Source organism: Metopolophium dirhodum, chromosome 4 (assembly GCF_019925205.1).
Source record: "Metopolophium dirhodum isolate CAU chromosome 4, ASM1992520v1, whole genome shotgun sequence".
Classification (NCBI taxonomy): Eukaryota; Metazoa; Arthropoda; class Insecta; order Hemiptera; family Aphididae; genus Metopolophium; species Metopolophium dirhodum.
The window spans coordinates 6,671,717-6,743,805 of record NC_083563.1 but is presented as its reverse complement, the minus strand read 5'-3'; the positions used below and the strand labels follow the sequence as shown (position 1 = coordinate 6,743,805).

The window sequence follows — 72,089 nt, the reverse complement described above, 5'->3', positions numbered from 1 at the left end:
ATATATTATTATACAAAATATAGTTATTTCATTATAATACATGTACAGCCGTAATATTATACTAACACGCATTGGAACACTACAACTATTAAAATCGTTCCTGAGATACCATTTTTAGAGGGAGGCGAAAACTAGAGATTTTAACTCAGTCTTTGCATACAATTTTAAATAAAATATTATAAAATATTTATTTAATAAACGCATAATACGTTAAATATAACAGAATAATCAATTTTACTTTGTTACATTTAATACTATAATAATTTTAAATTATATATAATTTTAAAAAAAATTGTATTAATTATATAAATGAATATAAGAATATTGTTTAAGGATTCACGTAGGTAGGGTTGCTTTGAATTGTTTTAAGTATTTTAAAGCTCACAAAAAACGTACTATTTTAAAATGCTCAAAACTTTATAAAAATTAAAATATCAAAAAGCATACGTGGGCTATATAAAGAACATTTTTAACTTAACTACAAAGTAAAAAGGACTATTACGCACGTAGTACGTACACTTTACTATGTTAAGTGTTGGACGAAGCCAAATAGTCATGTGGGTAATAACTAATGAAAAATTTTAAGGTAAGTTTTAACCATATATTAAGAAAAACAAAATATAATATAAAATCTATAACCATTAAACTTAATAGTATTCAATATGCATATGCATTAATAATTCATATAGGTACAATCGTATTATAATGAATGGCACGACGGACTGCTTTATAAATTAAAATGTCTTAACACACCCACTGCAATCTTCAACATCATCAAATCTTTTCTCCACTCTCGTAGTTTCACCGTTCAAATAGATGGCACAAACTCAGACGTCAAACATATTATTGCAGGAGTACCACAAGGCTCAAAAATATCTCCAATACTTTTTAACCTTTACATATCAGATTTTCCTACAACAACGAACACGGAAATAGCCTTATATGCGGACGATTGTGTCATTTATTCTAGTTAAATGTAATAGTAAACATCCAAACTCATCTTAACGAAATACAAAAATGGGCGCAAAAATGAAAAAACGTTCTCAATCCGACCAAAAGCACAGCAGTCATTTTCACACTTCGTAGACCCACTAATCATAATTCCTTAAAAATCAACGGACACAATATACCTTGGTCTCAAAACATCAAATATCTTGGAGTTATTGTGGGCAAAAAACATACATGGAACCCACATATATCCTCTAAAGCGCAACAAGGATACCAACGTTTAAAAATTTTATACCCATTAATAAATCGGCAAACATTACTGAGCTGGAAGTGCTCATTACTACTATACAAACAAATCATTCGTCCTCTATTACTATACGCTGTCCCTGTCTGGGGTCAATGTGCGCCAACCCACATCAATTAAATCCAAGTTCTACAATCCAAAGTCCTCCGTGTGATTTCAAATGCCCCTTGGTTTGTTCGAAACGATGCCCTGCACACCAACTTCAATTTACCAACTATTAAGAACTACATAAAGTACCTATCGGCAAGTTTCTTCTGTCATCTACGCAAAGCAAAAGGTCCACTGCATTACGGGTTAAATGTCAGCCCCATCAATCCAAGACTAAAACGTGGTCGTCCCCATGATGTCCTAAATTAGCTTATCTTCAACCTAGTTAATTATTACATTATATTATGTTAATATCTTTTTTATAAATAGCCAAAAAAAAAATTTTGTTCTTTATATAACTAAGTTTAGATGATTTTGTCAGGAAAACTTTACAAATAAAATAAAAAAAAAAAAAATTATAATGAATATTATATACTGAAACAGTTAAGTTAATGAAAAATGAAAAATAATACTATATAGGTAAGTAATAAATATATAAAAAACGAGCATAATTATTTTAGGTACAGAGCGAAAACCCCCATCGCACACCTTAGTATATTACATTTTTAAACAGCAGTGTTGTTAAAATTTGTTGTTTTAACAATTAATCATGTTATATTAACATTTAGTTCATAATTAATTTAACAAAATCAATGTTAAATTTTTAAAAAGGAATTTTTTATATTAATAAACAAATGTATTATATGTATATACTTTTCATTTAAATCAACAAATAAATTGTTGGAAATTGAAATAAACTGGTCGGCACTGGGCGCCGCGGCCAACAGTAGATTAATATTATAATTTCACCGTGCACTAATAAGAAAGGATATTGAAAAATATTGATATTAATGGGTTAAAATCTGCAAAAACAAAATTTTTAGTGTAAATTATATATATCTATACACAGCGAACTTTATTATTATTATTATTTCCATTATTACCATTATTGTAGTTTATTTTCACTATTAAACATAGTCGGTATATTTTAAAATGTATAATATGTTTTATATGATTGTATTTTGTAAAAAAATGTCTTCGATTTATGAGATGGAATATTGACACCTCAAATAGTTGTACCTACCAATTATCGGTGATAGTGCCTGCCTGAACGGAAAAGTTCAATTTCATTTCATTTGTTTAACACAATAACACTCAAGAAAGATGCCAGTAGATCCGAGATACAATTGTTCTGTATGTCTCTGATAATTGTATTAACTTTATTACTATATGTCTATTATATGTCTTACAATTCAAATGGTTCTCCACTGCTGAGGATTATGTACGTGAAATGGTCAATCCTACTGTCTACGGTGGTTATTGCAAATTGGTTGCAGCTGGAAATGTTTTCCCATTTTTATTTGAAATTTATTATGATAATAATCATTATGCTAAATTTGGTGTAAATACATTCGCAGTAAAAAGATTGCGTTTATTTAATATACAAGTGGTCATTTTTATGTTTATTTATCTATTACTACTGTAGTAAGCCAGACCCGTATAGTTGACATACCATGGATTGAGGAATGAACTCAGGTGTAATAAAGTTTAGACTCGGTTAAAATTAAAGTCGTATTTATTAAAGCTGTTTTCTTCAAGTGAAAATTATTCTAAGTACAAAGTTGTATAGTGTTATCCTGACTTTCGTGAACGTGATCGCTCAAGCTCGGGTGTAACAATAATAAATTTGATAAATTTTGTCAAAATTTGAACTTTAAATGCTTATAAAAAAAAATTGTACCTATGTAATTTTAATATTTTTCAACTGCTATTAGAACGATATATCAGAAGCCTTATGTTAAATTTTCACGCTTTTTTACCCAACAAATAAAATTTTATTGATATTAATAGAAAAAAAAACTAAAAAAATTTAAGACTGACAATGTCCGTAAACAGCTCAAAAAGAGTCAAAATATTTTCAAAATGTTATGGTGTATAGAAAATGCTAATATAAACATTCAGTGAAATTTTGAAGTATCTACAGTCATTCGTTTTTTAATTACGATAAAATAAGAAAGTTGTTACATGAGAAATCGAGTGAATATCAAATGTAAAAATATAAATTTCAGATGTTCATAAAAATTTAATTTAAGTTTCTTGTAGACATTTTTTTTTTTGATAAAGGTAGACAAACTTAAGAGTAATCTTATATTACATTTTCAAATCTTAGATTTAAAAAGAAAAATTTTTATGAATTCTCAACTCAAAATAATTTGCTAATTTTCGTGATTTTTCAGTATTTTGTCAAAATTTGAACTTTAAATGCTTATAAATAAAAACTGTGACTAAGGATTTTTAATTTTTTTCATCTGCCTTTGAAACAATAACCTAGGAGCCTTCTATTCAATTTTCAAGCCTTTTTACTCAACAGATAAAATTTTATTGGTATTTATAGAATAAAAAACTAAAAAAAAATGGAAATTGACAATGTCCGTAAACAGCTCAAAATAAGTCAAAATGTTTGGAAAATGTTATAGTGTATAGGAAATGCAATTATAAACATTCAGTCAAAATTTCATGTCCCTACGGTCATTTGTTTTAGAGTTACACCAAAAACCAAAATCGATTTTCTCAAAAACAGATTTTTTGAAAATTCCTGTTTTTTCTTAATTTTTCTTTTGTTTTTCACGTCGCTTTTGAAAACATTGAAAAATTTTTACTTTTGACCCCCCAAAGTACCAACTAGATTCAGTTTCCTATCAGAAAAGTTAATGTTGAAGAAAATCTAAGCACTTTTACTGTCCTAAAAGGTGATGACAGACACAAAAATAAAAAAAATTAAAAATAAATAAAAATAAAAACACACATCATTGTAAAACCAATACAATCATCGCTTCGCTCAGAATCTAAAATAACATTGGCACAATGAGCCAAAAATGTTAATTTTGTAATGCTCTCAAGTGGAAAATCGAAATATCGAAATTTTGACTGAATTTTTTTTATTTTGAGCTGTTTACGGACATTTTCAGTTTTTTTTTCTATAAATATCAATAAAATTTTATATGTCGGTTAAAAAAGCTTAAAAATTTAATAGAAGGCTCCTAGTACATTATTTCAAAAACAGATAAAAAAATTAAAAATCCAGTCACAATTTTTTTTTTATAAGCATCTAAAGTTCAAATATTGACAAAATACGTAGTCACGAAAATGTGCAAATTATTTTGAGTTGAGAATTCATAAAAATTTTTCTTTTTAAGTCTAAGATTTTAAAATGTAATACAATATTATCCAAGAGTTTGTCTACCATTATTAAAAAAAAAAAATGTCAACAGGAAGGTCAAATTAAATTTTGATGAACGTTTGAAATTCATATTTTTACATTTGATATTCACTCGATTTCTCATGTAACAATTTTCTTATTTTGTTGTAATTAAAATACGTATGACTGTAGATACTTGAAAATTTCACCAAATGTTTATATTAGCATTTTCTCTACACCATAACATTTTTCAAATATTTTGACTAATTTTGAGCTGTTTACGGACATTTTTAGTTTTCAATTTTTTTATTTTTTTTTTCTATAAATATCAATAAAATTTTATTTGTTGGGTTAAAAAGCGTGAAAATTTAATGCAAGGCTCCTGATATAATGTTACAATAGTATTTAAAAAATATTAAAAATATATAGGCACAATTTTTTTTTATAAGCATTTAAAGTTTGAATTTTGACAACATTTATCAAATTTAAAATTTAATAATTGTAGTTAAAAATTTATAAAATGTTCAAATTTTATAGTTAAGGATTTAAAATTTAAAACAAGGTTCCACGTAAATAGGTTAATATATAAATTACTTTGTTCACAATAATATCATCAAATATACTTGGTTAAGTTAGGTTAGATCATGAATCAGGAAATCCCCCAGCTAGAGGGTATCCACACTGGTGGGCCTCCCTTCTCATGCCATTCATGTTGTTGTTTCTTATTATATTATCAAATTTACTTATAGTATGTATATAAATATTACAGATTTTAAATATTCTATTTTATCTAATAATAAAAAAAAAAAATATATATACTTGGTAATATCATAGGCTGACTGACCGTTTTCACTCAGAATCGTTTTTCATGTATCTACAGTTATTAGTTTTTTTATTACAACAAAATAACAAAATCGCTACATGAGAAATCGAGTGAACATACAATATTGTAAAAATTTAAAATATGAATTTCAAACACTCATAAAAATTTAATTTCATTTGCTTTGCTTGTAGACATTTTTTTTTGATAAAGTTGGACAAACTTATGAGGAATCTTGTATTACATTTTCAAATCTTAGATTTAAAAAGTAAAATTTTTATGAAATCTCAAAAATAATTTGCTAATTTTCGTGATTTTTCCGTATTTTGTCAAGATTTGAACTTTAAATGCTTATAAATAAATACAACTGTGACTAAGGATTTTTAATATTTTTCAAATGTCATTGTAACATTATACCTAGTAGAAGCCATGTATTACAATAAAGTTTTATTGACATTCACAGAAAAAAAGACTAATAAAATTGAAAATAGAAAATGTTCCTAAACAGTTCAAAATAAATAAAAATATTTTTAAAATTTTATCGTGTATAGAAAATGCAAATATAAACGACCAGTGAAAATTTCATGTATATCCGTTCATTAGTTTTAGAGTTACACCAAAAACCAAAATCTATTTTGTCAAAACCCCATTTTTTGTAAAAATTTCCGTTTTTCCTTAATTTTTATGTTGTTTTTCTATTATGTTTCCCGGCGTTTTTGAAAACTATTGGCCTACATTTTGACCTCCCCAATGACCAACTAGATTCTCTTTCCCATCGAACAAGATACTGAAGTTGAAAATCGAAGCTTTATATTTCGATTATTCATCATGTAAACATGTTTGCAGACACAAAAATTTAAAAATAAAAAATAAAAAAGCACACATCATTGTAAGATCAAATACATTCATCGTTCCACTCAAAATCTAAAAAACTATAAAATACTTTGTAAAATTATTTTTTTGTATACAACAAATTTCACCAAAGAAAAAAATAAAATAAATACAATAAACAGAATATAAATTAAAAATAATTAACTTACGATGATGTGAAGTTAAAAAGTAAAAGTTAAAAAGATTAGTAAATTCATAAAAACAATATATAAGAAAGAAAAAGAAAGAAAAGAGCAAGAGACGGTATGAAGGTAAAACACTAAATCTGCCGTTTTTCTCTCTAATTCTAATTTAAATGTAATTACAATTATTTTTCCTGTATACCTCTACCACCACTGACTCGCCATTACAATATTTCTGGACTTTTGGTGCAAAAATATAAATGCTTTAATGAAAAAAAATTTCATTATTTAGCATGCAGGTTTGAGCTGGAGAAACTATTAGCTAAGACAATTCGGTTTATTTGATTAGGTACGAAATGCTTCTCATCGGATAGTTTCGACTGCTTGTGAGTTGTGATTTATCTCGATTACATAACAGGTAGGTAATATTAAAATAACCTATCAAATACACCGCTTAAGCTCAATACTGAATAAAATACAAATTGAACTCGTTGTTAACGTGAATTTGCAAAATTTGAATTTTTTTTGATACAACTATAAATAATAAAAAAGTGGAAGTCACTCTGCTGTACAGAAGGTTACATGTGGGTCCATAGCTAGATGGTATTAAATTTGAATTCAATGATAAAAAATCATTGTATACGAAAAACGATTCTATGCGAAGACAAACTTCCTGTAATATTACTAAGTATATTTGATGACGTTATTCTGATTAAAATAATTAATTTTACTATTAGGCATTATAGGCATTTTTGACAAAAAAAATTACATTTGAAAATTTCATTATGTGTATAAAATATAATAATTAGAGTAAGTGTCATATATCCATGAATAATATTTTTAAATAACAACAAAATAACCATAATCGTAATTATTGGTTTTAATATTTCATTTTGTCCAAATTTGAATTTAAAATGTCTGTAAAAAATAACTGTTTATATATTTTTTGGTTACAGTAAAAACTATTTATGAGAATCTTTTTTTTAATTTTTAAATTTTCAATCCTTAGCTATTCGAAATATTTTATAAATTGTATACAATTTTTAATTACAATAATTAAAAATTTTCGAGATTTTGATAAATGTTGCAAACATTTTAACTTAAGACGCTTATAAAAAATTACTGTGGATTTATACGAAACTTTTTTTTAATTTCCACTAACATCAACTTAAGAGGAACGTTGTATTAGATTTTCATGTTTTTTGATCAACCAAAAAATGTTGTATTGACAATAGTTACCATGTTGCCAGTACTTCTCCTAGTTAAAAAAAATCTAATAAAACTCATAATTTTCTTATACCTATAAGGCTATATATAGCTCAAAAATAGTCTCGATATTTCAAAAATGTTATGGTGCATTGAAATTGTTAATATAAATATTCAGTGAAAATTTTATTTATATAGAGTTACACTAAAAACAAAATCAAATTTTTCAAAAACTGGTTTTGCGTAAATACTAAATATCTCAGTTTTTCTTTAATTTTTAGTTTGTTTTTCCTGGTGCTTTTGAAAACTATTAGGAAAAAAAACACATATCATGGTAAAATCAATACATCAGAATCTAGAACAAATTTCATTATTCAGAAAATTTACCATGTTTAGCCCAATTTTAACAGTTGAGCTTAAAAGTTAAAGATAACAGCTTAGGTGGTCGAGGTTTGCAATGTACATTATTTTTATCTAAAAACAAAAGAAAAGTATAATGAATTTGAGTTATAAAATGCTTATGCTTAATTCATTTGTATTAAAAATTTGTTAAAATATCATGTTTAAAACATGTTGAATAGCTAAAAGTATTAAGTGGAAATTAATCAAGGAGTCTAGATAAATGAAACTGAACTAAAATTAAAATTAAAACTAGTTTTACAGATTTCAAAAACAGAGGAATTTTATATTTTCCTAATATTTGATAACAAAATGTGTTTTATAAAAACAATTTGAATAATTAAAAAATAAGTGTTTAAGTTATAACTAGGTATCAAAGTAAAATTGCTTGTATTCTATTAATTTGTAGTAATAACAACAACAAATACATTATCATCATTCAACTTCTTGAAATTTCAGAATAAAACATTAAATTAGAATAAAATAATAATCATTAGGACGAAAGGAAACAATAAATGTATCGTATTATATAATATAACGTGACAAAAAAAAAAAAATCAAAACAAGTAATTTTTAAGGAAACTGAATAGCTCGCAAATCCTTTAGTAATGGCTCCAGTATTTTTTCTAGCCCTAATATATTTCCAGTGTTTGCTTTTTCAGAAGCCACAAATGTAATTAAAAATCTTGAGCAATTTAATTGGACTACCTGTTAATCAATACAATTCAAGATTTATTTATTTATTAATATAAGTTTAAAAACTGTATTGCTTATTATATTATTGACTATGTACGTAGCGTATGTAGGATTTTAGTTTGGTTAGAGTTTTACCTAAGTAAATAATTTACATTATTTTTTGCTAACCAGTTTTTATATAATTGGTTATAACAAATTACAATTGGTCTCAAATTTAGTCTACATTTAGAACACTTGAGTGTTAAACCAGGACACCTGGTCATCTATAGACCCTCTTCGGGTCATAATGAACGAAGTAAAATTTGATATTCAATGGATGATGATACATGATGATACACCATACAACGATTTTGGCAGACGTTTGGCAATGTTCTAAATCAGCCAAAAAAAAACTGAAACTATGATTATAGACGTCTTGGTCATATTTAACAATTTATTTTATATCTATTAAAAATGACAATTAATTGATCAACTCTGTGTATTGAAGTGGTGGTAAATAAGATTTTTTGGTAAAAAGAAGAAATTTAATGGGAGGTCAGAATCCTAGAACCTTAACCCTGCGTACGCCACTAACAATGTAAGACAAAATAATTTGAAATAAACATTATTTAAATAGAATTAATATAAATATATAATAATAAACTTTTTCACACAGATAAAAAGCTAATTAAATACAAAAAAAAAAACAATTTTTAATTATTTTGAATGTAACTTTAATTTACAATTTAAATCTTAGCTCATGAAAAAAATATTAATAATAAATAGTGTGAAACTTTTATTTCATTATTTTCATATAGAAATCTTATTATTTTGTTACTTAAAGCGACCGGTCCAAATGTAATTTTGTATACAAAAATACGCTCTACGGGAATAATGATCCTGTTCTGTAAAATCAACCAAATTTGATAATTTTTTTTTTTACTAATAGTGAGTATTATTCTACAATCTGCGTCAAACTCCGTTTTTCAATATTTTAATCTCAAACTTTATAATATGTCTTAAAAACTAATGCAATTTTAAATGTTTTTTATAAATTATATTATACCATTATTTTAAATAAAATAAAAATCGGAGTTCAATGCAGCATCATGTAGGAAGTCTTCTTCTTTCAGATAAAAAAATAGTTATCAAAATCCAACAATTCTACAAGGCTCGACAATTATTCCCGTGATGTCATTTTTTTTCTGAATCAATCTCCCTACCCCCTAAATATGTATCGGGTTCTAGATTAGTGGAAAAGTGGGAACTTTTCTACTTTACGGGACACCCCTTTTTTTGGTCATTTTTTGGGGGAACTTAGTCATATTTTTGACGAAAAAAATGATGGTGAAATCAGAATTTGGCGCTCGTATTTACTTTTGAAGTTATAGCTAATTTACTTTACGCGTCAATATTACAATATTATATATTGTATATATTATATTTGGTAATTTTTAAAGTTATTTAACATACTATCTACTAACTTTGAAGTGCTATAACTTCATAACTGTGTCTGAGCACCAAATTCTGACTTCACCATCGTTTTCAGCGTACTTAACCACTTAAGTTTCAATAATAAAAATTGCAAAAAAAAAGGTGTCCCGTAAAGTAGAAATATACCGAAAAGTGTTATAATTTAGGTGGCAACTAAAATATAAAATTTAATTTTCAAATAATATAGAATTGCGGAAAATTTGAAAAACTGACACCCCTTTAATAGTAGTGTAAGTCTAATAGTGCTTCAGTAACAAAATAATATAAAACACAAATAATCAATAAAATAGGAAACTACATATTAGTCATTTTATAACATAAAAATTTAACTGAACAATAAACTACTTTATAATTTATAAAACATTAAATACATACTTGATTGTTAGTATAAAAACAAATCACTGTTTTGTTTTTTCCAAGTTCTAATTTTCCTGCTTGTTCTGATGCAGAATTAAATTCTGATAAAAATGAATGTTTGTAATTTGAATTGTGTTCAGATGATTTGTTGGCATGAGCTATAACATAAATACATAATAATGTAAGATAAAAAAATGAAAGTTTCAGCAATAACAAATAAATTATTTAGATGGTTGATATAAAAATATTAATAAACATCTTTTCTAAGACTTAATTTTTTTTTATTAGAATTGTGAAAAATATATAGTTTATGTTGCTAGTACTTACCTTTTAAAATAACAACACCATCATGATCAGATATCAGAATTGAGTAAAGACCTTCAACCTTAGTCAAGGTTTGGTATAAATATCTTCTTAAATCCTGAAACAATTAATTATATATAAATATATATTACAACTTTATTCAAGCAACCTGCCCTCCTCGATGGGTGTCCATGACACACAGCTAGTGTACAAATTCAATATTAACATACATAGTTTAGTATTTTGGTTACATAATTTTTAAAAATTACATTGATTAAATATAATATTATACACCATACAATATATTTTAATCAATGAGTATTTGCTTAACATTGAAATGAAACTTCTAATGAATAAGATACTCAAAAAATACATTTTGAACAAAATAAAAATAAAAATTTAAAATAGAAAAAGTGAAAAAGAGAAGTTAGAGAAAAAAAAATATGTCCATGTATAACATAAAATAGAGAATAGAAAAAAAATACAATCAGTACATATAGCCTTATTAGTTATTAGTTATTATTATCAGATTCATTTTTAACTAGTGATTTAAACAAAATTGTGTAGGTTGTGGGTACCTCGACATAATATTTTCTACCAGATATTGTTATATATAATTGGTATGTACTAATATTATTTTAAATATTATTAATTTAGCTCGAACTATTTACACAGGTATTTAAGAATTATGTTGCTAAATATATAATATGTCTAAGGAAAAAATGATTTACCTCCATGGTTTATTGTATTGTATTTTGAAGCGTTAGGTAGGTAGTGATGTAATTTTTAAAAATAAAAATATCACTTGAATAAATTTGAACAAATTAATATAAGAATTATTTACAAAATCTCAATAACTATTAATCTTAAACTCGAAATTTTGCTTAATTAAATATAAAAATTTTAAAACTGACGTTATCACTCTGCAAGTTGCAACTATCCGACAGTGTTATCACAGAATAAATTTTTTTTTGGTTTTCATGTTATCATCTATAGGTATTCTGTGGTGGCGTCAGTTATCATATTAAGTTATGTACTTATTATATTATTACCGTGGTATTTGCTTTCTCTATCAAAAAAAAAAAAACGAAAAACAAAATAAATACTGAAATCCTATTAAACTAAATAAAATATTAAAATTAACAAAATAACAAAATATGCAGGTTTTGAGGTACCTAAAAGTACCTAATTTTTACTGAATATTTTCCAAATATTTTGACTAATTTTGAGCTGTTTACGGACATTTTCAGTTTCCAGTTTTTTAAATTTTTTTTTCTATAAATATCAATACAATTTTATTTGTTGTTAAAAAAGCTTGAAAATTTAATAGAATGCTCCTAGTATATTGTTTCAAAGGCAGATGAAAAAAATTAAAAATCCATCGTCACAATTTTTTTATAAGCATTTAAATTTCAAATATTCAGTGGTGTATTGGTAAATATTTTTATGGGTATACACACTAATAAAATATGTATGAAGGTAACCTAAAAAATTTTTTTTCGCTTCGCTCGAAAAACATTCATTTATCCCCAAGTCCGGATTAAGGGGGGGGGGGCAAGTGGGGCACGGTCCCGGGACCCATCTTTTTTCCCAAAATATATTCTTTTAACGCGTCCAATAGTTTTCAAAAAAAAAAAAATTATTTAGCTCTTGTAAATTATGTATTTCAATTAAAAGTATTAATGCATATTATACTAAACTTTAGAGAACCATAGTTAATAATCTAGCGAACCAAAATTGATTATTTGACTGTCAAAATGTTCAGAAAAAAAGCTTTACCGGAATCCATCAAAAAATATAGTGGTAAACATTTGAAAAATAAAGTCGATTTTATTATTGGTTCAACTGCGTGTTTAAAAATGTTGAAAATGTTATAAAAAAAATTGCCTGTTAAAAATTAAGAAACACGTCTTTTTTATTTTAACGAAACTCCATATCATCGATCCATAATTGTTAAAAAAAAAACCCGCGTACAATGACATAAGATACACTCTGTATATTTTTGATATAGTAAAAAATTATATAATACCTAAATAATATAAAGTAGTTAATATGTAATGATACAATTATTTTGAAGTTAAAGTTGAAAGGGGGGCCACTAAGTATATGGTGTCCAGGGGACCAACTGATCTTTAATCCGGGCTTGTTAATCCCTAATACAGTAAACACGTTTGCCGCATTTACTAAATTGAACTTAAAATACATTAAACACAACGCATTTTGTTATCTTCAATACTTCTATATAGATAATTCATTAAAATTCTATATAGATAAATAATTCATTAAAACATATCATAACAATTTTTTCTTATGAACTAATATTTAATAAATAAGTTATAACTTTTATTTAGTTTTCGGGTTATTTTAGGAGCGTAAACCCAATGTAAAATCTCATTTTGAAAATCGAAAATTCACGAAAATGTGCAAATTATTTTGAGTTAGAAATTCATAAAAAATGTTCTATTTAAATCTAAGATTAGAAAATGTAATACAAGATTCCTTATAAGATTGTCTATCGTTATCAAAAAAAAAAAAATGTCTACAAGCAAATCAAATCAAATTTTTATGAGCGTTTGAAGTTCATATTTTTATAAGATTGATTATTCACTCGATTTCTCATGTAGCGATTTTGTTATTTTGTTGTAATTCAAAAACGAATAACTGTAGATACATAAAAATGTCACTGAATGTTTATATTTTCATTTAATATACACCATAACATTTTGAAAATATTTAGACTCTTTTTGAGCTGTTTACGGACATTGTGAGCTTCAAATTTTTTTATTTTTTTTTCTATAATTGTCAATACAAGACTCCTTGTACAATAGCAGTTGAAAAATATTAAAAATAAATTGACACAATTTTTTTTTATAAGCATTTAAAGTTCAAATTTTGACAAAATTTAATAATTATTTTGTAGTTAAAAATTTATAAAATGTTCAACTTTTATAGCTATAAGGATTGAACATTTAAAACAAGGTTCCAACGAAATAAGTTATATATAAATTACATTATTCACAATATCATCAAATATACTTTGTAATATCATAGGCTGACTTACCGTCTTCGCTCAGAATCGTTTTTCTTATATAATAATATTATATCATTGAATTCAAATTTAACACCATACATTAAAGTGCACCACTTGTAACCTTCTGTACAGCAGAGCAACATCCACTCGCCCACCTTTTTTTAAAATTATTTTTTTTAGTCTGTTATTATTATTTAATTATATAATACATAATAAAGCAATGTCTATAATAATAAAAGATATTTATATAATAAAATAAATATACACTTGTCAACAGAGCAGTTTTTTTTAAAAATAATGAGCATGGTATTTGAAAAAAATTGGATGAGGGGGCGCAAATTTGGTTTTCTAGCTCATACTGCGGCGAGCAGTATAGGTATACTCGGCGATACTATACACCAACGCAAGGGGCAAGGGCTGAAGTTCGGTGTACACTGTTGCTGCATCCTCAAGTAGTTTTACGTGGAACCTTGTTTAAATTTTCAATCCTTAGAATTTAGATATAAAAGTTGAACATTTTATAAATTTTTATTTACAAAATAATTATTAAATTTTAAGTTTGATAAATTTTGTTGATGCTTATAAAAAAAATTGTGGTTAAGTATTTTTAATATTTTTCAACTCCTATGGTAATAATATTATACATTTTCACGCATTTTTACCCAACAAATAAAATTTAATTAACAATTATAGAAAAAAAACTGCCCTAAAATGTAATGGCAGACATTTTAAAAAAATTTCAAAAAAACACACATCATTGTAAAATCAATACATTAATCGTTCCGCTCGGTATCTAAAATTAAGATGAACGATAACGTCGCTCGAAAAATCGTTCTCAATAACATATTTAAAGTCTTTATCAATTAATTAAAATTATAATATTTATATGAAAAAAATATATAAAAATATAGTTTTAAATAATTGATAAAGACTTGAAAAATGAATTGCAACATAATCAACCAACGGTAAGAATGCGATAAATTATGACAAAAAACTTAACTGAAGTTTACTTCCTACAATCCTACACGCGTTGCGATGTTATCAGCCAGATACCTAGTAAATAACAAGACAAAATAGATCTATTTTGGTAAATTACGTAAATGTAATCGATAATATATTATATAGGTTGACCGTAGACACGCAGACTATATAGTCTGTGGAAGACATTCGGAAAATAATATATTTTTTTATGCAGGAAACGGGTTTTTTTTATTGTTTTTATATTATGTTGTATAAACTTGTATTATATTTAATATCAAAATTTTCCAAATTTGTACATATATATGCTCTTAATTTGTCTAATTTAGATTATAGGCCAGGGGGGAGCTCAGGAGGTCAGCTGACCCACAGTTAATATTTGCCGATCAAATTAGCCTCTTTTCAGATCTTGGGTAGTTGGACACTTGAACCCTCAAATAAACACATACATACTGTATAAATTATTTTTTTGTTTTATATAGGTACCTAGTTCACAAATATAGATTTCTTACTGGTTTTAATAAGTGTCCTGACCCAGAGTTTCCTTACTCTAGATCCGCCCGCCCCTGTTATAGGCAGTGGTGTTTTCGTAAAAAAATTATAGGGTATACGCTTATTTATGAATTTAAGGCAAAGATGCAACTAAGCAATGAATATTGTAATTTAATAAGCACGCAACTAATCAGATTTAAGTACCTATTTAACCCTTCAAAAAGCCGAACGGCTTTGCTCGTGAAAAATTATTTTATATGTGCGTAGATATTTTGAGTTTTTTTTATTCATCAGTCCTATGTATATAACTATATAAGTATATTAGAGCGATGTAATATATGCTATCTAAAATACCTAAATTAACTACAGCTATACGTTCCAGCGTATGTTATACAGTCACAAAATAATATTCCGTTAAAAAAATTATCAAACGTTTTTTTTAAATAATAACATTTTTGAAGTAACATTTTGGATTCACTATTGTAAAGTAACTATATTATACTAGTTAGCTGCTAACTAACTATTATTATATAGTATATTATACTCTCTTCAAAATATCAATGACAACTATAATAGCGGCCATGCAATGCAAAACAATGTAATTGGGCTCGTCCCGTATTTAATATAAATAAATAAATAAATAAATAAATATTAAATAATATACCATAATATTATGCAGTCATGCAGATATGGCAATATTTACAAATATTTTTTATCGTGATAATTTATATAATTTATGTCAGCAAACACGATTTAAGATATTATACAGGTTGCGTATCGAACTTCTATAATTTGACCGGTGAACTAACTATCGAAAACATATAATTATAATTATATTAAAATATATCAATAACTTATTGACAAATAAATAAACTAATGGTTAAAATTGTATTTATTTGTTCAATTTAATGTTCAATAACTGCTTATATACCTATTTCAATTTAACATAATAACGTAGTATAATATTATAGTATTAGCTTGGTTTATATCTATAAAATAATAATAATATATTCCATCTATTTTATATTAATCTTATGAACATTATATTATTTACATTTTAAATATTTGATAGTGCATTTACGCATTAAACTTGAAATAAAATAGGCCCCCCGGGCGAATAGTGGCGTACTCTGTTGAGAGATTTCCGAACTCCTGGATTGCCGTACATTTTCAAGTCATTTTGGCATCCGTTTTTTACACTGTGTGCTAGGTAAGTGGTATCCCACGGCATTCCCGTGTGCGAAGTGGATTTATAAATCCATTATGCCCGTGTGATAATTATAAATGGACTATCTCACGGACTAATTATAATTATATCTCAGTCCGTGGCCTATCTGTTCTTTAATATACACATTCCATGACATACAGGACTGGTATCGAAAACATTATCAGTGATACCCAAATATTTCTAGAGGTACATGCGTAGTACTTAGCGCTATCTGTGTTAGGAATTAGACAATACTCAATTTTCATAATATTCATAGTACACTGGTTCTACAATTATTTAATTTGATGTTTTCTTTAAAATAATTACAAATAAATTAACATTAATTATTTTAAAAAGTACAGGTATATTTGTTTGATGCTTAGTACAAATTACTGAAGTAAAAATGTCTAAACCAATTTAAAAGTTGAAAAATGTTGTGATTTCACATGAGTGACTTTATGTGGTTAGAGATGGTACTAATAGGATTAATAATGTATTTGTGTGATATTCAATGCAATGTATTTAAAATTTAAGATTTTTTTATGACTTAAGACAATAATATCTAACTATTACCATGACTTAATACTTCAAGACCACACTTTTACTGATTGGTATTATTACCAGGTATAACGGCTTGCTAAAATATTGGTTTACTAAATCAAACTTTATTTTAAAAAATATTATATGTATAGATAAATATAAATAACCAACTGTGTATATTTTATGAAAATAAAAAAATAAATTATGTTAAATACTTTATTTTACTTTTTACAAATCATTAGGTCCATTATAAGTAGTAATCACATCTGCAATAGAAAAATGCTCAGCACAGACATATAAGCCTCTCCAACTGAATTCCTATTTATTTTCCGTACAATTTCGTTCCTAAATAAAAATCAGTCACGAACTTTGAACATGTGAAGCACAGTTAAATCAATTTACAGTTAAGACTTTAAGTTAAGCCTGATGGGCGATGGCACGTCTACAAAATATACTAGCCAGTAGCCACTATAGGTTTAGGTTACTAAAAATACAATTTTAATAATAGATTATAATTTATAATAATATATTAATATTTAAAAATAATTATTTTAGTACGTTGCCAATGAACTCAACAAGAATGCGCTAGCAACAACACCTGTACCATTAGAAACATTTGACGACCAGCCTACTACCACTACCCCTCGACCATGTCGATTCCAGTTCTATATCTTAGCCCGTGACATGGCTTAAGATAAAGCCATGGTCCGTGATAATATCTATGAATGCATTTCCCGAAAAGATAATAATATCACAGAATAGTGATAATACTACACAATACCTATTAAACGATCAAAATATTGTTAACTGTTATTCAGTCTTCAGTCTTCGTCGAACATGTTAAATCAGCTGACTTTTATAGTATAATAATGTAACTTTCGTATTAACTTTTGAGAACTCATCGGTTAACATTAAGGGCTTAACATAGCATCGTACTATATTAATTTTTTTGTGATTGTTATTATTTTTTATATTTAAACTACAAGAGATTTTTCTATCCGTAATGTACGCCAATCCTGAAACACTGAAGGATTTGTGCATTGACTATGTCTGCGACAACATTGAACAATTTTACATGGCAGAACAAGATATAAGTGAAACTGACCTGCAGCCTTCTGAACCTAAGTATATGTTCTGGGACAGCAATGTATACTTGCCAATGGAGGTGTCAGAGATGTTGTTGACAAAACTTAGTGTACGGAATAAACTTAATGATGAAACACTATCACTATTCAGCCATAAAAATGTCTATTTGAGGTTTGTTGATAGTTTTTTGTTTTTTTCACTATAAGTACAGCGAAATAAATAATTATAGCTACCTACTAATTCCTACTAATTTATGAATACCCTCTGTTGTTAATAAATGAGAAAAGATACTACTTTTTAAACAGACCTTTTATTGTATTGGTTTATAAAATAATATTGAATTTTTCAATGTAATAGTACCTAGTTAACTAATTTAATTTATTTATACAAAGTAAAATTCTTTCTGTTTCGACATTAGGCACTTTTTAGTTTATTAAGTAAAGGTAACACACTTATGCTGGTTTGCAAGAACAATCACTAAACATTTAACAAATCATTGTGAGCTAATGGTCCCTTCAACATGATTTAATGGCCCATGAATGGACCATTAAATTAATAAATTTTTAATGCAACTCGGCATTAGCCACTTAGGTATCTACTAAAATTTGTCAAGACGGTAAGTATAATGGCTAATTTTGTTGTAATAATACCTATTATATATATTAATTTGTTGCCAACAGTTAATTTGTATCTATAGGTACCTAATCTTTTATAATATTTGAATTATTCATGATAAGAAATGATCACTGATGTTATATTTAATACCTAATAAACATTAAAAATGATCAAAAACAAAAAATGTGTTACATATTTAAAAAATATTAAAATATTTAGCTGTCTATTTCAAATCAAATTTATTACCTAGTATTATTTTTATGTAATTATCATATTATAATTATTATATATTGTAATAATTTTATATTTTTAGGCATGTCACACTACCAAAAACAAAAAATTTGACTACAAAAGGACTAAGAACGTTAAGAAAGCATAAAATAAAAAAACTAAAAGTTTATGGTTTGGACTGTCCAGTAAATGAACTCGTTGGTTTATTAGGTGAATGGACGACACAGAATTTAGAATCACTATGTGTCTCCAATAGTTCATTCATTAGTGATTCTTAGTAAGTTTTTGGTTAAAGGCTTTAATACATGTTTAGTTTAATATTAAAAGAATAATTGATAATTTAATTTAATAATTTTTTACCTATACCTATAGCGAAAAAAATTTTAAGTAGGTGTTCATTTTGTTATCACAAATTATTATCCATTATTTATTAGCTATTATATGTTTTTTAGTGACTTGAAATTTTGTGTAGCTGTCTCATTATCAAAATTAAAAAACCTACGTTCACTTGATGTAAGTAATACTGAGTTTAGTACCAACAATTTAATTGCTGTGGTTGAAGATTTGCCTCATTTGGAGTCATTAGATATTTCTAATACAAAAGTTGACACACTTTCACCCTTGGGAAAGAAGAAAAACCAATTAAAAAAATTAAGCGTGTACAATTTAAAGGTAAAAACAAATTGTTTTTATTAACATAGTTTAAGAAGAAAAATAATAGTTTTGTAACAAACAAGTGTTATCCAAGGTTTTATAAACAATTTACTACAATAATTAAGATAGTAATAACTAATAAGTAAAAAAAGATTTTCAAATTTTAATTTACAAAATATATATTATATATTCATATAATTAGTAGGTATATAATATATGATTTATGAATACTTAATAATATATTTGTTTGTATAACATATGTACAGTGAAACTTGTATACTACAAAGTCTCGTGGGCAATAAATAAAATTTCTATTATAGTGAACTTTATTAAATATAATTAAATACATTTAGTTCTAATTTGGTTTGGTTCATAAAAATAATTTGGCAAACAGAAAATGTTGTTAAATAGAAGTTTGTTTTATGGAAGTTTCACTGTGTATGAGTGTATAAAGTTTAATTATAAAATCATGATTTTTGGTTAATTTTATCATAGGAAGCTACAATGCATTTGATTGCCTTTAGTCCACTTAAATGTATGACATCGTTAACACATTTGGATTTATCATCTGAAAAATATTCTCATCCGTTTGAGAATTTTAGCTGTGATACACCTTGGTTACAATTCTTGACTGATCCTGATTGGTTACCCAATTTGGTTTCATTGGATATATCTGGTTAGTTTTAATGTATTGTATTGTAGACTATCTTAACTTGCAAGGCCATATCATTAATTTTACTGTGTATGAAACAAAGTATGTTTATCAATCACATATTTTTTGTACACTTAATATGTATCCTTAATTTATTTATTTGTAAAAGTTAATAGATCTACCTATTCTAAGGATTTTAATAATTTATATTTTGATTTATTTAAGGATTAATACTTATACCATGGGAGTATATTATTTGTACCGATTTATACTTAATGTTTAAAACTTGAATTAAATTTTTTAGGAAGTGATAATGTTGGTCCAAGAATCATGCAAGATTTTTTGACTACTCATAAAAAGTTAAGATTTTTAGGCTTAATGCATATGGATGATTGTGGTTTGGCCATGTTCACAGTTCCCACTCATCCATTATATAATCGAGACTTAGTAGTTAGTATTATTTAAATATATTATATTATGTATATATTAATAATAAACTATGATTTATTAATTCAACACTTCATCGTTTTAATAAATTAAAATAAAAAAAATAAATTATTTCATATTAATGTGTTTAGGTTACCGGTGTTGTGACAGAAGAGCAATTATTAACTGGCTTGAAACGTTATAAAAAACGTCCAACATATATTCAAAAATGTCTTTACCACTTATTTAAATGGACTGAAAAGTATAACTACCCAAAAGTTGACATTATCCAAGTAATTTAAATTACAATAATTAGCATTGTATTATTTTTAAATACTTTTTTTTTATTTGTAATTTTGGTTTTTGTTGTATTAGTTAATTTTAAATGTGATGAACTGTCTTTCTGACAGTTTCCCAGTACAAATGGCAGCAACTGCTTGTCTTTATAATTTAACCAAGAGTGATCTAGCTTTAAACATACATCCTAGTGTTTTGGCTAAAGTAGTGGAAGCAACATTAGATGCCATGGAACGTTTTCCCAATCATAACCAGTTACAGAAAAATACGCTGTTGACATTATGTAGTGATCGTATACTACAGGTATGTATATCATAACTCATTAAACGATATTAAAGTGGTGTTTATATTGGATATTTTTTAAATGAATGAATTTATTTAATTATTTTAACCAGGGAGAATTACATGGCTTCATCCACATAAACTTTTTTTCAGTTTTTACTTATATATTTGAAATAATATTACAGCTTAACGATTTCCATTTATTCAGTAATATTAAATCATCTATACATAATATATTATTAGGTATTATTATTTTCATTTGAGTGCATTATACTTTTGTAATTTGTTTAAACAGCCGAAGTATAATAATATGAAACGACTATTAGAAAACTATTTTGTCTATTTTAATGAAAAACATTGAGTCGTAGATATTATGTTTTAAATTATATGGTAACGTAATTAAATGCATCAGTTATTAGTAGCAACAGTTGCCTATTTCGTTATGCGAAAATGTTCCTGCACATTTTGATTTGACTCCCCCACCCTCTCATGGTTGAAAGATATTTCCAATATTCTAGTTAAAAAAAAATCATAAATCAGGTCCCTTCTCTTTTGTGACTGTATACAACCATATATTGTATAATTTGTAAAATTTAATCAAAATTTCCTTTAATAATATTAAATTTTGGTGAATATCAGGATGTAAAAATGGATAAGTTCAGATGTGCAAAATTAGTCTTGGATTCCTTACATTTTTTTAATGATAACGTCATGAACCGCATGAGTGTTGCAATCTGCAGTATATTAGGTAAAGCTTTTACTATTTTTTTTTATGGACTAGTTGAGTAATTATTTTTGATTTAAATTTTTTTATATTTTGTAGCTGCAAAAATTTCTACATCTGAAACATCTCAATTAGGATCTAACCCAAGGTATATGGCTAAATTGTTATCAATAGTATTTGAAAAACTGTCTACTCGAATTGTTGATGTGACTATGAAGTTCACACTAAGCGCACTTTGGAACCTGACTGGTAATAATAATTTAAAAATATGACATGATGTTTTTGAATACATTAAATTTATGTATGCATATTATGAAAGATGTATTAATATAATTTCCATTGATAACAGGAATAAGAAAGTAAAAGAAGTCTATATGTCTTACATAATAATTTAACTTCAATTCAATATAAAAATTGAAGTAAACACTTAATTGATTAACATTACTTTTATTTTTAAGATGAATCCCCTACGACATGTAAAGTTTTCATTGATGAAGGAGGGTTAGCATTATATATGAATATATTAAATACGTTTATTGGTGATAGTACTGTAGAAACTAAAGTACTTGGTTTAGTAAATAATATTGCTGAAGTACCACATTTGAGAAATATGCTATTTAGCAATGATATTATTCCCACTCTAAGGTACTGTAGTAGATTTAATTTACTTTGTACATGTATTCATGTCATTACTAATTATATAATATAAATTATTTATTGCAGACGTTTGTTGCGATCTGTACAAATTGATGTAAGCTATTTTGCAGCTGGAATAATTGCTCATTTAGCATGTGAACCTAGTTGGGAAATGTACACTGTGAATAATAAAGCTGAAGTGTTAGAAGAACTACGATATACTGTAAAGCACTGGGTGCCACCTGAGGGAGAAATGGTTGCATACAGATCTTTCCAGCCTTTTATTGGGCTACTGAAATCAATCAATACACCACAGGTTCAGCTTTGGGCTGCATGGGCCATACTTCATGTTTGTACTAAAAATGGTTAGTGTATTTTATATATATTTGTACTAAACTTGCACCAAAATGTAAACAATTTTTTTTATTTTTTTTTATATGTATAATAATTATAACATTTTTAGGTAAAAAATACTGTGACATGCTCAATAACGAAAATGGTGTTAACATTCTTCAAACAATTGCTTTTGATAAGTCAGTCGATCGTGAAGTGTGTGAACTATGCTATAGTATATTAGACTTGATGAATAAATTTAGGTAAGCTTAATAAATCAAAATCAAGCTTTCAAATAATGATGAAATATATTAAACTGTACATTATGAGTTGTGATACCATGATTATAATTTATTATGTTTATAGGAAAGTTTCTAACCCAGTACAACCAACTGATACATTTTAGTTATTCATCTTACTTGCTATATTCCTTTAAATTAACAATAACATTTATTATTTTTATTGTTATATCTTAAACTATTATTGTGATTTTAATTATTTCTTGATTTTTGTGCTTTAAATATTGTAAAATTTACTATTAAAATTTATATAGAAAAAAAAACATTGAATCAAAATTTGTTTAATATATTTTACTAATTATACTTAGTTTTTAATAAAAAATTACTAAAATTAGTATCCAGAATGAATTTTGCCATTTGGGACTTCAGATCTACTAAATTTCTATCTAAAATGATATGTATGAAGAAATATACTTCTAATATTTTAGTAATGTAATAAATGTATAATATTTACCAAAATTTAAAAGTTCACTTTGAAATATTTTTTCCTTTTATCAAGTAGGTATCTTATATCTAACATATTTAAACCTTGAGCTTAAAAAAACACTTGTCAATGTTTAGTTGAACAATAAAGCATTTTTTGTTTTAGTTTACCTATTAAATATGATAATTATAATTCCATTATCAATTAGTTTTAATATGAAACCATTGATATAATATATGCTGAATAACAAAAATTAGAATTCTAGTGTATCCATACAACAATTTTGTCGAAAATGTTTCAAGCGTCAAACTTGAATTTTCAAAATAAAATTCTAATTTCAGTTTGTTTAGTGACTGGCTGTGGTAAATTCACTGGTAGACCGCATACTACATGATAGCCTGTTTAGCTTTTATAAACAAATGTTCTCTCTGTATTATGAATATAACAGTAAAGATTAAGTTGTATGGATTTACCATTATTTGAACACTTTTCTGCAGTTAAACATTGTTAATTATTGACCAATCTTAAGTCATAAATCACCACTAGGTTACATTGTGGGTAATACTTGTATTTGAGAATTATGTATTTTTAATATAGTGTAGAAAAAAACATGGAATTTAGTAAATTAAAATTATAAAATATTAATATAAGTTCACATATAATAGATTTTTACCTGTTCTAATTTAAATAATATTAAAATATTTTACTCAATAACAATATTTAATTTAAAAACATAAGAAGAAGATAGATGGTATATTTTATAGTTATTTCTGACTTCAAATGTATATTAATTCAATGCATGTGGTGTCTCACAATGAATAAAATATCTAAAAAAAAAATAAGATTATTTTTATAATATACTTCTAACGAATATGTTTTAGTTGTATAGTACCTATATTATATTTTATTTTGTATTTTAGAATTTTTACAATATTACTTGTGTATAAAATAACACTAAAGTTTTTCCAAATAATTTCAAACTTTTTTTAAATTTAATTATTATTTATGTGAAATAAAACTAATTTTTAAGATTGTCTTAAATTGTATTTATAGTTTAAATTTAAATTTCTAATTTTTTTTTGTATGACATTAAACTCAGTGATTTTAATAGTATTTAACTCATTATTAGTGATACTTTATTTTTCATATCATTAATATATTCTACTATTTATAATATTTTAAAACACCATGATTATCTAATAGTTATCCTATCATAAATAACAGTTTTTAATCACACGAGAATGTTGAGTAACTAATATTTAAAAAATAATAATACATACCAAAAATGTTGTGATAGTAGTTCACTGTTTGATAAAATATAGTATGACTAGTTTAATCTAATAATTATTTTAATTCGTAAAAATATTTAAAATTGGATTAAAAGCTCAATCTTCACACATTTATAATTTTTAAATAATCAATTCCAAAAATAATTTTGATTAATCTGTTATCTCAACTTATTGATTACAACTTATATACATGTCAAACTATATATTACGATTACACTATTTGAGGCCTGAGCACTTACGTAATATAACCTCCAATGAAATATAATCATTGTTTAATATTAATATTATTATTTGTTAGACAATCTAAGAATGAAGACTCAAATTTTAAATCATTTAGATCTCTGTAATATTAATTAATAATTATATAAATTTATTGAAGTATTTTAAGCAGTATTTTTTTATTTTATTTCTATTGTTTTATACATGTTAATAATTCAAAATTAAAATATAATGTTACTTGAGAATAATTTTCTGACCTTTATAATATTACTTATTGCATCATAACACATTATATTAGGAGAATATATTTGTATAGCATTGTGACTAGTAGAAATTTATAGTTATGATATTAAACTATCAATCTATTTTCATGTAACCTGTTCGTGAAATGTTAAATAATACAATATTTGATTTTAAATTTTAATGCAATAGTTATACTTATATTGTATTTTGATATGTATTTTATTCCAGGGCCTTGCACCCGAATTAACTAGAACACGTAATACCCTTAACAAATCAAACACCCAAAAGCCATATAACCCAAATGAATCTATTTTCAAAATACCCAAATTAACCGAAACTCAAATAATCTTTTATTTTACAATCTTCATATGATATTTAAATTTGTAAATTATATTTTATGTGGTGAGTTCAATTTTGTAGTTAATTATTTGTTTAATTACAAGTTATAACAATATTTTGACAGTTAAAAATTTAAAAAATATATCTAATAAAAACAACTAAAAATTATGTTTTTTCTGAACTTCTAAACACTCGTATTAACTAGTATTAACCTGAATAATAACGGTTATTATATTTTTTTATTCTGGTGTTTGAACACCCAAAACCAGATACCGGAATAAATCATTCAGGTGCAAAGCCATTTTTATTTATACTAGAAATTTAATAGAATATAGATAAATGTATATAATTATGGTAAGCTATATCTGCCGTCGGGTAGTCCATTTTTGGTTAATTTTTCCCAATTAGTTTATTAATAATATTTTATTAATCTTTATTATACTGGAACCCCTTTAAAATCTTAAGTGCTTATGTACATGAATCATTGGGATTTAACAAATTAACAATCATTTAAATATTTTTTGAACATATATGTCTGGCTTAAGTACAAAGTCTTTTACAAATGTCATTTTAATCATTCTATTAGCAATTATATTTTCTAGGTCATGATTCATTAACGCTAAAGTATTGTACAAAATATTTTAGATTCTGAGCGAAGCGATGAATGTATTGATTTTACAATGATGTGTTTTTTTTAAAAATTATTTATTTATTTTTTTTTTTTATGTGTCTGTCATCACTTTTTAGGACAGTAAAACTGCTTGAATTTTCTTCAACAGTAACTTTTCTGATAGGAAAGTGAATCTAGTTGGTACTTTGGAGCGTCAAAAGTAAAATTTTCCGAGTAATTTTCAAAAGCGACGTGAAAAACAAAAGAAAAATTAAGGAAGAACGGGAATTTATACGCAAAATCTGTTTTTGAGAAAATCAATTTTGGTTTTTGAGGCAACTCTAAAACAAATGACCGTAGGTACATGAAGTTTTGACTGAATGTTTATATTAGCATTTTCTATACACCATAACATTTTCCAAATATTTTGACTTATTTTGAGCTGTTTACGGACATTTTCAGTTTTCATTTTTTTTTAGTTTTTTTTTCTATAAATATCAATAAAATTTTATTTGTTGGTTAAAAAAGCTTAAAAATTTAATAGAGTGCTCCTAGGTTATTGTTTCAAAAGCAGATGAAAAAAATTTAAAATTCTTAGTCACAGTTTTTATTTATAAGCATTTAAAGTTCATATCTTGACAAAATACGGAAAAATCACGAAAATTAGCAAATTATTTTGAGTTGCGAATTCATAAAAATTATACTTTTTAAGTCTAATATTTGAAAATGTAAATTTTATTATCCATAAGTTTGTCTACCTTTATCAAAAAAAAAAATGTCAACAAGAAGGTCAAATTAAATTTTTATGAACGCTTGATATTCACTCGATTTCTCATGTAACGAATTTCTTATTTTGTTCTAATTAAAAAACGTGTGACTGTAGATACTTGAAATTCTCACTGAATGTTTATATTAAAATTTTCTAAAAATTTTGAAAATAATTTGACTCTTTTTGAGCTGTTTACGGACATTGTCAGTTTTCAATTTTTTTAGTTTTTTTTTCTATAAATATCAATAAAATTTTATTTGTTGTGTAAAAAAGCGTGAAAATTTAACATAATTAAGGAAAGTACTTTAATAAAATTATGTTAACATCAGACACTGTGTTCTTAATAATATTAAAAACAATAAAACTATAAAAATATAACATTAGTAATATACCTATTTACAATTTTTTTTTATAAGCATATCAGCATTCAAGTTCGAATTTTGACAAAATTTATCAAATTTAAAATTTAATAATTATTTTGTAGTTAAAAATTTATAAAATGTTCAACTTTTATAACTAAGGATTGAAAATTGAAAACAAGGCTCCAGCTCCACGTAAATAGGTTGTATACAAATTACTTTATTCACAATAATATCATCAAATATACTTGGTAATATCATAGGCTGACTGACCGTTTTCGCTCAAAATCGTTTTTCTCATACAATGATATTATATCATTGAATTCAAATTTAACACCATCCATTACAGTGACCCACTTGTAACCTACTGTACAGCAGAGCAACATCCACTTACCCACCTTTTTTTAATTTCATCTAGTGACTAATATTTAAACATTTTAATTTAAATACCATTTATGTTCTTGAATTTAACAATGCAATACCTATTTATAAATATTAATAAAAATATTTTATTTTATTTGTTAACTAATTGAGTTATTGATTATTTTCTTCGATTAATATAGCCAATATTATTAAAAATTGGTCTAATAACACTGATTAAAGTTATTATTCATATTTTCTTTACCCATCACATAACCCACTATTTGCAACAGAATGTAATTATAATTTTATATAATTTTAATAATGATAAAGAAAATGCATAAACACATATTCATTGTTATTTTTTTAATTTCACTAAGATAAGTTTAGTATTAGATAAACCGTAAACTTGTAATGCCAATAGGTATTGATAATTATTAATTGTACATTATAATAATTTATAGTTATAACTTATAAATTGTACTTGTATTTATATGCTTACCGTTTATAGAAAATAGAAATAACATTAAACTCTTGATTGTACAGTGTTTTTATTTCGTTAAAATAAATATATTATTAGCTATGCATAAAATATTCCTATGAACTACCTAACTTTAAGGTTATTTTTTGATTTATGTGAATCGTTTGGTAAATTCATTTGTACTATCATATGTGTTAAGTGTACTATATATTTTGTAAAATAAAATTATTTTATCGATGTAAATAATGATTTATTTAGTAATACATACCTATAATCCAGTCAAGTTAGGTTTTCAGCTTGGAAAAATTCCCACCTTGCTGAATTTTGATACACACCTTTATGACATCGTTGTAAACAGCGTGTAAAAAGTCACCATTTATATCATGTACGCGTTAAAAGTTATTCGAGGTCAAAGTTCATGAAATTGGCCTTTTTTTAATATCTCGCTAGTCGTACGAATTGTAGAGGAAGTAATATTATCTACAAAAAAGGCCTTATGACCTTTTCACGTAAAAGTTATAATTTTTGCGTTATAAGGCCAACGAAATGTACACTTTTAATGAAATATGAATTTTTCGCTAAAAACTTTATAAAGCTATTATATATAGCTTATATAAGCTATTAAAGTTTTGCGTTAATATCTCGCTTTATACTGGTCATACAAACTAAAGTTTCAAACAAAAATTGTAGAGGACAAAATTATCTACAAGATGGTTATATATATATACCTATATAGTCAATCGCACTTGCGGTATATACAAATCTTAACGTTTAGGTACCATAAAAAATTACGATAATATTATATTTTATATGTATAGGTATAATATAATAACGATAATAAGAATGCATTCGTTTCCACACCACCATTGAGGTATAAGAATGGCGTGTTTTTTTTTTTTTAGGTTTCCCGATAGGCCTGTTTGGCCCACGAGAGAGTATTACAATTTTGCGCACGCAGACTGTAAGCATTCCCCCACTTTGTGCCATTTAGTGTACCTATGTCAAATACGTGGCGATGCGCGGAATCGAACGTGTTTTCGTCGGGCGACAGTAATACTCTCTCGTAGGCCGAAGTATAGTCCATGTTTATGTATTCAACAATTATATCATTTAGTTATCTAATCGTCGAAACAAAGTAATTAATATCACATTTTAATTATTATTTATCATCAACTTCGCTTTCGTCTTCTTGCGTTTCTTCTTCTTCTTCATTTTTTTCTGCATTAGGTATACGTATTGTCTTCTTCAGATATTATATCCGCCGACAAAAAGTCAAGTGGGTCTATATCGTCTATATTGTCTTCTAATTTCACTGGACTACTACTAAGGCTCTACATGTAATGGGTATGCTATGCCACCATTTTGCGACTCATCAATTATCAATGATAAAATAAAGGGGGGGAAATGTATATTCACACTGGCTGACCCCGTGCACTTCGTTGCCCTTAAAAAATGACAACCCTTTAAAAAAATTGTGATCGTTCTTTTGGATGTAACTCGCAGCAGTAAGTGCAATTCAGCTACCCTGGTATGCAATCCGACTACGTGGAATCGCGGACAATGTGACATATGTGCAACAGCTTATCAAGTAGATATGTACCTATTATCGGCTATATCTAATATTTAAAAATGTCGTGTCACATAGTGTTTGTTATTGAACTCCTCCGAAACGGCTTGACCGAAACTAAATAATGTTCCACTTATTATTTATGTTTATTATAAATTACAATAACTGAATAATAGGGACGAGGTGGCCGAGCGGTCTAACGCGACGGATTCGGCACAGCCCGTCCGAGTTCGATCCTCGACCACCGGGCGGCATTTTTCTCCGTGCAAGTCACGGTGTCCAGAGAACAAATGCCGCCATCCCCCACCCGGGCATGGCAGATACCTACGGGTGCCCAATCAAAAATTCTGCGAATCCCAACACACACGTGTTCCTTCCCCTACCGACACTAACAACCCACAAACAACCCACTATAGCTAATGGCCATAGTTGCCGAAGCTTAAGATCAATAAAAAAAAAAAATAACTGAATAACATATATATATATATATATAATAATTATTATTATTATATACATTCGTATATTATGTATGTATAATGTATAAATATATATATTTTGTTATATAATAATAATGTATATGTTATATTACAAATCTTTTTTATTAATTATTAATTATTATACAATTATTATCAAGTATGATAAAGAAAATCGCAATAAACATTTACCAGACTTAATGGAATACGTCACGCAAGTGGATGTACTCGTCTGTATTTGTTCTACGACAATAATTGTCACGACGGCCTCTTGCTGGCATTTTTAATGACACATACAAATAGAAAATATTCGAATTAAAAAAAAATAATATGGGTTGCTATGGGTTATAGGATTTGAGAATAATATTTATTTATTATTATTTTTTTTTAATATACACAGAAAATTTGATCAAAATCGGTCGAGCCGTTTCGGAGGAGTTCAAGCACTAGCACTGGGACATGAAAATTTTATATTATATAAAATTATTAGTCGCAAAATGGCGGCGTAGCATACCTAGTATCTATAGTACCCTACTACTAGCTACTATAATGGTGACAAACTGACAAGTGATTTAATTATTATTAGACTTCCTTGGGTTCCTAATGTTCCAGAGTAATTCTAATGTACCATGTACCTACAAAGACCTGACTATAATGGTGAAGACCTGACAAGTTATTTAATTATTATTAGACTTCGTTGGGTTCCTATGCAAATCTGCAATAACTGCAGTGACCACAAAATGTCAGTTATTGCAGATTTGCATAGGAACCCAAGGAAGTCTAATAATAATTAAATCACTTGTCAGGTCTTCACCATTATAGTCAGGTCTTTGTAGGTACATTAGAATTACTCTGCGTAGAGCATACCTAGTACACAAAATATCTATTAATTAAATACCTATTTTAGGTATCATATGTATTTTTCTTAATCTAAATTTATGAGTTGTACCATTTTATAGTGTCATAATTCCAGAATAAAATGTCTACGGTAGGTATTCAATAGCTTAAATTTTAAATAAGACGATGTGTCAATAGTCAATGTTAACTCAAACAATGACTGAACAAATCGGCATTTATCATTACACAAATTAATCGTTGGTAAATTATAATATATGATTGAATAATAAATTGTTTGTAAAAAAAAAAAATTAAAAAAAATGAATCGCTAGTTTAAAGTAATAATAATAAAGATATTAACATTTTTTTATGTTTGACCTTAAGAAGGTTATAGTAATTCATAAGTTCTATTTTGTCGATTAGGTACCGATTATTCAGCGAACATACAAAACAAAGTATTATGCAGTAACTCATTGGTAGGTACCTACCTAATCGAATATAATAATGAATTATTGTATCTGTAGATACGACTTGATACATTTTGTATAGGTATGACTGTGTGAGGAATAGGTAATAAATTATTACCAATAATTATTATTAATAATCAAATCAAATATTTATTTTAATTAATTTTACGAATTGAATAACTTAAATGTTTGGACTTTTTGTCCGACTTTAAATATTATGTTCTTAGAATTTTTGTCCGACGATAAAAAAATGAGTCCGGATTATTTGTACGACTTTTTGTCTCCGGACTGTACCGATTTCCATGTAAATATATTAGATAGGCACCTACTTAGGTATCGTATCAACAGATATTTATATTTAATATTTAGTTGTCTAGTTCGACGGTTCCTGCTCATTAGAGAGCCTATATACCCTTATATAGGCTCTCTACTACTCATTATTTGAATATAGGTAAACTACAAAGTACAAATTTTATGTACTTTAAGTAGGTACTTGAAACTTGAAAGATAATCCGCGCGTATCTTCATTGATAAAATGTGAAATACAATTTTGTCTTCAAAGCAGCCACCATAGACTTATAAACTTAGTTTATAGGTCTATGGCAGCCACGTACCATCTATGAGCTTTTTGCATACCTGCACGGTTGAGAAAATATATTGTGGTCAGTGGCGTAATCAGATGGGCCAGAGTTTACAGTTAATAGGTACGTTTAATTCTACGTGATAGCTGATATCTAAGTAATTTATAATAAAAAAAAGCTTTATTTGCGGAACAGAGGGTGCTTCAACTCCTAAGCACCCCCCCCCCCCTCCCCTAGAAATCCTGGCTTGGTACGCCACTGATGAAGATACCTATACGGCTCGATATTCAATAGTCATCGTCCGGATTTATATTCAAATGCATATTCTTCTACGATTCACCTAGAATAATTTTGTTATATACCTACGTCGACGTTTCGTAATGTGTAAATTAAATGGTTAATTTTTTTTCTTTGCATATTTGATGAAAATGCATACTAATTGCATATTTCTTGATAGTTACATAAATGTTGCATATTCTACAATAATAATAATAATAATAATAATAATTCTATCTTTATTCATTAAAATAGTCATGTCTAGTGGTAAATTTATAATTACCCTCACACAGTCGCACGTCTATAAAATTCTAAATTTAAAAAAATCAATAGTACCTATGTATTCAACGGCGAGGTAACGGAATGTGACGAAGAACATGAACTGTCATGCAGTTGAAGATTTATATAGTTTTAAAATTTAATAAAACTGAAATCGATTTGTATTACTTCATGCTGGTACCTACTCGTCCCGTAATAATAATTTAGTATAAATACCTAGTATAATACTTTTAAACACAATTTCATCAAAATAATGTTATTCTGAATTTTAAAATAATAATTTTATATAATATGTAATACATTAATAATACCTACTTTAATAAATTAATTTATAACACTTTTAAACTCACACAATGTCATTAAAAAATGTTATTTAGCATTTTTTTTAATAAACTTTTTTGTACATAATATATTTAAATTGTGTAATATTTTAACTCAAAACCATATAGTTTATTAATTTGTAAAAAAAATCATTTTGCAATTTTTTTACATATTTATGATATGAATTTGCATATTTTATTAATTTTTATTGCATATAAATTCGGGCCCTATTCATAACCTATATTATGTGAGATTATACCGAAATTTAAAATTAAATTCAAAATTATCTTATTTTAGATGACTATTATTATTTGGTGGTGACTGGGAAGTTCTGGAGTAGCATTACAAATATACAATACTTATTGGTAACCGTATCAGAAATTTATTTTGACCGATTTTTTACAGTTTTAGATTCTGAGCGGAGCGCCGAGCGAGAAAGCTAGTGGTTTTACAATGGTGTTTTTTTTTATCCTGTATACAAAATTTCTACCAGAAGGAGTGCTTTGATTTCAACATATTATACATAGTAATATTATCTTTTAGCAAATTGGATCAAGATGGTATTTTATAGGGAGGTCATTTTCGATTTTCTCAATAGTTATTTAATGCCACGGGAAAAACCACCGACAAATTACGAAGATTTCTATAGATTTCTATCTAATAAAAATGTATAATATTATAATATTAATTCAACTTACAGGCTATAATAAATAATAACAATATAAAATATCCAGACTGTCAAACCGTAGTCTCCGCTCAGAATCGTTTTTCTCGTACAATAATATTATATCATTGAATTCAAGTTTAATATAATCCATTATACATTGACCCACTAGTAACCTACTATTGTACAGCAGAGCGACATCCACTTACTTTTTTTTTTTAATTGTGTAGGTACCAATAGCCAATAGGTACCAATCTTCTATCCATGCAGTTAGGTATATTATAAATAATAATTTATTGATAGTTTGATACTTCTATAGTTATGTACCTCTAGTTATGTAGGTAATATAAATAAATGTACACTGGACAATATATTATTATACTATTTATACTATTGAGTATAAGCCCGCCCCCCAAAAACTAATTATTTCACTACTATAATTTAAAAGCATCATAAGAGTATCAAGTTTTTTGTTTTTATATTTTAAGCAGTTAAAATGTAATTTTTACCACACCTATGTGTGCTTTTTTAAAATTGTAATTTAACAAAAAACTTGAATGTTTAAATGAAATGCCTACATCGATTCAATCGATTCATAACTAAACAGACGTCCAGAGTCTAGAACGAATTAATAAGTAATACCTACTAACCTACCAATTAAAATAAATGATGAATATATTAATAATAATAATATTACATGAACATTTTGTAGTTGGACAGGATAGGACATAGGTAGGAAGAGAGGAATTAGTATAATATAGACTATATAGGTAGTATCTATAGTTAGGTTTTAGGTGTATTTGTAATATATTATGTTATTAGGTATTAGGTACTTATGACTTACGAGTAGGTATATAATATTATACAGCTTGCTTACCTATTGCAACATTCTGTGTTATATATTATTTCCTATTATTATATTTTTCTCATTTAACTAATATATATATTATCAATGGATGATAATAATATGTAGGCTACAATAGGAAGAAATTAGTAGGTAGGAGGTAGATACCACCTACCTACCTAGCTATATATTATCGATTTATAACTGCTAAATACGCAAATTCGTAAATATCAATATGGGTGTTGTTTCGCAGATAAACATTATATTATAGTCATTCATTAAGACTAACAAATCGAAAAAAAAGAAAACCATATTAACAAATTAATTGCTATGGAATGACGATGCGAAACGTACGATTTACCTATCAATATACTTTTACAACACATAAGCATAGTACCTAACGTATTATATAAGCATTATTCTAAAATATTACAGTAATTAGTAGGTAGGTGCGCTGTTTACCTACCAAGTACCATTGATTAATGATTATAGAGATTATACTATTGTAATAATATAATAATATGGTCTATGCGCTAACACGTAGTAGGTAATTTACAGTGTTGACGCAATACTGGGGGTAGGTATTTGCTACTGGAGGCGTTCTACACATTTACATTTTAATTCAATTTTATAGCACCTCCACCTGCAGGTTAGTTTCAAAATGTAAACTTAAGAAAACTTTTTATTCTATACCTACCAGAAATTATATATTGTCACTATTTTTAATTGTATTAATGATAAATGATAAATGATAAATGATTAAAATCTATAATAATTAATGAATTATTTTATAAAATGAAAAGAAAAACATTATTTTTGCAAGTGCACTTGTAAGAGTTTATTACTTATAGATAGTTATTGTGGTGCACTCTGGAAAATGGTAAATATATTTCTTACAAATGAAAACAATTTGGACTCAGTTTTTATTCAGCTATGGCTATATAATATATATACATAATATTTTATTGGTTTACATAATTTAAATATCACGGCCCAGTACTCACGTACAATGTGTACAGCTCTTAAAAAATAATTTTGGTCCCCCCCCCCCCAAATGTCGTCTTTTTTTGAACCAATGTGCAGTACTCAGGGGCAGTCAGGGCCGTGTTAAACCTTTTTGAGGTCCTGGGCAGTGGTATAATGGGGACCCTACGACTTGGACAGAGTACTATTTTATCAAAACAGGCAAAGAGGCCCAATCGAACGTTCCCAAAGTGTCTAATGGGAAAGAAAGGCCTGGCTATATACATAACTATAGTGTGCACCTATAATCAGTTGTGCTTGTGTAGTATATTATTTCTACATTTAAATAATACTTACAATAAAAATAAATTTACTATAATAGGTAATATAATATATTTTTATGATTAGCTATTATTTGTTCTACATATTTATAATAAATTGAATTTATACATTCCACATGTTATCTATTTATAAATATTTTGAACATTTAAAAATTATTTTTTATAAATATCTATTTACTAACAATAGGTATAATGTATATTGTATATTATATATATTATATATATATACCTATATTATAGACATATTGATTAACATCAAAATCACAGTCAAAAATAAATAACAAATTTATAATAATATATATAATACTATACATAAACACGAGATAAAATATTAATGATAAATCGCAAGTTTAGTCTAACCGAGAATAAAACTATTTAGTCTACTAGTCTTTTTTGTATATATTTTTTGCGAACACAACTTTTCGAACTTGAACAACATTTATAGATATTTTATAAATAATAATTCATGTATATATGTATAATAGAGATATACATTATAATAACCTAGAGAGAATATATTTTAACGATAATCGTACATTGTATAAATTACATGATATCGTTTTTTATGTTAAATAATAGTAAAAATATTATTTTCAATTTAAATTTTTTGTATCTGTTTTTTTTTTTTGAATAGGAATGATGTTTGAAAGATATGATAAATATAATATATTATGTAATTTTTATTTTATAATAATATAACGGATATATGTAGGTATAACATTTAACATATAGTTTAAGAAGGATTGCTTGTATACCACCGTTTTAAATAGGTTCAATAACACAAAATAAAAATTTGTATACAATATAGAAAATTATACCTAATAATAGTAATATAAATTCAATTAAATAACCAAATAAACAATTCATCAGTCGGTCAGCAAGGGGAATCGGTCTCAGAAGCACCGTTAATTTGTTTCCACACTTTTTCTTCTATTTGCTGAAAATTAAAATATTACAATATTGTTACATAATATAATAGTATATGATTAAATTAAACACAATAAAGTATAAATATAACTTGTAACTTGTATTTATATGTTTTTAATAGCCACCGATTTGTTATGTTAACAACTTAATATAACTAATATGATAGGCAGTGATTTTTTTTTACTGATTAACTGAATGAATGGAATACTATTTAAATTTAATTATGTTTGATGAGTAAAATAATTATTACGTAGGTAATAGGTTAGGTTAGGTTAGGTTAGGTATACATGTAATAGAGACATTATGGTACCTACTACCTAGGTACATATTTCACTTGTGGTTTCATAATATAATATTATCATAATACTATATTATCATTGTATACAATATCATGTATCATTAACACTAATGCTGTTATAGTGTTATGCCTACGGGCAATGAGAGATTTTTTGTTTTATTCAAACCATCACCAATAATGTTATTATTTTTCTTACACATTATATAAATAATTCCAACAATAAAAGCCAAAGGGTTCTATTCAAGTTAGTTGCGTGCTAGATTAATACAATATAAATTAAAAACCTTCAGTATTTATTGTTTGTTTTTACGTAAGACATATTTTGTTCATAGTCATGATACTCGTATACATGGTAAATAAATTACGAAGGCTTAATTAAAATCAACTCCTTAGTTGGAAATGGTTAGGTTTCTATTGTAGTTTGCATGATGAAAAATGTATTTATTTTATGGAATCTTGGGATATCGGGGTTGATTATTAAATATAAAATACTAAAATACTAAAACGTATTAATTTGTTTATGTTTTTCAGAGTAATATAAATAAAATCTTGTAGTTAGATTATCTTAGGTTTATACTGTATTTTTTAATTATAATTATTAAAAATAATTATAATCCTTATAAACGGGGCATAATAAATAACAAAATAAATAATATAAAGGTTAGGTATATAATAATTGAACACCTTTCACTAGAATTTTTTTTATCGTGTTGAAGTAAATTTATATTACGACTAATCGATTTCCGTTCAAGAATTATTATATTGATAAAAGATAGACGAAATCAGTTATTAGACCGTTATGTTTTGGTTTTGATGTATATTATTTGTATTACTTGAGTGTTTGATTTCAAAGCTTATGAATAAGGTTTTTGGCAATATTATTTGAATTTAAGGTACTGTAAAAAAGTGCGTGTAGGTACATAGGTATAATATTAGTTTAGGATTTAAGAATTCTGATTATTAATAATTTTGTTTTTACATTGTAATTAGTTAAAGTTCTTGTATGTTTTTTAATTTTTTTTAAAAATAATATACCCATCACTTGATTGTAGGTAGGTATATACATTTTTAAACATCACGTGGTGTTTCTATTCATGATACCTAGCTATAATAGCTATACTGATTGTTCATTTGAAAAAAGCATCTACAGCAATGTTCGAAATAAATAAATAAATAAATAAAATAATGTTAAAATTTGTAATTAAAACTATGTTAGTAAAAATATATTACTACCATTATTTTTGATTAATGTATTGTTAATTTTTTTAATAGGTATTTAAATTATTTGATGAAAAGTGCAGAGTGATTATCAAATATTTTTTATGGATATGTATATAGGTAGTAGGTACCTACTATCTTATCATGATATTCAAATTATAATATATTATTTCTTATTGCCTCATTCATAAATATACCTATGTAGACACTTATTTATATATTTTGTAATTAAAATAGTCAATCATAAAGTAATGCTTACCTACTTAACTTATAATAAGTACAAGGTACCTAGTTAATAATTTCCGGCAGTTTGTTTAGATTTTAACTTAAAGACAAATTAAAATGAATAAAAAACAAAATTCTACAATATTGATTTGAAGTTTTTCTGAACAATGATATTGACTATAATACTATATATTATTTAAGATCTATACTATTCTATAGTATCTCTAGGTGAATAATATTTATAAAAACAATTAGGTATGTTTTTTAATTTTAAATCGTGATTATGATTTTAAAAAGTTTGAAAAAAAATATGTAATTAAAGCACAAAATACCAATAGGTTTAGGTACACCGAGATTTATCAATGTTTTTCCGAGGGCATTAATTTATTGAGCGTAGACATGCAAACGCGTATAATTATATACCATCACCATTCACCGTTATCACCGTAATTATCGTGACGTCTTACCCTGTGTACCAATTTATTACGGTCGTATCGTTCAATCAATTCTTTTTCCGACAAGTACGCCAAACATTCAGATTTTATAATGGATGCTTCGATCTCGGGTATTAAAGTTAGAGCAGCTCTATGTTTTCGTTTTAACATTGTTGACAACGACTTCCAACCCTTACTAGAAGTCTTAACCGTGACATCCAACCCAATGGTGTTGTTGTTTGTCTCTTCGGGCAGTTCTTCTGGCAATTCACATTCTACTTGGTCGTACACGCTCAACAAGTGTGCGCAATCTTGGCGCATCGATACGTAACCTAAGTCATCAGCGTTCTTACCATTCAGTATAACTGTTTTTGTGGTCTTCATGCTGGCTGCGTCACTATCGCTACTGTCATCCGTCCGGTCATTGCTGTGGCCATTTGGAGATTCTAAATCTTGGATGTCTTGTAGTGCGTCGTCCAAATCTGCATTGAATCTGTAAAATATTAAACCACGTACAGGTCAAATGCTTTTTTCGTTTTAAAAATATTTATACACATGAAATATCCATGGGATGTTTAAACGCCTTGGCTATGCTATGGATATTAAGAAAAATGTCGAGAGTAACAATAAAAATCTAATAATTAGGAGAAACCCAAAATAATAATTTAAAGATGTGCGTGACATCTGTTAAGCTTAAAACCAGATAATTCTCGAATTTCCCGCCAAGTTGGTACTTAAGGTAGCAACCAGACAAATATCTGCCCGCACAGGTGTTTACATTAAAATGTATCTCAACAATTAAAAACTGTATCCTTGTCCGATGAAATCGATTGATTAGGATTACATTAATATGTCTGCTAATTTAAATATATTTTATATGACTGATCGACGGTTCGATCACCGGTGGGTTTATTATATTAATTATATTAAATTATCTATATAGGTATTAAAAGATGGACAACTTAAGTCAGCGCAGAGATATTTGTTGGAATAGTCAGAATAATCCCCCCCCCCCACTAGTTCTTTTGAAATTCAAACTGGTACCAAACACTAATATTGAATCAGTCAATATACCTAATAGAAATCGCAGAGGTGGAACTTGAAAAAAAACATATACCTACCAGTAAGTGCTTAAATATTCCCAGTTTATCAATGCTTTAAAGTTTAAGTACTTTTTCCCCATTCTCTCCTACACATTAAAAATGATATTTCATTTATCATACATCATAAGTTAAATAAATTAAAATTACACAGCATAAAACCTATTTTGATAAGAAGTCATCATTCAAACACCAGCGTGAACATACTGTACCTACTTGAGTACCCCGGACTCGAAAGCTGTCCGAAAACATAAACCGTGATACATAATATTATTATAACGAACGATAATAATTTAGGTAACTTACCAGTTACCACCATGGTTATAACATAGAATAATTAAAGACAATGCCATGGTGTCATGGTCTAAGACCACGGTGCTGTGGTCCACGATGTATAAAATATAATATATATTTTATGATCTTTTCTACATCGTTCAGTAATCTCGTGGTTATTTAATTTTTTATCAGTATTATTGAATATAGAATAGATATATTATGTCACATTCTAATTTGAACAAAATAAAAATGGTAAGAAGTAAAAATGTCTCTTCTCATTTATTAATAATTGGTGGAAAAATAAGGAATAACTGGAATTTTTTATGTAAAACTAGTTTTTGAGAATATCGATTTTCTTATTTTGTCGTAATTTAAAAACGAATAACCGTAGGTAGATAATTGAAATTTTCATCATTGTTTAAATTATCATTTTACAAATATTTTAACTGTTTTTGAGACATTTTAAATTTTTGATTTTCTTTTGTTTTTCCAATAAATTTAGATAAAAATATTTAGCACGGTCAAAAACCTTGAAAATTTAATACAAAGTTCTTCATAATTCATAAAGTTAATAATAGGTATATAGTTATTTGTAAATATTAAAGATATAAAGGCACATTTTTTTACAGACATTTCAAATTTGGGTAAAAATTAATTTTTAAACGAATAAAAATTATTTTAGTTTTTTGGTTGTAATTTGAAACTTTTAAGTATATTATTATAGGTACTTCATATAAGTACACAATGATAATTTTAAATCATTTAAATTAATTTTATGATATTACTTATTTATAGTGCTTACCGTATTACTAATAGTAAAATCAATTACTATAATAATTATTATTTAATATAGCGTAATATATATTATATAGGTAGGTACTTAGTTTATAAGTTTATAGGCTGACTGATTGTCTCCGCTTAAAATCGTTTTTCGTATGCAATGATTTATTATTGAATTCAAATTTAATACATTCATTATAGTTTACTCAATGACGAGGTTCACTTGATTCCTATCTTTCAACAAATCTGTTACCTGTTTCCCCATTTTTCTTTAATATTGCAGTTATTCAAAATATGATATTTTGAGTTCTTAAATATACTCAAAGACTATAGTTTCGAATACTTGAGATTTTTTGAACGAACTAAACTCAAGTTTTTCATATAAAAAGCACTCTATTTTAATTTAAACTATTGGGCAGATATTTTTTTGAAAACGGTGTTTGGCATAGTGAAATTTAAACTATTTGTTTTTGACTTATTAAACTTTACGTAATAAGGATAATTTAGTCCATGATACTATTCCGAGCTCCCGGTAATGCCACAAGTTAATTATTTTTGATTAAAATATATATACATTTCATGTTCTTATTACCTAGTTATTGTTCAAGCAATTATTAAAAATTGTTCAATGACGATAAAACAGTATATAGCTTACCTACTATTATAGTTTGAAAATCAATTAAAAATTAAACAATACCTATATGTTTCATGTTTATTCGAATTTCTTATCTACCATTTTTTTCGTAATTATGAACACTAAATATCACATAATATATTTTATGGTATATATATTATTATCCTTAATACCTAAGTACATTGTATAGGTAATGTTAGTAACTTGGAAACTACTCGTTCGAATTTTGATTCAGATAGATCACAACCAAATATCAAATATTCGAGAGCGGAGTTTAATAAAAATACATTTTTTTACTTCAAAACTCCAAAAACTAGGTTTTAAATAACTGCGCTTGTCTAATGAAAAAAAAGGGGGTGAGTATATGCTTGCGGTGAATATCACTCTTGCAGTATAAATGTATAATATCGGAGTGGTGGCCGATTTTCTACTCACCTCTCTTCGGGCGATTCAACGTGTTTGGAGAGTCTGTTGCCGATGGTCTTCTGCAACTCCTCCATCAGTGACGCGTACTGGACGGGCTCGGCGGCGGGCGGTGGCCTGGGCGACAGGCTCCGGGGCGGCCGGTCACCGGACGCGATGGCCTCCTGGATGCTGGCCGACAGGGCGGTGTTCAAGCGGGACCTGTACACGGACTGTTCGGTCAGCTTCTCCAGGCACTCGTAAATTGGCGCGTTGGCCACGGCGGCCGCGGACACCGAGTCCTGAGACGAGCTCTCCGACAGGCCAACCGGCGACGGTGTCCGAGAGAAACTGGTCATCAGCTGCGTGGGCCGGCCGCCCGTGCCGTCCATCTCGACGATCACCACCGGCGTCACCGGCTTGGCCCTACGCTTCAGCGTCACCGTCCGGCTACACACGGCCGCGCCCGCCGTCACCGCCGCTGTTGCCGGTAACCGGTGGTCGAGCGCGCTCAGCGATTCCGTGGACGCGTACGTGGGGGGACAGCCGCCCGGGCCCGCCGTGCCGTCCGCCTCGAACACCCAGGAGCGGCCGTAGTTGTTGTCCGACGTTTTCCTGGCGGTACTATTCGACCGCAACACGCACTCCGATTTAACCTGCGCGGTATCAACGACGGATGCGATGTCAGTGATATCGATAATATCATATATTATTATGTTACTGGGGTTGTCGACAGTTTAGGAAATGATTCCAGGGAAATTATGATCATATTTTCTAATACGGTAAGGAAATGATAATATCATTGCCTAGGAATTAACATAATTTCCGTATACTGCAGTTTATATTAGGCAATGTTATCACAGTAGAATCGACAGGTCAAGCAGAAAAACCAATTTCACTTCGGGAGGTAGCTATATACAGTATAGATAAAAGGCGTTTCAGGGGCACAAGGATACACCCAATGTCATTGTAAAACAATATGTAAGACAAACAGGACGTGTGCTTGCAAATCGGCAACCAGAATTTATAACTCTAAATCTAAAAGTCTAAATGTCACGAAATAGTTAGCCGTGCGAAAATAAAAATGAATAGGCAATAAGTAAAGTAACTGAATTATGTCTTGTCAAACTTTAATGACATTTCTTGTATTATTATACTAATGAAATTGACACAAAAAAAACGTATTATGTGTGCAACAATAACTAAGTTTCAATAAATTATTTAAATTGTTTTACGATGATGTTTATTGTGCGGATTTTAGTGCTCTTATGGAAACGACAAATATATAGTAGTAGGTACTATAAATCGCAACAACATTTTACAAACAATACAAAACATGAGTACCTGCATGTACAGCTCATTTGTTTCCTGTGCAATATTACTGATACGTTATCGAAAATAGGAACTGGCCCACGAGTATTATTTGACTTATTTTATACAGACACGTCGAAATTATAAATTAGATTTTTCGAAATTTTTAACATTGTTAATTGTTATAAACTTGGGATCAACGTTTTGATAAAAAAAAAAAAGGTAAACGTTCTAGAACACCCTAACAAAAATGCATTCTTCTTAATTTCTTCACTCTTTCAAATCTACGTCTAACACGATAATAACATTATGAAAAGTTGGCTATCGAACAATACGTGCAAACTGCAGACAGTATTGATTTTCAGACACTGCCGTGACACATTTATTGGCGTTGGGATGCCGAAACCGAGAGCGAGTATTAGATACATTTTTTTTGTATTTAATTTTATCTTTAACACTAGTTACGGTACCTACATCATTGCTATACTTATGTTTTTACTGCACTGGTGTGTTGCAGGTATCATACCTATATTATTATTAGAATCGTCGGAAAATCACATCACCATATAACTGTTTTCCATTTCGAACATTATGCACGATTTATAACCAAGGTTACGCTTATTTTGTTAAACTGAGTGGGTGTAATTGGTGCACATTTTGTTAACTTTACGACCAGATAAAAGCCGGCACATTCCTTGCACAGATATTGGCGTACCTACCTACCTACATGTCTACAGTTAGCACGGCGTATCTACTGTTGTATTACCATAGTCGACAATGTATGGTATAACGTAACTACGCAAGTATAACATAATATGTAATTAATGCGGTTTAATTACGCAACTGTCTTTCTTCGAAAACGCGGAAAAAAGAGTGTAGGTACATATCTCTATCTGATGGACAAGTTTCGAAATTGTACCAATCAGGAATGCCTATTATTATTTTTGAATTTCGTTTACAACATACAAAAAATGAACGAAAGTAATAGTAAAAGTAACAATTTTTCGGACTTAGGATTTCCAACAATAGATACCTGAACAATTATTGCCATTTAAAATGTCATATTATTACTATGCGTATAATAATATGTTTTGAGAAGCGGTCTCAAAAGATTTGTTATTTGTTTACGTTTACGGGTTACTTCACAGCTTATGTAGTAAATTGGTATTTAAATAATATCATGTTACATAAATATAAATGTCTATGAACTATCTTAATTTTTTTTTTTTGAATTTATTTAAATTTTAAATACTAATTAACTGTTTTAAAAACTAAGAATAATATGTAGGTTCACTGGAAAAACATATTTATAATTCTCTCATCTGACGATGAAATATATTGTGCAATAGTCGGTAGTCTAATGTGAAACAAAATGTATAAATGCTATCCTATGGAGTATAGCTAAGGAGAATAAAAACATTTCTTAAAACACAACAAATATTTCATGTTTTTTCTTTGTAAAGGACTGAATTATTTATTTGTAATATAGGTTAGTTAAGAGAAGTCAAACAAAAACAATGTCATAAAACTGTTATCATTGTATTTTAGGGTCAATATAATAGTAATACGCAGTAGGTACCTATATCGATTATTAAATTTAATGTGAGTTATGGCCTATGGGTAATATTGACATATTATCCTACAAAAGTATATATTATTCATAGCTACCTACCTACATTATATTTTGTATTGATTCCGATAAAACTGAGGTTAATAATTTATTTTAATTATAATGATTTTGATTATATTACGTTGTTTGGATTTTAGAGTCCACGAAAATTTTTTTTGACATTTTCCGTATAGTTTTATATAATTTATAATGTAGTGGAGCACCACTTTTCCCCTTAATTTGGTTGTCATGGCGAATGATCTGCACAGAGAATATTGTTGTAATTCATTGTATTTTGTGGAACATACTTTGAGACATTTTCGGAGTATTTTACCTTCTTTTCCATGTTATTATTTTAAATATATTTCTAGAACAAATACTTTTTTATTTGATTAAAAATAGAGCCACGGTTGGGTGATTAGGTTTTCATTGCACAACGGCCATTACAATACAAAATATGAGAAACATATTTTACTCGTTAGTAATATACATATTTTCTTTTATAAGTTTAAAATATTTTATTTATTGTTTTTGGTGATCGATTGAAAGTAGTTTTCCTGACCTCACTACTATAATATACCTAATATACTTTTAAAGTGTATAAAAAGTAGAAATATTATTTTTTTATGTATAAAGCACAAGAATTGAAAACATACCCTTGGCATAATGTAATCGACATCTGAATTGTTATCTGGTTCTGTATTTTGTTGTGTTTTATCCACACGTAGCATACAACAAAACGTTATCTGCGAATCGAAAAATGCGCCGATTATGGCTACTAATGTGCTTATACTGGTAGTGTAACGAGCTGTAAAACAAGTACATAATATCATATCTATTATAATATACCATACCGAATTAATAACTATATATATTAATAAAGGTTAGTACACACACATTCACAAAATAGACAATTATTTTTTATATAAAAATTAATCGAACTATATAATAATTACTGTAATATCATTAGTTATATCATTGATTATAAAATAAATAGGTGATCATTTCATAAGCAATGGTTACATGAATAATGAATGTACTGAAGTATGATATATAAATATACTATATAATGTACCTACTGGTAACTGTTAAATATTCAGTATTGTCTTCATGGATATTAATAACAATTAATAATAATTACCTATCAGTATAACACTGTTAAGCTATTTTTTTTCTGTTTTGATTGTAAGCAAAGGTTTTTTTTCTTATCATACTTATTACTAACATATAGATAAGTACAAAATCCCTAATACATCAATATGTGCCACTATCTATTTACACATAGCTACATCATTTGACATTGTTTATCACAATATCCTGTTACAAAAATCAAAATACCTAGGTTTACGCGATAATGCTTTAAAGTTTTTCTCTTCTTACTTAAACAATTGGGAAAAAAGAGTTAAAATTAATGAATATATTAGGGAGTTTCCATCATGAAATAAGGAATGAACGTAATCTCTCCTAAACTTTTCAGTATACAACTAGGTAAATGGTATAAATTTAGGTACTTCCGTTAAAAATCCAATTAGGTAGGTAGATACTTGTTTAGCAAATTATATTGTTATATTCAGGTGATTCTTTAGAGGAAATATCAAAGTTTTAAAATAAATAATATTAAAAATAATAATGGTTAGTAAAAAATATCCTAAATTTAGAAAAAAAACTTATGCTGCTCACTATTTAATGGAAAATACACTACTGACTGGAACTAAACTTAAAATTCACAATGATATAGGTATTTAATTAAATAACTGTTATTATGAATCGCTAACTAAATATTATATTTTTAAATATTCAGGAAATAAAACCAGTAGCAATGTGAAAGGGAAAAATAAAATTGATATAAAAATTAAGTTATATAAGTTAAGAAATTTAAATAAAGTTTTAGGATCAACTAAATTTCGCCAAGTGTATTTAGCATTAGTGGAACCACTTATTATCGATAGTAAAACAGGTTGGAATGGTGCATTTGATAATGCATGTTTTAAATGTGTCAAAATCTAACGTGGTGCTCAATAAAGAACAAAGGTATCCAACGAACAATTTATATAAAAGTGCCACCAGTAAAAATGTATTTAAAAGTACATAACTGTTAGGTACTGTTATTGTATACATCTGGAAAACCACAATTTGTTTCATCAATGTTACTAGAAGTAAACACAAGATACTCAAATAAGAATTCTCCTATAAAAATGACTTAAAAAACCACATCAAGATAGAAATTTTGAAATATTTGGCACTAAATTACGTAATTAAATATTTAAATTATTACGAATATTTTGAATTTTCCAATGTAGTTATTTAAAAAAAAATTGTACAGTGGTTATTGGAATCTCCTGTTGAATTGGTAATATACTAATATGACAATCCATTATAATATTGTAAATCTATTAAACATTCTTTCTATTTTTGTTAATCAATCTATGTAATTCTATGAACTTATGTGGCTATGTCCTAATGTCCTATACATGGTAAAATAATTTAATATTTTAGTACAATTAATAATCATTGAATTCTGTACCTATCAAATGGTAATATTATATAATGTAACATCAAATTTCTGGACACGAGTCTTCTCAGTGGGGACTAGTATTCGTATACTTATAGGTATTGCATAATATATGAAATTGAATTAAATAAATATGATATAGTATATTATAAATAATTTATCATACATATACATAAATAAAAAACAATAATAATTACCATATAAAATTAACGTTTCTAATCCTTCTCTTGACATGCTATCTTTGACCGATTCAGGTGTTAGGTATCTCCATTCTCCGATTTCTAATATGATTAAATTTACGATGTTCATGATCAGGATGGACACAGTGAGGCATAAAAGGCCTCGTTGTTTGGCTGTAGTCCAATCACCTACACACGAGAAAACTGCTCCTCCTACACCAAAGAACACGTTCTGCGGAAAAAAAATTAGTATACTGTAGTATAATTTGTTTAATTTATTTATTTAGAACATATTATCATGTCGAGGTTTTTAATGAATGAAAGAAATCTAGGTATGTTTTAAAGCTGAACGATAAAAGCTTTTAAGCTGAACTGATCAATATTTGGTTTAATATTATTTACATAATCGTTAGGTATAGATTCTAAGCAGAGCGATGAATGTGTTGGTTGTACAAAATTTTACGAGATTATACTTTGCGGGGTTGAAAGTAAAAATGTCCAGTACTCTTCTAAATCATAACGAAAATCAAACCAAAAATCGTAAAAACGGGAATTTTTATGTAGTACAAGTAATGAGTATTCGATAAAATTGATTTTGTTTTTTTGTTGTAAATTCAAAAATTAATTAGATAGATACATACAAGAAATTGTTATCAAATAATTATACTTTCATATTGAGATTTTATTCAAAAGATGTTGGCTTTTTAAGTTATTTATAGACATTTTAATTTATTTTTAGCTATTTTCGATTTATGTTTCATTTATGTAAACATTTTGTTTTAGTCATAAATCTGGATATTTTAATACAATGGCTCCTCATAAGTTGTTCTTACGGCAATTAAAAAAATATCGAAAATACAGTCACATTTTTTTTTATAAACGTGAGTAGTTTGAATTTTGACGACATTGCAAACAATTATCATCTTATGGTTTTAGTTATTACTTATTTGGTTGTAATTGAAACTTTTTTCCATCATAATAATATGTATTATTATTTTCTATACACAAAGACATTTTTGAAATATTTTGTCCATAATTTCAAGCTATTTATATTTATAGGTTCTACTATTTAAAACGTTCTATTGTACGTAATATCAACTTGTTAGTTAAATATCAACAATATATGCGCTGTTAAAATAAAAATAAAATAATTCAACATCTTATCGTATCACCAATGGAAAAAAAAATAAATTATGATATATTATTATCTTCGGAAATGGAGGTTGAGCGCTACACACCGTTTTCGCTCAGAATCGTTTTTCACATATACAATGATATGTCATTGAAATCAAATTTAACACGACCATTACAACGGTGACCAGTATCAATTACCGCGGATTTTTTTATATCATCATCTATTACAAAATATTATCTTGTCATCTGTTTCATACATTTCTCACATATTATTATCATAATGGTATTATTATTATTTACCCAAGACCCTGTCCATATGTTTGATCCTATTCTGAGAACAGGTATTGTGAATAGGAAAAATATGCCTGCTACTATTTGAACAGCGCCAACGCTTATGTACAGCACACTCCACAGCAGGTGTATGGCGGTGCATGCTTGAATCCAGCTTAAGCACATCAAGTCATCTATATGATTTTACTTTTTCACGACTTTTCACCCGTGTTGTGTGATGTGACTTCTACAAACATAAACAATTTTAATTTAGTAACATTTTTGAGTTTGTAGCTTGTTTATGCAATAGGTATGTGTAGGTGCCTATGAATTGTATACATTTTAATAAACGCACAAGTTAAGGTCTTGGACAATGCATACCCGTATGTTGTATATAATTACATTACATTTACACATATATTATGTATTATATACATAAATAGGTACCTATAATAGCATACGCATTGCACATACTATATACACAATATATTATATTAAGCAAATTAACAATTATTAAACGGCTTTAAAGTGTTTATAAATGATGGTAAGTTAATCTTTTTAGGTATAATATTTGCAAATTGTGATTTATTGGTTCTAAGCATTATTATGTAGTGCTTTGAAGCAACAAATGTTGAAGGTTAATGATAATAATATAAATAGGTCCTGACATTGAGACATTTTTTTATCACATTCTCATTTGTTGGTATCCATTCAACAATACACTTTCCGTCACGGTTACTAACACAAATTTGTTTCCGGTAATGTTTTTTCCTTCAAAAAAAAATTATTATTTTTGGTACGAAAATGTTATTTGTTACGTTATTTATATTATTGAGATGTTAAGCACACATGTTTTTTCAGTTACAAGTCACCTCGTAGTCAGAAGAACCATATAACCATGGTAGTTGTTCCGTGACGAACATAATATACATGTATTTGATTTTACAATTCTGTTAATGCCTTCACAAATCGCTTTAAAAACAGTCAATTAAATAAAAAATAATATTTCATATTATTTCATCTCTATATAGTGATATTGATATACAAATATACATATAGACATATTGTTTATATGATACCAAAACAATAATACAATTTGTATTTTTCATATTTCTATAGACATTTTTAATTTTTAATAAATAAAAAAATAGTAAATAAACTAACAAAGGTAATGGCAAATTACTTAACTTATCTTTGGTTGAATCTAATAATCAATGCTACACATTACACTTTAAAAATTTAGTAACCGGAACAAATTTTGGTATTGTGGTTCCTACTTTTGGTATGTATTAAGGGTGAAGGGCTATTTGTTTATAAATATTGCCTATTTTTATGATCAGTTATTTTTAACAATAACATTTAATTTATAGTCCAAAGAATTTACAATGTATATCTAATAAATAATAACCATTGAGTAATGACTAATGAGTAATAAAATAAATATAACTAGCATTTGCGACCAATTTAAAATATTTTACGTTCTGTTTCCTTATTAGTTCTTAACTAACTTATAGCATAGTTATGCCATTTTAACTATACAATATTGAATTTTGGATATGTTTATAATATGATAATTGTTCATTTTTATATTAAATATTTATTATTCATTAGGTACCTATACATAGTTGCTAAGTGCGTGCAAACATTTTTAATTTACTAGTCACCTAAGTATAGTAGATACTACTTACTTATATTACATTACAATTTATAAAGATATAATAAAATACATAATATTTTTAAGGATAGATCAAGATAATTTGTGCCCAGTGGCGTAGGGTTCTGACCCCATCTAAAATGTCTTTATTTTACAAAAAAATCTTATTTACCACCATATTTCAATACACAGAGTTGTAAATTGTTGGTCATTTATATAAAATAAATTGTTAAATATGGCAAGGACGTGGATCATAGTTTCAGTTTTTTGGCTGATTTAGAACATTGCTATAAACGTCTGCTATAATCGTCGTATGGTGTATCATCATGTATCATCGTCCATCGATTATTACCAAGTTTATTATGACCCGAAGAGGCTCTATAGATGACCAGGTGTACTGGTTAAACACTTGGGTGTTCTAAATGTAGACTAAATTTGAGACTATCTATAATTTGTTATAAGCAATTATATAAAATCTGTTTGGAAAAAAAATGATTTAAAATATTTACTCTGGTAAAACCCTAACCGAACAAATTCCTGCATATGCTACAGGTTGTGTCACTTTATAAAAAACATTTTATTAAAATATATTGTTTTTATTTAAATAAAATATTTTTGTTAAATATGAATATAGTATGATTTTTAAAATTAATATTGTTATAATAATATATTAAGAAATAACATGTAGGATCAATCAAAATAATATCTAAATATACCATATACATATTTATATAATCATATTATGCTTAATCTGAGAATTAAATAGAAGTAAAATAAGTATTTTCATAAACGTAGGTATAACATATTAAGTATAAGTATAATAAACAATAAAGATGTACGCCTATATAAAATAGATATTAAGAGGACGCTGCTCATGCATTTGTTGTCTCTATCTTACACAAAGAGGTACGGCATATCAAATTTTCATTTACTAGTTTCAATAGTGTGCTGTTAGTTTTGATATTACAGATATTACAGTGAATTGAACCTATTATCAAACTTTTAGGTAAGAACATTATTTGTGCTTAAACGATTTTTCAATATTTTAATTTTCTAAGCAAGATATAGGTATGTGAAATATTACAAATAAAAACTGCTCAGATCTAGCTTGAAAATTAAAATATTGAAAAATCGCTGACGCTTTAACCACAGATAATATTCTCACCTAAAAGTTTGATAAATTCACCGTAATATCAAAACTAACAGCACACTATTAAAAATAGTGAATGAAAATTTGCTATATCGTACGTGTGTAAGACGGAGACAACAAATGAACGGGTAGCTTCATCTTAATAAGGTAAATGCAAAGTATTTAGTAAATTTAATATATTACTGTACATACTAAATTGCATGTACATTTATTTTTGATCATATAAATTTGAATTTCTAATAATTTATATGTATAATATTAAGAGATGTTGCGTTAAAATAAAACATCAGTACCTACTTAATGCCTATATTAATAAAATAAATAAAAACAAACAAAATCTGTTAATCTGATAATATAATATTATACAATTTAATGATTATATTATCAATTAAATATCACTTTATATTTTTTCATTTATATTTAGTTATTCATTAATGTAGGTATACTTATTAATATTAATTAAACTAAATTTTTTTTAAATTAAAATTTGTTTTTAGTTTAAATTTTAAAGTAAATAATATTATAATATTATTCCATGGCTAGGTCTTACATAAAATTAACTAAACTATTGTATTATATTTAATTTACATACCAATATATTCAATGTTAGGGTCCTGGAAAGTCTTGATTATACACTGAGTACAATAGTTTTTATCAATTCATGATATTTTTTTTATTTAATTCAAGATTAGATACAAAGGCTAAGAGGGCAGGAACCGTTATAGTAGATTATGGGAAAATAATTGCGACAACTAATAATAAAATGCACTCCATAGGATGATAATTAAATTATGCATATAATAACTTATCAGTTAATGTAGGTATTCGTTTGATTCTATACCTATACTATCTTTATTTTGGTATAATAATTATTATATAATTATTATTTTATTTTAGATTCCAAGTGGATTTTATTGTTCAGATTGTTTCTACTGAACCTATAATATTATCATACACTAAAATAATATCATACATTATATAAATTTTAAAACTATTTGTCGAAGATTAACTTAGAATATTGAAATTGAACCGGCGAGGTGTTAGAACGTAATATTAGCAATTACTAGTTTATAAAAAATAAAGTCGCAATGGTGAAATTGAATAAATATTATTATACCTACTGCATTTTCAGAATAGAATGTGAAGTCATTAGTTAATGATTTGTATTTCGAACAATAGTTGATGTATTAAATTATGCAGTTACGAAATAATATCTAACAACAATAATTGCTTTGTTATTTTGATTCAGGAACAACTTGAGGTATCTTTTATTTTATTTTTATTATTTCAAATTTAATTAGAAAGAATTTTTCATCTTCAAAAAGTGCCTCAAATCGAGCGCGCAAGATTTGATCACAGACAGACGTGAAACCAAACTTAAGAAAAGTGTTAAAAATGGGAGATTGGGAGAAAAATATAATTCTTAAAATCACATATTTGAATAAATAATAAAATTCCTACCAATATATTATATTAAAGAATTAAATGCATTTAAATTGCCATAAATTAGTTTGTTGTTTTAAAAATTACATTATATGAAATCATATAATTTACAACTGAAATATTATGTTCAAATAGTGTTAACGAATGCATTATAGATAAACAAAATATATGTGATACCTAATATAGTATTATTTAGTAGTAAAGATAGAACACATTAACTAAACACATTAATAGAAGTAGAATAATATTCTTGATATTATCACTCATATAATATAGATTTGTTTAAATGCCAGAAACCAGAATAGTTGTAATATTTTACAAGATCGTATGGTTATTATTTTATACCTATTAGGTATACTATGAATTACAATAGATACTTAAAAAATAATTTTACATTGAATCTTTTTTTTAAAACTTATTTTGTACTTTTACTTATTTTTTTGTTAACACATTTTATGATTTACGTTACATAAAAATCAGAAATTGTAGGTAATTCTAATATTATATTATTATATACTTACGTTCTTCACGTTTTTATATAATTAAATTATTCTTGATGTTCATAAGCATTTTATCCTTCAATAGTAATATCCCTCAGGTATAATAATAATAATAATAATAATAATAATAATAATAATAATTCAATTTATATTAATTAATTTAATATGTGTTCATAAAAATAATTTTATTTTTTCGTTATATTAATGAATGTTAAATTGTAATCCTTTCCAGTAATTACATTTTCATACTCATACTGATGATAATAAGATAATTTAAAAAATATATTATGTACCTACAACTGTAGTGGCCTATAAGTTATAAATTAACATGGTATAAATGTATTGTTCGTGTAATTGCTAATCAACAATGTTAACTTCAAAATGGAATGCATTGTTTTATTATAAAACAATATTATTAAATACATATTTTAAATAAATGTGCACAACCTTCGTTTTCAGTTTTTTTCGTACTTTTGAAGTAATGAATAGATTCCTATTTCCTAAATTCATAAAACATTAGTATAGGTATCCACACAGTTCACACAGTCACACAGAATATTTCTATTAGTATTAAATTAACTTTATGCATATAGGACTTAATTATTGTCGTTTTTGTCATTACATAACATGCGGATACGCTCGAGTATAATAACTACGTTATAGCCATGAACCGGATGAAAATTAGGTTGCTGTTAACTTATTAACCAATTAAAAGGATGTATATATATATTATATTGCCGCATGATCTATTGGAATGGGAGCAATAGGGTAGGGGTCTTTTGAAATGAATTCGCACACCATTTACTGAAATAATGGACCTAATAATATACGTTACTATTATAATATATGAGAAATTAGGGTCTGAATATGTCATCCGTCAAAAATAGAAATCGCACACATGCTGCTCAACGCTCATTAATAATAAGAGCTATTATAACGTTAAATTAAATTTCGAGTACAATTGAATAAATAAGTTCCAACGTACCTACTACTGTTGTAACTTAATAATATCATATTACATAATATCGGAGAAAATATTAAGTCATATTGACACCATACCTACACGAAGAGTTATAAAATAAATTAAGCACCTCGCTCAGAATCTAAAATACAAGTAAGTAGGTAATTTTAATGTTTAATATTATGAAAAAAAATTTAAAAATGTGTACCACACCTGTTTGTTATATTAGGGTATTTTTAGAGTCTAATCGGAGCTATGAATGTATCTGTTTTACAATTATGTATTTTTATATTTTATATATATTTATTAAAGTCCTGATGTCACTTTAATTAGCTATTAAAACGCGTCAATTATCAAATTTCATGGTGATTTTGGTAGAAATTATTATTTAGTTAGTACCTACTTGTGAAGGCCAAAAGTAAAATCAGGAAGCTTTTTTCTAAATAATTAGGAAAATAAAAAAATTAAGAAAAACGGAATTTTCATGTAAAATTTATTTTGTTTTTTGTTGTAACTCAGAAATAAAAAACTGTAGATACTTGAATATTGTTCACCAAATATTTCCATTAGGTTTTTATAGACATTTTATAATTTTAAAATAATTTTGTGCTAATCATAGACATTTGAAATTTCCCTTTTTTTTAAAAAAAAACTAAATATATTTAACATTTTTGATTTTGAAATCTGAATATAAACCTTGACAATATAATACAAGGTTCATCATTCGTACCCCTATTAAAAAATATCAATAATATATTATAGTCAACATTTTCTTATAAGCTTTTAAAGTTTTTGACTTAAATTATTGTATAATTATTATAGACTTAAAATTATCAAAATACACTTTTTTTTAGAAAACAAAAATTAAATGAATATTGAGGATAATAATTAATAGTCCTTAAAATTTTGTAAAAAAATCCAAGCATTGGATAATAAGGTTATAAAAAGTGTTTAAAGAAATCAGAATTTGAATAAATTCATTAAAAATGCGTGTGAGGCTCTGTGAGCATGCTTGAAGAATCACCCTGTACATTAATTATTTATTAAATAATATTTTTGGATGTTGGTTAATGAAATACTCTACAGAAGCTAAATAAGCAAGTATGATAAATGTGTTCAATACCTTAATTAATATAACCTACCTAACCAATTACCATCGAATGTGATAACATAATAATTGCATAAGGATTTTGGTAAATTATTTTCTATTAAATTTGTCTATTATATATTATATAAAACTTTCGTAATAATATGTTAAACAATGTAATATTAGGTAGTAAATAATAAACAGGAAGACGCTCTTCTATCTAACATCGAGATACCTATGTGAATTGGATCTTCATACGAACAACATTTTCTGTATAGGTCTGCCTATTGTTGGTTGATCTAAAAATGATCACTAAAAATTTAGGTTAAAATTTAAAGTTAGTACGAACTTCAGATCAAACTTTCAGATCTATTTTGGTACTGTATCAAATGTGATTAATATAATATATACTAATATAAAATTACAGACCACAATCGTATTTGGAGTATAGGTAGTTATTAAACATTAAAAATTAAAACCCAAATTAATATTACTAATTTATTATTCATATAATCTATTGTCTCCAACTATTATGTATACTATAGTTATGTCATATTATGTGGTGAGTCAAATTGACTTAAATACCATGTTATTTAAGAAGTAAAATAGATATAAGCATTATAAACGCGCGTATTTAAATAATCGGGAAAACACCAAAAAACCAACAAAAATAAAACAAAAAAACGGGAGCATTTATGTAAAACTAGTTTTTGACAAAAAATCTTATTCTTTGTTGTAACTTGCAATTCTAAAATGAATACCATAGAGATTTGAATTGTTTATAAAATATTTATTTATTAGCAGTTTATGCTGAATTTGTAGACATTAGTCATGAAATACGTAATTTTAATAATATTTCGTTTTTTTTATAATATTTTTATAAACATATGAAATTGTTTACTTTTACTATAGTTCTTATCGATTTATGTTCATATAATTTTCTTTGTAAATCAAAAAGTTAGAAAAATTTATAAAAAATTCCTTATAAATTGGTCTAACAGTAAATAAAAAGTATAAAAAAACATAAACACAACTTTTTTTAAAAGGATCTTTTAATTTAAATTTGTCAAATTCTCAAAAATTTGCAGTTAAAAATGTATTAAATTTTAAATTTTAATAAATGAAAAATAAATTATTATGCATTCTTAGAAGTAGAGCTTAGTACACAGTTTCCGCTCAGAATCGATTTTCGTAGGCAGTGTTTATCATTGAATTCAATTTTATCACATCAATAACAGTGACCTACTCAATAACGAGGTAGGTACACATAAATTCCTACTATACTGCAGAAAGACTTCCACTGTTTTATTTTTTAAATTTAATTTTTAACAAGGTCAATAAACATAAAAGCATAATTATATCATCAACAATAAATAATACTAAACATTATGCATTTCAAGTACCGATGTATAACGAATAATACACATACTGAATGATTCTAATCTGAAAGTTTAGCATATTGCATTGTACATAAACTATGCAGCAGATTGGAATATTGGGTAGGTATAGGTTAAGTATTATAATTAGAAATATATATCAATAAATGACCTGCTTGTACTCTGATCTCATTTATCATTCTATTCTAACTGAATTTCGAACTCGCAAATGACGGACTGCTACACACAAAAATATGTTTTCTTGGAAAACTTACTATTTATCGTCGTACGATCAATTAATCAAATCATTAAATTAAATACAGGTTAGGTACCACGACCTACCTACAATCCAACATGTCTATTACAAGTTATTTACAGAGTGACTTACAAAGATTTGTCGATTTAAAATGTTTGAGAACTGAAATGTACCTACATTATCGTATTGTTGTAAATGAATAAGCCCATCAATAATCATCCTGTATATAAACTACAGAATAATATAATAATGCAATTTATTATGCAAAAATACTTGAATTGAATTGATTTTTTTTAAACAAACAATTAACTAACATAATTTATGAATATGAATATATGATCATAAATATTATATGTATGACGCATGTATTCTGAGTGGTAAAAATAGTTTTAAACAACTTCTACAGTTACCCTAAATAATAATTTTAATTTGTACTACTCGCATTTGAAAAATAATACACTTTCGGACTTTGGCTGTAACGCGAAATCAAAAAGGTTGTAAACTTCACCAACAGCTAACAGTTAACAGGTTCAATTTAATTATACAATAAATTACTAACAAACGAAGCATAAATTTAAATTAAATTTAAATGCTTATTATACTTGAAATATGTATGTAATATCAAAGAGGAAATACAAATTAAAATTAATAAATATTGACAAGACAAAATAACTTTTATTAATTTATTATATTTATTTCATAACCATGCAGGAGTCAAGATAGATATGACCAAGGTAGTTTAAGAGTCTGTGAAAAAAAAAATGTTATTGTTCTTAATATATTTTTATAAGTTTTTGTAGAATTATATATCCTGTATTCCTGTATTATCTTAAATCTGAAAATTAGTAACATTAAACTAATTATTTACATTTTTAACGTTTTACATTCAACCTAACCCATGGAATTTTAAACTAATTTATGTAATAACTATTTGTAATACTATGAACTCCACTTAATTTTGTAATATTGATCCTACTATACTATATTTATACTAGACACACTCTAATCATATTATTCTGTTTAAGTTGATTTGGTTCACAATTATACTCAATTCGCCCAAAATCTAGAATCCATACTGAAAAAATGCCTAATCTGCATTGTTAAATACTCAAATCCCAAATGCATTTTATTTACGATAAGTACATTTTTCAAACTTAGACCTAGTCAAAACCCAATTAAATTTTTTAGAACAGTTCGAGTAAGTATTTATATAAATATTATAAGTAATCTTTTGATAATGTTTTCTACATTTTAGATTCTGAGCGGAGCGAGGAATGTAAAGGTTTTACAATAATGTTTATTTCTTTTTCTTTTTTTATTCTGTAAACACTTTTTCTCCCTTTAAACTTGCTCAAACGTATCAAGTATAGCATCTTTTCTGAAAGGTCATGTTCTTGAGCTGGTACTTTAAAGAGGTCGTTTTTCGATTTTCGAAACGCTACTCGAAATAAAAGCGGTTAAAGGAGAAAAAACGTACGATTTCGCGATTTTATAATATTAAATAATTACAGACGACGTTTTCTACCAGAAATATTGCTTCAAATGAAAAATGACAAGAGATATTTTTTGTTGTATTTTGGATTTTGTTTCTTACGGTTTAAAGTTCGGAAAATTTTAGCCATTTTTGAGGTATTTATAGACATTTTAATTTTGGAGTTTTTTTGTTGTAATTCGGTTAAAAACATTCGTAAAAACTTGTAATTTGGGTTGTTTATTTATATTATCCATACCTAGACATAGTACAATTTTCAAAACATTTGAGTGACTTATGAGCTTTTTCTTTTATTTTATATTTTTTTTCATTTTTTTTTCATTTTTATGATATTTCCTAATTATAAATTATAATTATAATTATATAAATCGTTCTTAAGCTGTTCTTAAAACGCTTTGTTTATCACCATAGAAACGAATAAAAAGTAAAATATAAAGTTAAATAAAAAAGATTCCCTCGTCCACTCAGAATCGTTTTTTATCGAATGCAATCATTGCATTCAAATCAAATACAGTAAAATTACACTATCCTGTCCGAGAGCCTGAAGGGACGATGGACAAACATCCACCACCGAAATGCGCTGACCTACTTTTTTCTATATGTACCTGTATAGTTACTTTTCTGATCTCCGTCTTAAAAAAAAATAAAACTACAGCCATTTATTCAAATTTTTCAGAGAAAATGACTGCTGAATTCTTACTAATGGGGTTATTAAAGAAGAGTCTAGAAGTAGGTAATGCATTTTAAAAATTTACATTTGTTTTATCGAAACCAGCTGCAGTATCATCTTTAAAAGTTTTGTATATTTGTGTAGAACAAACAATATCCTAGATTTTAAACTGTTAATTATTATTTAAATATCATGTAATATATATAATATAATACCTATATTATAGGTAATAATAAAATAATGATTTATACATTTGTAATTCGTGTAACTTGTAAGTATTGAGTTAATTACTTAAGCATAGACATTACAATTAAAAACTATTATGTAATTAAAAGACAAGGTAAAAAAGACTTAACAAATATTATGATGTCATTATTTATAAGTTATAGCTAGCAATTTGTAATAATTATTATAATTTAAGGTAGAAAAACTTGTTGAGGTTTAATTTATTTTTACCACCCACATAATGTTTTATTTATAGTTTTACTTCTTTAATGTAATATGTACACATTTATGATTTATCTATTTTAAGTTATATTATAGACGCTATGTATTTATATTTTATATATTATAACATGCGAATAAGACAGAATACGGTAATATTATAATGTTATGAAATTCGTAGACTTGTGAACGTGTAACAATTATGAATCGCAAAGATGATGGCATATAAAAAATTATATATTGTTTGATCATTTAACATACTATATCAGTTCTAAGCACGTTGCACCTTTATATTGTTTCTTTTCATACAATACTTCGGACGTGAAAAAGTATAAATTATAACACTTCGTTTCGTTAATTTCAATATATTCTTTTTGGACAATTCGTGCGTTACGAATGAACACTTTTTATTTAACAAAAACAATTGGTAAGGCATATGTTAATTTTACATGTACCTACGAAATTTGTCCTTCTATGTAATTCAGTAATATGTACGAGTTATTGTGGACACTACATACGTCAAACATTTGCTTTTAGCATTTATTTTACGTTTACATATAATATATGTCCAGTGTTCACTTACCTACTTTATTAACAATAATTGAAAAAAATAACATATTGGTGTACATCCGAAGTATGCAGGTTATCGGGTTTCGTAAAGGAATATATTATTATAACTATTATGGACCGTGGCTTATTGGTACAAATAATCATTGTGTTGAAAAATTAAACATTAAACGTTTAAATAGCGTAGTTTTTCATTGTTTTTGGTTATCCATCATTTAGTATATTATCAAACATCCAAATCGGTCCGTAGTCCGTTTACTATGTCTAAACACTCTAAACAAGGACACTTTACTACTATTGTATGTTTATATATTATTATGTTTGACATTCATTCTATAGGGCGACATATAGATTGTGAATTGTACGATGTTACAGTTTATACTTTATATAGTCTATTAGTCTTCTCGTATATTTGTATGTATTATATCATGTTCACACAATGTAGGGTGATGACTGATGGCTATTGTCTACTGTAAAATATGTCAATATAAATAAACTCGTCATCACTTTTTTGCATTTTTCAGTAGGATTACAGTTATGCAACTATATTTTAATAATTCGAAAAAATGCAGAGTTTGAGTGTTTGAGAATTGGAACAGATAGCCATAAATCATAATATATAGGTAGTGCTGAATTTAGTATATGAAAAGGTAATTTTAAACGCAATTTGTAAACTGCCGTTATACTTTATAAACCGTTTTTTAAATTGCAATTAGTTACCTACTCAAAAAAAAAAAAAATATCTGACGTCTTTGTTTCAAACAAGGAAAAAGAAGAATCTATATTACATTTTCAAGATTAAGTATTGAATACTTAATACCTACATAGTACCTATACGGCTATACCTAGTACCTATATATATATGTAGTATCTAGGTAGTATAGTGACTATAGTCATTATAATGCATTGATCCGGTGTGAATAATGTAATCAATCGTTCAAACTTAACTGTTCTAATAAAATGTATCAACTATCAAGTATTAATGCCTCAGGGCTCAGACTAGAAATTCAAATAAAATAAGTTTAGAAATAAAATTACATTATCTAAATATTATAAACATTACAAATAATAAACGTTTATTGATTATGTCTTGGAGAGTGTCAAACATTTTGCTGTATATTTTTTTTAGTAAATTTTGTTATTTAGCAAAAAAAATTAAGTTCCCAATAATAATCTCTCTAGAGAATACTCATAATTTGATTTCCTGAAATATCTGTTATGTGTGTAGTACCATTATGTATAACAGATAGAGGAATTTTTAAAACTTTTAAAACACTACTTTTAGTAATGAATTAGGTACAAATGTACAATAAGTCAATAAATACCTCATTTTTATTAAATTGTATTTAGTTAAAATAAATCTAGATGTTCCTAAATTACTTAATATGTTATATTTACATTGGTATAATTTGTATAGACTGGAGGGCAAGTTGCCATTCTGAAATTGTATAGTGCGGACAAGATATCGTAATGCCCCCTATTGTTTTAACCTCTAAATTCTAATTAATTATATGTATATTACAAACTTTTATATTGTGTTAAAAGCATTATGCTTAAGCTTGAATATTATTGTTCTGTGTGTGTTTAATATAATTACCTATACATAGGTCATAGGTACTAGGTAATTAGTAATTAAAATATATTTATATTGTATGGCCATATAGGTGCACTTAAAGTTGTTGTACACATTATAATATGGATAGTATTAACTTGATATATTTTCACTCATTTTAGTATTCCACAAAATCTCAAGGACTGCTGAATAGTATGGAGGTACCTTTTTACAATATTACACGCATAAATTCAATATTGATAAATTATTTAATTATAGTTTAAGGGCGTCTATCTCTTTCTCGGTCCTCCCCCTCTATATTTTTAGACACAATAAGTAAAAAGTATGTATTATTTTTTGCCCCCTCAAAAATGTACTCGAAGTTATTATATATTATTGTTATTACTTTGGCGGAATGGCGGTCGACACTCGGCCTTTATAATAAATTATGATGAATCGGTGATCGGGTTTTAATTTCATTCATAATCATGATGGGCTATTTATGAATTTTTTTCGAGATGGTGGATTTATATATTTTTACTATCGATCATGAACTATAATTTGTCAATTTTTAATTCAATGTACTTTAATTTCAAACTAGCACCAAGACGAAAAGCCTGAGTTACCCCACTCCCGCAGGAACTTCGTAATGATAAGTTTCAATATTATTTTTTATTCTGCACGTGGCATTGGTACTTATATGAATGTATGGTAATAAAGCAATGCTCACGCCTAATGCCTATAAACGTGTCACATTATTGATTATTATTCCTAATTAATTACTTTAATATGTATAGTAGGTACCAACAACCAACCTATAACTTGTGAGTTGTGGGCACCAAACGTGGAACTAGTAGGTGGTTCAATTGATACTTGTATTGTTGCTACAATGCTTTATTATAAAAATTTAGTTATATCGATTTGCAGATAGGTACCTAATATTAAATTTTTTTATACAGATGTATATTTAGTACGCCGTATTTAATCTTACATCGTAAGATATTTAATATACTTATGTACCTACAATCTACAGGGGTACTGAGTAATTTAAATAGGTACCTACCTACCTACCTACTATAATAATATATTAATGTAAAAACAATATATTATAACTAAGTATAATAAATTAATAAATAATATCTATTTTTTAATAAGAGCTTTTTAACTTTTTAACATACATTTTCAGATGTATAAGTTAGGTTTCTTTTACTGGTTTAAAATCTAATAATTTTTTACGTATTATCGTTACGAGTATTTTTAAAATATATATTCGAAAGGTGTTTGAAGCAGCATATACTGCAGTAACCAAGTCTTATTTAATTTGAATCAATAGGTAAGGTGTTCGATATAATATATGGCAAAGTGTGGCCACGTGGAAGAACTTTCTACCCTATATGTCTAAAACTTTATCAGCATTCAGCATCTATTCAATATATTCTATTGAGACAATTGAATGTAATGCGGATTGCGCAATACAAAATCAATATACACTCTTTAAGCTCGTTATACTTTTGTAGGATAGGGCAATTTATTCCTGTGAACATAATTTGAAGGGAATTTCTGAGAATGCTTGAGAATCGCCTGAATTTGGAACTATCGAAAATGAATGGTAATAAATTACTATTTATAAATCATTATTTAAGATATCAAACAGTGTAATTGAATAAGATATTAAAATTTTTGATTAAAATTTAAATAATTAACTTCTCTTAAAGTGAAAATTAAAGTGAGTCGTAAAATTGTATTCTAAATTTGAACATAGTTTAATCTTTAAATGCATAATATAATAATCGAAATAGTAAATAAATAAATTGCATTATGGAAACAAAAAATAAAAGATGCATCATGATGTACCTATATGTAAACTAGTAAACTTAAAATGTTAATTGCCAATATTAAATGTTAAATTAAAACGAGAGGCGATACAAAAACTCGTAGTTAATTGATGATAAGTGGTAAATCACATCTACGCGGTGCTGATCTCAGCGGTCTTACGATAGAAGATTAGCTATCCCGTGGTTATACAGACCGCTGAATATAGAGTATAATATGACACGGTGTATCGCAAAAATATAATACTTATGTGTGTAAGAGACCAAATCAGTTCATCAATCATAGTTAAATTATAAAACATTGGAGGGATTCACATTCACTTTATATTCACTACCTAATCAATACTTATTTCGGCATGGATACTGTTGCTCTATAATATTATAAATAGTGTTTTAAAATAAAATTGTACTCAAAATTATAAAGTATCCATCTATTTTATTGTAAGAAAAAAGTTACTTATACAAAAATATACGCTGATTTTTTTTATTCCCGGGAATGATCCCGTTCACACCCGAAATTCCAGGACATTTCCGGGAGTAGGTACTTGTAGGGTATACTTACGCAATATGCAAAACTACTTTTACGAATTGTGATTACGTATAGTATTGTATTTAAAACCAATTTGTATTTACATCGATAAGCCGCAATGCAATTAATTTGACTTTTGTGTTTGTTGCGTAATGTTATACTGTTGTATAGTAGGTATACGTATTAGTATTTTAATTTAGTATTAATTAGAGTTCAATATATTTATAGTTGTTATAATATTAAAATATGACTAAACATACGTACGAGTGTATTCCTCCTACAGTCCAACATTAAAATTTAAAAGTTATCATTATTATAATCTACATACCTAGATTTGCTTGCATATAATTTGTAATTATAATGATATTGTTTATGTTAATAATTAATTGTTAAGTACCTACCTACAGTATACGACTATCAAAAAAAATGTATTCAATATTATTTTTCCTCTTATCCAATATTTTATACTTAATAAATTATGATTTATATACTGTCAGTAAAAATGGAATAGTCATTAGTCATTACTTACAAAAATATTTTGTATGCAAAATAAATAATTTGAATAACGCTAGTGTATTGGAAATTATTCATAAGCATAAAAATAACACTTTATTGATATTCATGTATAATACAATAGATATTTGGTGCTATTATAAATTATCGTTCTTTAGATTTTTTGGGTTAAATATTTTTAAGCTCTACAAACCGAGTATTTTGTGTGGTTTTTTAAAACTTAGTTGGTAATTACCAATTACCTATTAAGTGTTATACTTACAACGTATCTATACATATATATATATTATATAATAAACTTTATTATTAAATAACTGCCTGTCTACCTGTCCACCTATATTTTATTATACGTTATAACTTATGATATAAAAACATAATAAGTGATTATTTTTATTACAGCCAAGATAGTAATAATATATCATATAGCTATGTATTTCTATAGGTATTGCTATTTATAGATTATTCTTTGTATATTATGTATGTAAATATGTAACACTATTATAATTTATTGAATAGGTACTGTACAATTTATTACATTGCTTAAATGTTTAATAATAATATGTACATAATATGCATAATATATAATATCATATTCAGTATAGGCGTATCGCGTATGGCATTATAAATGAAAAAAATCAGGGTATTTAAGTTGTTATAATTAAAATGTTGAACAATTGTCTGTAAAAAACAGGGTTAGCAACTTAGCTGAGGGTAAGAACTGCTCCTCTACACACACGCGCACACGCAAAATAATTGTCAAGAAAATTAAAAATTAATTTCTTTAACAGATTAAATTTAAACACCTATTAAATATAATGTTTAAATGGTTATGTAAATTCATTTATTATCGAAAACTATAATATTATAATATTGTCTAGTTCGTAATGTACAGAGTGATTATTTTTACGACAGAAATAAATCGACAGCAAGATTGTTGCGCATAGATTATTTACTGTTAAATTTTAGTTGAATACCCAACAGTGATTCTCTTTTGAAGGCAAATATTGATGTTCTAACAAAACATGCAGTTTACTCTCCATTTATTGATACGTCATGTTAGTGAGAAAATTAAATATACATATATTTTGGTTTGAACATATTGTTTAGTGCATATGAATCTGGGTACTTTATAAACATTTAAAAATCATGTAGGTGCATTACATCCATAATTTCACAATGTACTTTATCAACTTATTACCACTTACCTACTCTATATCTAAAACTACAAGTAGGTATATAGGTATTAATGTACTATAAAAATCATAAACTGTTACAGAAACTGGACGGTCAGTAGATCTATAAATATAGAAACGTACGTCGAAATACATTTTAAAAAATAAGTTATTATTATTTTATAGGTATTTGCTTTAACATTTCAACGTATGTATATTCTAAACAGTTAGCATGGTTATGACCCCTCGGGTGACTGGTACGGACACAACAATATCCGCAGTAACACAAAATATGATTTAAATTTGTAGTTTTTATACGGTTTGACGTCTTACGCGGAAGAACCATGCAAGTAAAATAAGTTTGTAACGACTCGTTAAAAAAAACTGTTCACATGACGTTCATTACGTAACGAAATTTAACGGACTTGAATAAGACAGTCAGTTTTGTATAGGTATTAATAAATTATCCAATTACATATGTCATTAATTTTTAAGAAATTTGTTTTTATTATTATTATATAGACTAACTGAGCGTGTAATTCGAACGTAAATATAAAGAGCACTCATTAGGTGCAATAACTTACTAGGTATATGATAATACCTAAGTGCAGTCGGGCGTATACCTATATGGCTATATCGGAGCTACTTATTTAGTTATATTGAAATACTGCACGTGCAGCAGTAGTAATTAGCGTATCAAGTTTATGGGCTGATAGCCCAATGGTTACAATAATTACAAATAAATTCATGCAAGAAATATGAATAAATACAATAATGGGAAAATTCAAGATAGTGAAGAACCAGAAGAAGAGAAGTTAAACATTGGCAATCTTTATTATCCTTGCAAGTGGGTGATTAGAAGTATATTATAGTTTGTGGAGCATATTGAAATTAAAAATGAAATGTTATTACGTGAAGAAAAAAAGGAAGTTAAAAATTGTTGCAACTATATTTTACCTGAAAATTAGTAATATTTTTTTAAGAAATTAGAAAACCAATTCGCTTGAACTCTCCAGTCTTCTATGTCGACTAGCGAGATGACAATGTCAGGGAAGCAATAAAAACAGTGGAGTACAGTCACGTAACGAATTGTCATTTACAGGTATTTAATTAATATTATAGGTATATAATATGTACCCACTGCACAGCAAAAGACAAGAATTTACGCTTTACGCGCTTTAAATGACAACTACTGCACGTCGTGTGGTGTAGTTGGTGGAATGTCTATCCCACAATACGACTGATCATTCCTAAACATATTCCCGAAACAGAGCGTTGGGCACAGTGAAGAGACTTAATCGGAGCAACTAATTATTATGCATAATTATTAGTGTCATGACACAGGTATGATATTATTATGATACAATTCTTAATTAAACGGTCATAAACTTTATTCGAATTAATATTATATTATAATAATATACGTTCTGCTATGTGTGTGTATTGACCTTTTCTCGATCTGTTGCGCACCGGACCTGTCGTCGTCGTCTTCGTCGTCCGCGATCTCATCGGTCATGTACGGGTCGGACTATACCGTGTCGCGATCTCTCGTGCGGGTGGGTGTGCGGGCGGGGGACGGGGGCGCGGGATATGAATCGGCGGCTGCGGACAGAGATCCGCGATAGCGTCGGGCCGTGGACGGCGGGATGGTCGTCGGCTGTCGTCGAGCTACCCGGGGACGGTGCAGGCCGTCGGTTTGCGCCGCGGCGGTGACAGCGCGAGAAACGACCGCCGTGGTGCGACGAACGTGCACGGTAGTAGCTAAACGTATATCAGCGACGCGCGCGCACTGCTTGAGCACTGTATCGAGCTGACGGCGCGGCGGTTGCGTGTAAGTCGAGCGACCGTTGCGGGCGGTGTGTGCGCGCGCGACAATCGGCGCTACGCAATATACCGAGTTAACGCCGGTACAGCGGCAGCAGCTGAGTTGTACGTACTCTCGAGCGCGCGCGTACGTATAATGCGTTGTGTGTACGCTCGTACGACGCGCGCGCGCTCGCGTGTGTTCAAGCGTTATTGGTCACGGCCGTAGCGCGCGCACCTCCATGCACACACGACGTCAACTATACGGCGTGCGTGTCGCCGCCGTGCATACACCTATATACAATTATTATTGTTATATTATTATAATTCCATTTCCACAACTGGTCTTGAATATCATAGGTTTGGGTAAACACGAGGGGCGCTCTCCCCAAACAGGTCCTGGCCAAAGGGTCTGTTTCGCAAAAATAACATTGTATACATTGTGTAAATATTATAATGAAATAAAAGGTATTATAATATTACATATTATATGACTATATACTGTTATTATGTGGGGGTAGTTAAATTGCAAAATATGTCGAAACCTCGAGCAGTAACCAAATGTAAAACGTGCCAAAATCGAATGTGGATACAACGTACGTTATACTAAAATTACTATTAAACAATTCACCAATACCCAGTGATCCACTCACTCACCTAAAACACTCCTTGTTATTGGCCTAGTATATAGGTGCTAATCGCTGGGATCATAAGAATGCTTAGCGTTCTCTAATTTAGAGCTATACCAATGGAAATGCCATAATTAGTTATTATACATTTTTAGTTAACGCCGTCATTAATTTATTATTTACAACACATACAATAATATGTATATTATCAATTTATCATACATATATTGTACTTACAATATGTTTTCTATAGTAGTTACTTTAACGCAGTAAAAAAGTAAAGTGTTCACTTTTTTTAAAATTCTCTTTTCCAAAAATGTATTTTCCATTATGCAGGTCTAACTTTTATTACCCAATTTTTTTTTTATTAATCAAACTGTAAACTCTTAATGTTTTAATCGCATTTTATATTTTTGATTTTACTCTATAGGTATGCATTTCTGAAACTTAATTTAGGTACTGTTCTGAGGTATATGTTAATGTACAGTGTAACGGTAATATTGTATTAATATAGTTTTTTTATCAACAAGCTTTTGAAATTTAAAGTTTAATCGAGTCTATATGCCTTTAAAATTTGTCTCGGTGCTTAAGCAGTTAAGCACCCTTAATATGTTTTATAGACGGTTGCGCCAATCGGCAGTTATAGCGTCAACGACACCTGCATTTTGACTTCAGCCCCATTGACTGTCTGATATAACGCACCGTTACAACAATGTTGCAAATTTTTTCGTTTTTATTAATCGACCGTAATATATTTAAATATTTAAACGCACAAAATGTGACATCCATATTATTATATCGCCACTGCCGTGTGTATATGCCGATAAGGGTCGTCTAATACAGCTGTACCGTATTACTATACAGTAGCCGCGTATATTATAATATCATAGGCAGCGGTCGTTGTGCCGCGAACCGTGTGTATGCGCGCGCCCGGGACCGTATCGATGGCAGCGCGCCGGGCGCGACTAACAGCCATGCGCCGTGTCTCCAAGATAATATACATTATTATTATATGTGCAAAGGCTGCGTGGTGGTGTAGCGGTGGGGGTGGTTTGCGCGAACTCTAGAGCCATTTACGCCGGCGTTTGTTGGCGGGTGGTTGCCGGCGGGTGGGTGCACTCCAAAAACGCGCGCGTTAAAATAACATTTACGTGTGACGTGTGTTTGTGTGTGTGTGTGTGTGTGTGTGTGTGTGTGTGTATAGGTATATTATATCCACGTGAGTCCCATCGTGACCCGCTACTACTAGTTCTTTGGACATATAATACATATTATATACTATGTCGTACAGTTCAGAATAATATTGTTGTAGCAATGCTGAGGTGGGTTAGGTGTCATCGCGGCGACCGCGGCGCACGGTTTTGGGGAAAAAGGACAATATTAATAGTAAGCGGACGCATAAATAGTGAAACATTGCGTTCCCGAATGTTTGGCGTCTTAATATACTAATGTAATCAAGAACAATATTTAGGAGAAATACGTTGAAATATTATTGGGGGAAAAAAAAGGTAGGTACCTACTATACATATTATACATCCCTCCGCGATCACTTCAAACACTAGCTAGGTAGATGCTATTACGAGTCATATCGAGTACCTATACATATTATATTATAGTAATTGCGGGTACGTAACTTTCATATCGGTCAAAATATAAAATCGATTTTAAAGCAACATTAATTTTAAGTATAAACTATAAAGATAAACCGTTTACTGTATATTTGTTGTAAATCTATGAAAATCACGATATTTTCTAACGGCCGTTCTTCCAATGTCCGGTAAAGTGTCCGTTAACTTTAACCGATCATTGTAAGAACGGCCTTAAGACTTTTAGTAATACGAAATATTATCATCCATCATATTTAACACTATATCTGTAATCAATAAATATAAATTCAATAATTTTAATACTTATTTATCAAACTTTTTTTTTATATTGATTATGGCCATTAGCTGTTTGTTCGTTTGTAGGGGAGGATACTGTCGGTTGGTAAACACGTGTGTGTAGTTTTGGGGGATTTTCAAGTGAGCACCCGTAGGTATCAGCCATGCCCCGGTGAGGGATGGCGGCACTTGTTCTCCGGACACCGTGACTTGCCCGGAGAAAAATGCCGCCCGTGAACCGAGGTTTGAACCAACACCGGTGTGCGTCACAACCGACGCCTTAGTCCGCTCGGTCACTCTGTCCCCCCATTTATTAAACTATATGAGTATGTACTGGCAAAGTTCAGCAACTGTTTTTATTACTTATAACTGGTTTTAACTAGGTAGATATTTAATTTTATACTATATTATTTTACATTACAAAAGTGTATAGATAATATATTAATCTTTAATATAATACATTTATCTAGTTTAAAAATGTTAGAACGATCTAAAAAGAATATTTTTATTTTTATTTTGTACGAATTCGCCAGATATACAAATATCTAAATTTATATTTTTTTTAATGTACAATTCAGCAGATTTCAATTGATTAACATCTAACTATTTAAGTATAGATTTGTTTGCAAATTACTAAAGTCAAACAGAAGAAAAACTATTAAAAATTGTTCTTAAAGTTTAAATACGTCTTTTTAAGTCCATTTTCCAATAATCAATTTATATTGACAAGCCAATTATCATAGTTACGCACAGTTATAAATATAGATGATAATTTTAACGCACATTCCATTATACAATATCCACTTGACCACGTTCTTCTAGGTTTACTATTTATTGTTCTTTATTTTCAATACATTTTTTATACAACAAACTATTTCATAAATTAGTAACAATAATATACGAATTAATAAAACAATTGTTTATTATTTTTTTGTTGACCTTTGTTTCTTTACAAATCTTTAACTGCAATTAATGTGTGTATTTAAAAAACTAAGACAAAATATATATATATATTTTTTAAATACTTATATTTATTATTTATTTTATATTGGAATTTGGAATAATTAATTATTAGGTAGTTATAACTTATAAGTTATAACATTATCGTTTATCATTTATGGACCAATCGCAAAATGCATAAGCATCAAGCATAAATACCTATCATAAATTACAATACACACATAATATTTTCGTAGTTAAATATTAAAATATTAATATTATTTTCATAATTATTTAAAAATAATAAAAGTTCTATAAGACTTATTGTTTTATA

General features: G+C 27.3%; 3 protein-coding genes across 5 annotated transcripts in view; 1 reads left to right on the top strand and 2 right to left on the bottom strand.

Annotated features, from left to right (window-relative positions):
- LOC132942890 (uncharacterized) overlaps positions 1-11,760 on the bottom strand; it is a 23,691-nt gene extending 11,931 nt beyond the window's left edge. For both annotated transcript variants that reach the window (XM_061011588.1, XM_061011589.1), the window contains exons 1-3: positions 11,537-11,760; positions 10,830-10,923; positions 10,521-10,660 (exon numbers count right to left, since the gene is read on the bottom strand). In XM_061011588.1, the coding sequence (XP_060867571.1) occupies positions 10,521-10,660; positions 10,830-10,923; positions 11,537-11,542 (240 nt within the window). In that variant the 5' untranslated portion in view covers positions 11,543-11,760. The remainder of the gene's footprint in view (positions 1-10,520; positions 10,661-10,829; positions 10,924-11,536) is intronic.
- A 6,049-nt stretch (positions 11,761-17,809) lies between these two features.
- Positions 17,810-24,822, top strand: LOC132943092 (protein zyg-11 homolog B-like). The gene is made up of 13 exons (XM_061011897.1): positions 17,810-18,310; positions 19,068-19,262; positions 19,438-19,657; positions 20,135-20,315; positions 20,596-20,741; positions 20,870-21,010; positions 21,093-21,317; positions 21,936-22,044; positions 22,120-22,269; positions 22,479-22,665; positions 22,744-23,021; positions 23,120-23,252; positions 23,356-24,822. The coding sequence occupies exons 1-13, from the start codon at positions 18,057-18,059 to the stop codon at positions 23,393-23,395; spliced, it is 2,259 nt and encodes a 752-aa protein (XP_060867880.1). The 5' UTR covers positions 17,810-18,056; the 3' UTR covers positions 23,396-24,822.
- Positions 24,823-36,654: 11,832 nt separating this feature from the next.
- Positions 36,655-68,473, bottom strand: LOC132943097 (uncharacterized). Of its 2 annotated transcripts, none has more exons than XM_061011903.1 (7): positions 67,926-68,473; positions 49,334-49,550; positions 47,918-48,131; positions 45,865-46,016; positions 42,322-42,944; positions 39,130-39,589; positions 36,655-36,931 (listed from the first exon to the last, which is right to left on the bottom strand). In XM_061011903.1, the coding sequence occupies exons 2-7, from the start codon at positions 49,487-49,489 to the stop codon at positions 36,869-36,871; spliced, it is 1,668 nt and encodes a 555-aa protein (XP_060867886.1). In that variant the 5' UTR covers positions 49,490-49,550; positions 67,926-68,473; the 3' UTR covers positions 36,655-36,868. The 2 variants fall into 2 exon arrangements, with proteins under 2 accessions (XP_060867886.1, XP_060867885.1); XM_061011902.1 differs by having other exon boundaries at positions 67,950-68,472.
- Between the last annotated feature and the right edge of the window lie 3,616 nt (positions 68,474-72,089).

Excerpts from the sequence above, each read along its gene's own strand:
- LOC132943092 (XM_061011897.1), top strand. The coding sequence starts at position 18,057 with ATGTACGCCAATCCTGAAACACTGAAGGATTTGTGCATTGACTATGTC. Across the intron at positions 20,742-20,869 it reads TATATAATCGAGACTTAGTA|GTTACCGGTGTTGTGACAGA; the intron begins GTTAGTATTATT and ends TAATGTGTTTAG. Across the intron at positions 21,011-21,092 it reads CAAAAGTTGACATTATCCAA|TTAATTTTAAATGTGATGAA; the intron begins GTAATTTAAATT and ends TTGTTGTATTAG.
- LOC132943097 (XM_061011903.1), bottom strand. The coding sequence starts at position 49,489 with ATGTGCTTAAGCTGGATTCAAGCATGCACCGCCATACACCTGCTGTGG. Across the intron at positions 48,132-49,333 it reads ACATATGGACAGGGTCTTGG|AACGTGTTCTTTGGTGTAGG; the intron begins GTAAATAATAAT and ends TTTTTTCCGCAG. Across the intron at positions 42,945-45,864 it reads TCGATTACATTATGCCAAGG|GTTAAATCGGAGTGCGTGTT; the intron begins GTATGTTTTCAA and ends GATACCGCGCAG.